A 72,089-nucleotide genomic window follows, 5' to 3' on the forward strand; every position below is an offset into this window, starting at 1 on the left:
ATGAATTTATGGAAATATGTCATTTATAACCTTCGTCCAGAAACCATTATATCCTAAAAGGAAATAATGCTTCGAAGGATGAAGGGCTTTAACGATTAACATTTTCTATGTTGCCTTGTTCTTAACTCATAGCATTTGAGAACAAGTCTCCAACAACCATGAACCAATTTGGATTCATGCCTGGAAGGTCAACCATGGAAGCAATTTTCTTAATAAGGCAGTTCATGGAGCGATATAAGGAGCAGAACAAGGACTTGCACATGGTTTTTATTGACTTGCAAAAGGCCTATGATAAAATACCTAGGAATCTCATGTGGTGGACATTGGATAAGCATAAAGTCCCAACAAAAAATGTTACGCTCATCAAGGACATGTATGACAAGGTTGTGACTAGCGTCCGAACAACTGATGGTGATACAAATGTTTTCCCGATTAACATAGGACTACATCAAGGTTCAGCTTTGAGCCCTTATCTATTTGCCTTAGTGATAGATGAGGTCATGAGGGATATAGAAGGAGATATCTCTTGGTGTATGCTTTTCACTGATGATGTAGTTCTATAGCAGATGAAAGCCACGAAGGAGTAAATAGAAAGCTAGAGTTATGGCATCAGACCCTAAAGGATTTAGAATTAGCAGGACCAAAACCAAGTATATGAGATGTGACTTTGGTACTACAATTAGTGAGGATGGAGATGTAAGTTTGGGTGGCCAGGTAGTACCAAAGAAGGACACCTTCCGTTATTTGGGATCGATGCTATAGAGAGATGGTGATATTGATGAAGATGTTAGCCAAAGAATCAAAGTGGGGTGGATGAAATGGTGGTCAAGCATCGGGAGTCCTATGCGACAAGAGAGTGCCACAGAAGTTGAAAGGCAAGTTCTACAAGACAACAATTAGGCCTGCTATATTATATGGGGCTGAGTGTTGGCCTACTAAGAGACGGCATATCTAACAACTAAGTGTCGCAGAGATGCGTATGTTGCGTTGGATATGTGCGCACACAAGATTGGACCGAGTGAGATACGATGACATACACGATCGACTAGGAGTAGCGCCAATTGAAGAAAAGCTTATTCAACACCGGTTGAGATGGTTTGGTCATGTCCACCGGAGACCCGCAGAGGCACCAATGCATAGAGGCATCATAAGATGGGACAATAATGTGAAGAGAGGTAGAGGTCGACCAAACTTGACATGGGAGGAAGCAATTAAAAGGGTCTTGAAGGAATGGAATATCCCAATGGAGTTGTGCTTGGATAGAAGTGCTTGGAAAGAAGCTATCCACGTGCCCAAACCGTGATTAGGCCTTTTTCCTTTTAGTGCTCTCAAAGCTTCTCCCCTCCCCTTTCTCTCTCTTTCTCTTTTTGGTGACATATTGTTGGTTTCAACTCTAGCCTACCCCAACTTGCTTGGGACTACAAGGCAAAGTTGACATTGTTGATGTTTGGCATCGGCAGGCCACCCAAAGCTCCTATAGACAACGTAGAGCTGGAGAGAGGTGAAGATTGAGGTTGGAGAACTACAACTAAAGCTAGAGTACTCCTAGGTCTAATGCATAAGGTAAAACTGTGGCCATGGGCTTCCAAAATGTTAGAGGAAGCCCTGGACGACCACCCCCGACCTGGTTGGACCGCACCAGCGCGCCCACCCACCCCACGCTAGGTTGCTAGGTGTGTCCGCCGCGCATGCACCAGGTCAACCTCTCCCACTTGCGTCATTCAAACTCCCTGTCCTACAACCAAACTTCTGCGTGGGACGCAAGCCATAAATTGCGGTTCTATTTTTTGTGTAAATAGCGTAAATAATCCACGGAAAATAACGTAAATAGTTCACAGAGATAGCATAAAAACCACCATCCAGCCACTAGACCACGTGCACATGCGCAGGTGCATGCATGCATATCCTATTTCTATGGTAGATCTGATAATTATGGTAGATCATGAGAGTTTTCATTGCATGTACACAAATTTTGGATGACATTTTTGTTTTCATTGCATGCGCGCAAAAATTGGATGGCTCCATAAATATAGGATCGCTCCAACTGCCATGCAACTACGCTCATTAGGACCCGTTTATGATATTTGCTTATACTAATTATGCTACACGGTGTAGGTATTTATGCAATTTGTTACACTGTGTAAAAATCCGTTTCCTACTACATGCACATAAATTTAGGATGACATGAATGTGTGATGAATGGAAATTGATTGCCATGCATGGAAACAATAAAATCTTATTTTAAATGTTGCATTTCCTCCATAAATATAGGATCGCTCTAACAGTCATGCAGCTAGAATTGTTACAACCAGTTTATGATATATACTACTAATTATGCTACATGGTCTTGATATTTATGCAATACGGAACGTTGCATAAAAACTGCCACGTGGCACACTGGTAGACGCATCTCCAGATTCGAGCGTAAAAACCTTAACTTTTGAGCGTAAAACCCCTCAGTTATGTGCGTAAATATTGATCCATATGAGAGAGGTTGATAACTCCGATGGGTTGTATTCATGATCCTATTTTTTGGTAGATCTAAAAATTATGGGAGTCGAATCCAAGCGGTTTCTATTTTTATGCAGGTCCAAAAATTACGGCAGATCCTGGGAGTTTCCATTGCATGCACAAAAAATTTGGATGATATTTTCGTTTTCACTGCACACATGCAAAAATAGGATAACATGATTCAAGTAGAGCATAAATTCTTACACACAATCGCATAAATACATACACTGTAGCATAATTGATAAAAACCTAATATCGGTTCAACTATCAGCCCCCGCGGGAATTAGGGACAGTTTTATGGCAACATAAAATCATATTCATTGTCGTAAAAATCATCACTGGAATGCAAAAATAGTGTAAATAGCAGGCATAAAACATAGTCATCGATGGCATAAACATGGATCGGATAGTTCGTCGTTGGAGGATGAACTTGAGGCCGCTAGATCAAAGGACGCCGTTGAAGCCACTGGATTTGAGGAGTTGGTCGTCGAAGGATGCTAGATCCACCCACGCCTCGCGTGGTCGCCATCGCCAGAGTAGACCGCGCCTCGCGCAACCGCCGGAGCAACCCACGTCTCTCGTGGCCACCGCCGCCGCTACCGATGCCTACCGCGCCTTGCGCAACCGCCGTTGCCACCAGGCCGAGGGTGCGCCCCCGCCGCTCGTCCACTTCGGGAGCGCCGTCGCCGCTTGCCCTGTCGCTCGATCCTGGTGGAATGTCGTCGCCGCCGCTAGAACCTAATCCCTGGCGGCCTGGGGGTGTTTTATAGCAACCCAAACCTGGTTTGGCTGAACCAGATGACACCGTTGGGCCAGGGCTTCCTCTAGTTATTGGAAGCCCAGTATATATATATATATATATATATATGTCTGGACCCGCTCCTAGGAGAATCCAACAGTTTCCCGCAAGTTTGTTAAGATAACCACATAAGGGATAAGGATTACAGTTTGAATTAATCTAATTGAAGACCACCCGAGCCACCGATCATTTAGGCACCAGATTTGGTGCTCCACAATAACATTTTAAATGTTGCTTCAATATAACTTCCGAGAGGCCATTAAAATGGTCGGAAGTTAGCACATTGATTTCCGAGAGGGCAGGTGCGGCCATTAGAAGTTAGCACAGTAACTTTCGAGAGGCGTTAAAATAGTTGGTAGTTAGTTGCTAATGGCGCCAGACCTCAACATACTCTAACTTTCGATCGGCTCTTTCTGAGAGCTTAACTTCCGCCAGAATCCTCTAACTTCTGAGAGGTTTGTTAACTTATGAACGTGTTCACTTAACTTCCTAGAGTTTAGGCTCTAGGAAAGTTAAGTAGTTTCCTATAGTGTAGAGAAACTTTATTATATAGAAAAATAAAGTTCCTTGAGAGAATATTAGTCCATATAACCTCCCTAGGGTTTGTTAACAGTCTTAACGATGAGAGCACGAGTATTGTCATCAGGAATAGATTCGAGCATGGGTTACCCGACCCGACCAACTAAAGAAACCTAATGGGTATAGGCCGTAGTTTTTGACCCACAATAATTTACGGGTCGGGTACGAGCCATGATTTTTTATCCAAAACCCGATCCAAAGCCAAAAAACCTAACCCAACCCAAAAAAAATCCAACACGACATATCCAACAGGGAGTACGGGTCGACCCGACACTTAGCATGGATCGGGCATTGGCCAAACCAAACGACAACCCGACTTTGACCTAAACTGAATCCGACTCTGGCTCGTCGTTTGAACAATCTAGGAGCCTTGTTTATAAAAAAATAAAATAAAGATATTCAAGCACCGACGATACGACGACAGATGAATTGAAGTTTTCTGCAATGGATATTAATCGCGGGTAGGGATGGATTCAGATGTCTGGAGATCCGAATTATCCGTATTCGTATTCGGATAAAGTGCTAATATGGATATTCGTATTCGTATTCGATTTTAATATGGATGTTAAATAGGTATATCCGAATTCGTTTTTTCTCTATCCGGTTTAAGATTCGTATTCGACAACATTCGACAAAACCGTGAAATATCCGATACTATTCGTATCCGAAAGGAAAAAGTATTCAATAAAATCAATTTAAACTTACTTTTATTACTAATAACTAATTACAAGTGATTTTATACATTAAATAATATACTAAAAACTGAAGTACACCATTTAAAATGTTAAAAATATTTATATCATAAACAAATGATTGTGTTAATCTTACATTACTAGTGATATACAATGATAAATTTTAATTAATATTAAAAGTCTAATTTTGAATACATTAGATTATTGGAGTTTTAGAGTCCAAAATACAAATATACTTAATATAAAAAAAGATTATATTTAGAGTCCAAAATATAAATATACCAGGTATAAATAATTTATTTAAAAATATGATATTCAACTAAGTTTCAACTAAATAATGTATATGTATTATTGTTCATAATTTGATTGTAATATGATTTTTATCAACTATAAATCCATCGATACAACAAATTAATACTTGTTATGATGCTATGTTCCAAATTCAAGTAAGTATCCGAATGTAAATCCGAATTCGAACTATCCGTTTTGTATTCGTATCCGATAGTATTCGTATCCGTATTCCGATTAAAATATGGTAAATAGTGATATTTGGATCTGTTTCCATGCGTATCCGATCCGAATCCATCCCTAATCGCGGGCATAAATGCTGCCCAAAGCTGTTGGCGGACATATCCTCCTACGTCATAATTTGTTTCCCGCCGCGAGCCTGGCGCCTTCAGTGACCGCCATTTTGCGTCCGTCGGTCTAACCACCAACGATCTCCTCCCCTGCAGGCCTGCTGATGTCTCTGGAGTCTGGACTCGAGAGCAATGGCGCTGACCTCGCAAGTAAAACACGTCAGATTTCACCAGATTATTACAGTAACTAGTAGTATCAGGACAACAACACACACTGTCAGTCAGTCATGCCACCCACATGTACAGACAAGGTTGCTGCTACAGTCGCTGACTCACACTGCACCGGCATAGCAGTAACACAAGCTTTAAATTTCCCACCAACCTTCTCACCACCATAACTGCCCTGCCCTCTCTCCCATCACCACCGCCTGCGACTGCGAGCTCAAAGATCCATCCACACTGAGCTGCCCAAATCCACATTCCCATCGGCGCAGACGGCCGGGAGGAGGATGTCCATGCCGGAGACGTTCACCCTGAAGGTGGGGGAGGCGACGCCGGCCGCCGCCGGCAGGCCGTCGGCCGGGCCCGTGTACCGGAGCATCTACGCCAAGGACGGCCTCATGGACCTCCCACAGGACATCCAGTCCCCTTGGGACTTGTTCAGGTCCGGTCCCGTTTTCTAGCATGCTACTAGATGCTACCATAGTACACCCTGCTTTCACAATGTGTTTTCCTTTCCCATTGCATGGCCAGCTCTCACTAACCACCACTATATTCATTCTACGTGGAGTATATTCAGCTCGATGCCAATCTCAGGACTGTAACCGTTGTACATTAACAATACAAGGCAGAGGATGCCAATCTCAGATAATGTCGTTCCAATTTCACCTTTTTTTTTGCTTTTGTGGTCTCGTAGTGGGGCAGTCAAGAAGTACCCCACGAACAGGATGGTCGGGCAGCGTCAGGTTACAGATGGCAAGGTGAAAGCCGAACCTTCACAGATTTATTTATTTTCACAGAGATTTTGCCCTGGCTTTCGGATGTCAAGCTCAACTGTTTTTCTAATACACAGGCCGGTGAGTATGTGTGGCAAACGTACGAGGAAGTGTGCCAGAAGGTCATGAGGATTGGATCAGCGATCAGAAGCCTGGGCGTAGAGCCGGTGAGTGAAGAACGTTTGATGTCCCTGTCTGTCTATGTTGTTAATTATTTGTATGTTCATCGTGAAGAATTAATGGCAACTAACTTGTCAAGTGTCGATGGACAGGGAGCTCACTGTGGCATATATGGATCCAACTGCCCGGAATGGGTTATGGCCATGCAGGTGACCTTATTTCACTTTAGGTCTCGTTTGTTTCCTTTCATTTTGAGAAATTGGAATCTCACTAATGAAATAGACTATTCTTTAGAATGTGACATTACATCACTTTCCAAAGTTATCATATAAGGCTATCTAAAATTCATGTGGTGAGAGATGAAAATTGATTATATAGATTTACATACTATTTTTTCTGATGTACAACTTATAGCACACGCTTCTACTTGCTTCGCTATAACATAAATATAATATATAACTATCTCTCTCATATGATTTAGTATAATATACAAATATATTACATATATAAATATATGAACTTAATTAGTTTTATCTCAATTATAATTATTAAAATGGAATTCACTTACAACGAAACAAACATGGCCTTATTTCATTTTTATCAGAATTCTTCTTTACAGCATCTGATCTAAATTTCATTTTTTTTTTTCTTCTTCAGGCATGTAACAGTCAAGGGATATGTTATGTGCCACTGTATGACACCCTCGGTAGGTTCTCCACTTCATCACAATGCCTGGAACACATAAATAATGCCTGGATGCACCGAATTCTCATATCTACGCACATCGTGTTTATGAAAAATCATATCTTAAGCCATGTTTGAATGCACTAGAGTTAATAGTTAATTGACTAAAAAATTACTAGTGAAATTAGCTAGCTAACTATATTAGCTAATTAGCTAATGTTTGGATGTCTTCAACTATTATTAACAGTTCACTATTAGCTCTAGTGCATACAAACATGCCCTTAAGAGCTGGGAAAAAATATTGCAATTGACGGATTGCTCACAACCACGTGCTTATTTTGTACTTATCGAATCATATTGTTTTATTGACGATTAAGGTGTAACACAATGCAGGAGCTAAAGCTGTTGAATTCATCATGTACCATGCTGAGATATCCATTGCCTTTGTCCAGGAGAGCAAGATCAAATCAGTAAGCACAGACATTTGCCCCCCTTGGAACAATAATACTATTACCCTCTGGTTAAATGCTACATGTGTTTGTGATCCAAAAAAATTAGTTACATATGATTAGATAACGTGTACCAAGTTACAACAGAACTGGGCCTGACCTGCTAAAATCAACGCTGGTAGGATCCTAGGTGGGAAAAAATAGACACAAAGTTTAGGACTAATTTGGAAACTCCATTTTCCCAAGGGATTCTTATTTTCCCTTGGGAAAATAAACTAATTTCTCCTGAGAAAATGAAAATCCCTTAAAAAATTGTGGTTTCCAAATTAGTCCTTAACGTGGAAAAAACTCTTTCAATGTGGAGGAGAAAAAACCTACGGGAAAACAGATTTATTATTTGGTGTGTTGTACAAGATATAAAGGGGACTATTTATATAGGCAAAGAAAATAAAGATAGAGTCATATCATCTTATCCAACAAACGCTATTGATTTGAAAAAACAGTTTTGGGGACCAATGCTACACATCACATTCTATTTACATCTGACAGCTCGTTGAATTGTAATTTTCAGATACTAGCAGTTCTCCCTAAGTGCACAGCGCACCTTAGAGGTTAGCTTGTGGAACACCAAAGATTTCCATCCCTAATACGACTCTCTGCTGCTTGTATGAGATCATTTATGACTCGGTGCATGTTCAGCCATTGTTAGTTTCGGAGATTTTGCAAGCGAGATGAAAGCGGAAGCTGAGAGATTGGGCGTCTCCTGCTTTTCTTGGGAAGAGTTTTCTTCAATGGTTCGTTTTCTTATTACAACTCTTTATGGGTGCCTAAAGGACTACTAGTTCCTTACAGATACCCTGACAATAAGGGGAATGTTCTGTTTGAATAGGGAAAACAAGACTACCAACTTCCCAATAAACGTAAGGAAGATATCTGTACAATCATGTATACCAGCGGAACAACTGGAGATCCCAAAGGTGTGATAATCACAAACAAAGCTATCGTTGCTGGTGTTATGACCACAGAACACCTCCTCAAAGAGACCGATAAAGTGGTAAAGTATCTTTTATCTGCATAAATATCAAGCATGATTCCAGCATATTAGGTCTGTGGTACTAGTTTCTTCTGATGCTTCCCACGCTTTTTTAACAACAAAGGCATCTGTGATCAAGTAAATTTTTTTAAATGTAATGCTTTTCAATTAAGAAGAAGAATATGATTGAACCATTTTTAAGGAAAACCAGGTTCAAAACCTACACAGAGTGCACAAATAACCCAAACAACGACATCCCCTATGAAACCCATCCAGAGTCATCGTTGCCGAGCTCAATACAAAGGACGAGCGGCTCCGACTCTGCTAGACGGGCCGCACATGGTCAAAAGAACTCGACGACCCCTACACCCAAACACCGACACAAAAGGAGGAAGACCGTGGTGCGCCGTCGTTGCCAAGTCTCGACACACTCCACGCAAGGCAACTCCGATTCTTCACCAACGAGCTTGCTCCTCCGCCCCGCCCCAAGCAATTGCTCAACCTCCAAAACAATCTAGTCCTCAAAAAGGGGGATTCGTTCTAGTCATTGCTGTGGAGCCACATCTCCTGACGCAGAAGCTTCGACTTCTTGTTGCAAAACCCCACCTCCATCTGCATACCAGACACCGAGAAGCGAAAGCAACAACCGAAGGCAATGTCATGCCCGAGACAAACTTCAATAACGACGTCTTCAGGAAGGGAGTGACGTCTTGGATGCCATTATCACTTATCTGAGATGGATCTGACTTTCGTCCATGCAAGACAGTGTTGAGAAACGCGACGCCCGTGACAGCCAAAGTGACATTCACGAGCGTCACTGTCGTCGAAGCTTTCACCCAAGAAATCCCCTAGCACATTGCCAAGCCAAGACCCTAGAAAAAGCATGCAACTTCCACCGTCGCCGCCGCCTAAACATCCCGCACACACACCATTGTAGAGGGGCATCGACGCGACGGCCATGCAGGCATGCAGCCACGCCGAGCCCCACGCGTCGCAATTGAGGCGACACCCATGACCCGCAACACCTCGCGCTGCCATGCCACCGAACGAGAGGAGGGCCCGCCGGCGCCACCCCGACCAATCGCGCGGTCCTGCCGGCGCACCCCGCCGGGCCACTGGACGCCTCTCGCCAACTAAGCGGCCTCCCAACGCCCATGCAGGCACCACCCCTTCTCTCCACAAGAAGCACCATCGGGCCTTGAAACCGTCGGACCCCGGCGAGGCCGAGGAGAAGACGCGGGTGTGGGCGGGAGGGGAGAACAGAGCAGCTCCCCGGCCGCCGCCGCCAACCACGTGCCCCTGATGCAGCCGACCGCGGAGTAGGAGTAGAGGTCAGCCTTAGAACCGGGAACCCGACGCAGACGAACATGAGGTCGCCCCACCGCTGCTGCACTGCGAAGGCCGTCTCGTCCTCACACCCGCTCGCGCTCACTAGGATGTGGTGCCCGAAACGCCGGTGGAATGCCAAAGGGACCGACCCCTCCACCAAGGCCGCCGGCTCAGCCAGCATTGCCCGGCCGCCAGCGGATCCGAGCGCCTCCACCACCGCGCTACCACCAGCGACGCCCACGCCCTGGCCACTAACACCCTCCCCGCATGGAACTATAGGCGCTTGCGAGCTAGCAGGGCAGGTGCCTCGCCACCGCCGTCCTGGGGCCCACGCGGGCCTCCTGGCCAGCCCCTCTGGCAGCGGTGAGACGGAGGGAAGAAGGGAGAGGGGCAGCGGCTAGGGTTACGCCCGCCCGAGTCGCTCACGAGGGAGATCAATGCGGAAGGCTTTTTGTAGTTCACTTGGCTCACATCTATTGTAAAATTCATCGTAGTTAAGGGCTAGTTTGGGAACTCGATTTCCAGGGGATTTCTGTTTTTCAAAGGGAAAATGAACTAAATTCACTTGAAAAAATGAAAATCACATGGAAAAATGAGGTTTTCAAACTAACCCTAAAGTAATGTCGTTACACTGGTGATTTACATTAATACTCATGCAGATCACAGAAGAGGATTCCTACTTTTCCTACCTTCCATTAGCACATATATTTGATCAAGTAATTGAGAACTACTGTATTTCTAAAGGAGCCTCCATCGGATTCTGGCAAGGGGTACGAACTAATTGTTGCAATTTCACAGAATTCTTTGATTTTCTTCTAAATACTGTGGTACTGAGGTGTAAAACTTGTCTTTACAGGACATTAGGTACCTGATGGAGGATGTGCAAGTGATGAAACCGACAATATTCTGTGGTGTTCCTCGTGTTTATGATCGTATATATACAGGTTTAATGCAACCCAGAATAAATTTGTTATTCTCAGTACTATTTTGATGCCTTGCTTAGTCATAATGTGTGGATTTCGTTAATTGAAGGTATAAACATGAAAATTCAGTCTGGAGGGATGATAGCCAGACACCTTTTTCAGTATGCCTACAACTAGTAAGTAGTGCTTCAGGGCCGAATAAGCAAAGAAGCTTAATCTCATGCATGCTTACATTTGCAAATATAATGAAATGAATGCCCATTTGCCAACAGCAAACTTGCCAATATGAGGAAAGGGCTGAAACAGCATGAAGCATCACCGTTTTTCGACAAGATAGTTTTCAGCAAAGTGTGTACAGTGTTGGAACTCTTTATGTTTTTTTATTTTATTTTATTTGCAAACTACAAAGCTCTGAATTATTGCTGGTACAGATAAAGGAAGGGCTTGGAGGGCGTATACGTCTCATGATAGCTGGAGCAGCACCTTTGCCAGGGCAAATCGAAGAATTCATGCGGGTAACCACCTGCAGCGTTGTAGTACAAGGATATGGTAAGAACTTCAGACGCATTTCACCATGACCCACTGCAGTCGTTATGGTCTTATGGACAAAATGTACAACCAACAGTTCGTCTGTTGAAATTAGTACCGGATTTGTTAAACCACATAAGGTCCTATTCGGTTGTCTAGGATTAGACTGGAAATCGTTTCAGCGGATCAAAGTTTATATAAATTAGTGAACCAATCTGGCTAGGATTTGTTCGGGCCACCCAATCCATGAAAACCAAACAGGCCTAAGGGCCTTATTCGGTTAGGAGTATATTAAAGAAGATAGGAGTGAATTAAATCTTTTGCTAGTCAAAATAAAAAGGGATTTAATCCCCGTCAACCCATTCGATCTCTATCCGCGTGATTGGATGCCCCGTCGCGTGCGTTCAGGCCCTCCGCGTTCTGTTGATCACACTTAGCCAGTGTTTGGTGGGCTGTATGCATGGAGACGAGCTTGCACGTATTGATGCAACTCAGCGGCTTTTTAGTGTGTCAGTTTGTACGCGTGGAGATATGGAGGACGGAGGATCCCAGCGCATCCAGGCTGCCGCAAGCCTTGCGCCCACGAGCTAGATGTCCAATCACGCGATATGTGTTGGCGCCGATCTGACGCCAAACACTTGAACAAACCACCTGGCGGTGCTCTCTACGGACGCACGGATGGTCCGCGACACAGGGCCGGATGGTCCACGGTGGCGCAGAGGTTTTTTTCTCTGTGAAGAACCCTAGAACTCAGCCTGGGAGAGATCCCATCGAGGTGGAGAGTTCCAAAGCATTGCTCCGGGTTGGCAGGCAGCTCGGTGCGCCTCTGATCGGCGTAGAGTCGAAGAGAGATTACTGTGTAAGACTAAACTAGATCTAAACATGAGGCTACTAGATTACTCCTACTCCTAAGAATTGGAAGAACGATGCAAATAAGGTAAAATTGATAAGTAGATTTGATTGGATCGATTATGAGGGTTTAATCGGCCGTAACCCTTCGTTTATATAAAGGGAGGTATCCTAACTAATTCTACACATGCGCGGAGCGCGGATCGTCTACCCCGTCACCGCGGACCGTCCACCTGCCCATTTTAGAGCTCAACACTATGCAACCGATCAAGGCCTAACAAAATTCTACTATTCTACCTCCAGTCTGCTCCTTTCCTGGGAACGACCTTGAGGTCTGACTTGTCATATTGATACGCAGGGCTCACTGAGAGTTGTGCAGGATGCTTCACGTCAATCGCCAACATTTTCTCAATGATTGGAACAGTCGGCCCTCCTGTCACAACAATAGAAGCACGGCTGGAGTCGGTCCCTGAAATGGGCTACGACGCACTGTCAGACACGCCCCGGGGCGAGATCTGCTTGAGGGGCCACACCATGTTCTCCGGGTACTACAAGCGCCCTAGCCTCACTGAAGAAGTGTTCTCAGATGGCTGGTTCCATACAGGTGAAAGAATAAAAAAAATCATTTCTCACTTCTTTTAATTTGCACCTAACTGAAGGATCAGTCAGTGAAGCAGCTGGTCGATTCGTGGAACTTGTCATCACCCTATGTGTGCAGGTGATATCGGGGAGTGGCAATCCAATGGCACGATGAAGATCATCGACAGAAAGAAGAACATCTTCAAGCTGTCCCAGGGGGAGTATGTGGCAGTTGAGGTCCTGGAAAGAGCATACCTGCAGTCACCCCTTGTGGCATCGGTACGCCGACAACACCCTAAACCAAAATTGTTTTCATGCTCCGATTTGGCTTACCTAGAGGATGGCCGCTCCTACCTACGTACGAATCTGCAGGTCTGGGTCTACGGGAACAGCTTCGAGTCGTTCCTCGTTGCCGTGGCTGTCCCTGAGAGGCAGGCTCTCGAGGAATGGGCAGCAGCCAACAGCAAGGCCGGCGACTTTGCAGAGCTGTGCGCTGATCCCAAGGCGAGGACCTACGTTCGGGATCAGCTGAACCAAACTGGGAAGAAACTTGGGGTAAGTCGAGCAAGCGATTGACTGCATCAAATTTATTTCCATGGTTCCTGCACAGTTATTCATCGGAATAACAGTAAATTTCAATCCTTTTTCGTGGATACAATATAGTTGAGAGGCTTCGAGATGCTGAAAGCAGTCTACCTGGAGCCGGTGCCTTTCAGCATCGAGAAGGACCTCGTCACTCCAACCTTTAAGCTCAAGAGACCCCAGCTGCTCAAGTATTACAAGGTCTGATGGAACCATGCAGAATTATTCACACAAAAGTTTTTACAATGTCGTCGCGATGATTTCTTTAAGTAAAACGGAAAATTTTGTAGTTTCATTTTATTCAAATTTGTCGTAGGATCGGGTCGACCAAATGTACAAGGATGCCAAGGAGGGGAGAGCTGCGCCATGAGCCCATGACGGCATTGCCAATTTGCCACGAGTGGCTATGATCCTGAGCATTGTGATTCCTCGAAAGCGTGTACATATTGATTATCACAATTTGTAAGTTTAAGGCATGTGTGTTCTATGCCAAAATGTCAGCAGAAAATGAATTGGCTAAGAAGCTCGTGAATCGTGATAGCTTACATTAATAAATTTATTAAGCTAGTCCATTACCTTCACACACTCCTTACTTTTTTGTTTTTGTTTGGTTTGTGGAATAGAAGATGAGTTTATCCATCACTACCCTTTTTCTCATAGATACCACTATTTCTTATAGATAGTTAGTTAGTACTAATATGAGAAATGAGATCATCCCACCAAATTTAAGGATCATATTGGATAGAGTGATTCCTAAAAACAAACACCCTTTACAGTCTCGCTCGACACCTGAACGGCCGAACTTGCCATAATTTTTTTCTTCGTTATATAGAAAACTACTTTGGTGTTGTATATGGGAACTTGAACTATTATTAGTAGCATATATTCAGCGTTATTACATGACCGACTTTACTTTTCATGGAACATACAACGACAAATACCAATTCTGTGGGCTCAGTAATTCTTGTTATTTCAGCCTCTCATAGTTTGGCAGCAGATCCCTTCCTTGCCAAGCTTTTTCCATGTAACAACAAAAGCACGTACATCTGATGTAGATCGTACATCTTGTCACTGAGGCAGCTGGAATTTAATAAGCAACCCTGCATGCTTTCTTGGACAACAGGACAAGCCAGAGGCCCAGCATATAAACACCAAATCTTAGTCCAAAATAAAATGATATTGGCTAAAAACCATGTTCGTAGCCTAATTGTTTGCTGAACAGATCTTTCGAACATAGGCCGGCCCACATAGACCACTGTTGCCAGCCACTGTACACAGATGGGTACTCTGCGTAGAGGTTGTCAAGTCGCTGTCCAGCATGTTAAGTCGTTATTAGATGAGTCCAAATAGCTCAATCCTGAAAGATCTGATAGGCTGGAAGGAATCTCCCCAGAAAGCAGGTTGTTTGAGAGGTCCAGTGAGAAAAGTGACTTTATGGCCGTGAAGCCATTGCATGCAAGTCAATGAAAAAAGCTCTAGGACCTAATACTCAGGTCAGTTCCACCTTGCCCATGCTGTCAGATTCACTCTAACAACCAGAGAAATGTGACAAGGCCTAATGGTGCAGCTGATGATGACAAAGAGAATGGAAGGCCAGGACGTCAAGTGAAGCCCAACAGCCGCGTCAGTGGGCCGAATCGGTCAGGTTAGCTGCCTGTCCTTTTCTTTTTCGTTGAGTTTTGGCCGCTGTGTTCTTGGGGTTAAGAAATACGTTACCACGGTCCACGGATCACCAGATCCGCTCCCTTTCCTCCGTCAGCAGTAGAGGCGCGAGAAACTGTAGAGGACCCGTCTCCCTTCCCAGAAGCACGACAGAGGAATGCACGAGACACGAGATGTAGGGTTGGGCTTCTGGCCTATTTCTCTTCTCTATCTATTATGAGGGGTATACAGATTTCTTATATAGAGATGTGAGACCCCTCAAGGGTAAATCAGTATTTGCCCACATAACCCTAATTAGGGTTTCTTAACACTCCCCCTTGGCAAATACCGTGACGAACACATGTCTCGTTAAAACTCCCAAAAACCCAGTGGGAAAAATATGGAGAAAGAGTGTATGGTGACGCATATTGCATTTGCACTTTATTACCTCATTAAGAACCTCATGTGAGAAACTTTAGGAAAACTCACCAAGGGAAAAAGAGTACAACATCTGTCATCGGGACAGATTTCGATCCTCTGGGATCTAGATTTTATTGAATCTTCTACAAGGGATAACTTTAGAAATGTGCTCTCCCTGATCCTTACAAAACTGTCTTAGTAAGGCAAAATACCTTCTTCAGGAAGTATATGCAGTTGTGCACATAGAGATTTAGCAAATAGATTGCATATTATTGTAAGGATTATATCAAGAACATCACCTCTACTCACTTCTAGGATATACGAGGTAAGTGCACGTATCAACATAAATAAGTCACTTTGACTGGTGGTGTTCGATCGGCTGAATCTACATATTTGATAGAAACTTTCATAAAGGTTCACATATTGATCATCAAGCTGGCGCCTTCAGGGCATAGAATATGACATTTAGTGTCCCACGACTGTGATCAATATAAGCATTCACTCCCCCTAACGGTGACATCTGTCAAAGTCGTTATCCCTCATAACTTCAACATATTCTTCAAGATATATGACTCATTGTTTATCTGGAATAACGAGAACAAATGAAGTTGGGGTGCTATCTTTTTCTATCTTAAACCACAATTTATACACAATTGTGCAAAGCAAGTAACATGCCCTTGTATAGGACTTAGGGATAATGTAGTTGCAATAGTACACACTTCAGATATGAATCATCGCTCTAGGCATCCGTTCATTGCAACTTCTATGATGGCGTAACAAAAGTCCATCAAAGATCGTAATCCATCAGAGATTCTTCATCGATCAGATACATCATTATAGTCTGTCATTTTGGCACAATAGAGATATTTTGCCAATAACACCTAAACCTTATAGGTTTCAGCCATCGAGGCTTTGGAGGATATCATAATTCCACATCTAGTGGAAAATAGCATGAGTAAAACTCGTGGAATGCATATGTGCTTATTCGGTGAACTTCAAGTCCATTGGTACGTCATCCTATTTCTTTTCGGGTCTGTATGGGTTTTTATCCCTTTATAGGGGTGAAAGGGAAATGTGCCCTTGGGCCATTTCTATAAATGTTTTGGTGATTAGATGACCAACACAAATTACTTTGGTTCATAAGTGCTAAGTGGTTGAAAGATGCAAATCAAAGAATCAAGGTATGTCTCCGGCCTTAGTAAATTGTTTTTGGATACTAACATATTTCTCTAAGTGCTAGGAATCTTGCCCAATCAAAAGAAATTGGATTGGAGATATTTGGCATGAGTTTAGCCAAACATGTACCAGCCTGGGGTGCACCGGACTGTCCGGTGTGCACCGGACAGTGCCTAGTGCCCATGCTGCCCCCCGGCGCCAAACTCTTCGCTCTCGGGAATTCACCGAGAGCGTAGCGGCTAAAATTCACCGAACTGTCCGGTGAGCACCAGACTGTCCAGTGAGCCAACAACGCCCACGGCCAACGGTCGGCAACATGATCAACAGGTGACATGTGGCCAAGCCAACGGTCACTTGGTCGCACCGGACAATGTCCAGTGCACCAAGGGGACCGAAGGTCCAACGGTCGGCTTCGCTAGAAAAGAAAGGAGATCGGTCACCGGACAAGCACTGTTCATGTCCGTTGGTGCACCGGACTGTCCGGTGCACCACCCGACAGAAGGCAAGAATTGCCTTCCAAATGGAACTCCAACGGCTCCTAGCTGCCTTAGGGCTATAAAAGGGACCCCTAGGCGCATGGAGCACTATACCAAGCATCTATTGAACATTCTAAGACGCCTAGACTTTGCCACCACGCACTTGGATCATCGTGTTTGAGATTTGAGCACTGTTTGAGTTGTAAACTCCCTGCGCTGTGTTTTGTGCTCACGTCTTGACTTGTGTGCGTGTGTTTGCTGCGATTCTTGTGTGTTTCTTTCCCTCCCTTACTCTTGTGCTTTGTGGTGTGATCAACTTTGTAAGGGTGAGACGCTCCAACTTGTGGATGTTCCTCACAAATGGGAAAACTACTATAAGGAAGAAACCGTGGTATTCAAGTGGATCATTGGATCACTTGAAAGGGGTTGAGTGCAACCCTCGTCCATTGGGACGCCACAACGTGGAAGTAGGCAAGTGTTATACTTGGCCGAACCATGGGTTAAAATCACCGTGTCTCTTGCGTCGCTCTTTTGTGTGATTGGTTTCCTGTTGGGCCTATGCTTCGTCGCCGAAGGTCTTACAGGGAGAAGCAGTCTTCGGCGGAAGCTGTTTGTATAAAATGGCCGAAGGTTCCTCTTTGTGAAGCTTCGGTATTGCAAACCGACTTAAAGATAGAATGACCTTTTAGTCCATAAAGGTCTGAGTCAATGTTGTAAGCTTTTATAAGGGGCTTACTTGTAATTCCTCACAGGCTGCGTCCTGTGCCTATAAATAATGAACAGTATTCCATTACTGTTCACGCATTCGAGTTATTGCAATCGCATCTTCTGGAATCCAACCTTTTGCCAAGGCAAAGGTATTATTGTATTCAATGACTCAATACATTAAATAGATACAATGTAATTTGTCTATGATGTATTTATCCCTTTTATACCTTTTTATGTTATCTTATAATTTTTACTGAAATTCTATTACGAAGACTTAAACTTCGTAATTATGCTCTTATCAGCCTTCGTCCAAGGTCCATTATCCTCAAGGGAATAATGTTTCATGGACGAAGGACATTGACATTTAACACTTTATGTTGCCTTGTTCTTAATTCATAGCATTTGAGAACAAGTCCCCAACATTGGCGCCCACCTCCGGTGAACTCACTTCCACTTTTTGAGCTGATGACTTCGTTCAACGACCAAGCTGGAGCTGCTTCGGACCCGAAGCTGGTGCTCCTGATCACAGGTGGCTCGTCCTCAGAGCCAGCTAACAAGAAACAAAAGAAGGAAGCACAAAGAAGGGTACAACATGTTGGGGTGCAAGGACCCTTCATCAAGTCAAGATGGTCTCACATTCCTATTACCTTCTCCCAAGAGGACCTTCAGCTCAAAGATTACCCACACAACGATGCCATGGTTATCTCTTGTGTTATCAAAGGATTTCTGGTCCACAATGTCTTGGTTGACACAGGCAGTGCAGCTGACATTATATTTGCTAAGGCCTTCAGACAAATGCAAGAGCCAGAAGATAAGATTCATGATGCTACACATCCTCTCTGTGGCTTCGGAGGAAGACAGATTGTAGCACTGGGCAAGATCACCATGTCAGTGACCTTCGGGTTCATCAACAACACTAGAACTGAGCAAGTTGTGTTTGACATTGTTGACATGGAATACCCTTACAATGCAATTATTGGTCGTGGTACCCTCAATGCCTTCGAAGCAATCCTTCATCCTGCCTATCTTTGCATGAAGATACCTTCGGATCAGGGACCCATTGCTATCCATGGAAGTCAGGAAGCTGCAAGAAGGGCCGAAGGCAATTGGACTGACTCAAAAGCAATCCATAACATAGATGGAGCTGAAGCTTGTGAACAGTACAAATTCAGAAGGGAGAAAGCAGCTTCAGCAGATCAGCCGAAGCCTATGCTCTTATGTGAGGACATAGCAGAGCAGAAGGTGCTGTTAGGCTCTCAATTATCCGAAGAGCAGGAGAAAACCTTGATAAGGTTTTTGTTCAATAACAAAGATGTTTTTGCATGGTCAGCCAATGATCTCTGCGGAGTTAATAGAGATGTTATTGAGCACTCGCTCAATGTCGATCCATCCTTCAGACCCAGAAAGCAAAGGCTTCGGAAAATGTCAGATGATAAGGCCGAAGGTGCTCGCAACGAAGTCAAAAGACTCCTCAGTGCAGGAGTTATCAGAGAAGTGAAGTACCCAGAATGGCTAGCTAACACTGTTATGGTAAAAAAAGCCAATGGCAAGTGGCGAATGTGCATCGATTTTACAGATCTTAACAAGGCTTGTCCGAAGGATGAATTCCCACTACCAAGGATAGACTCTTTAGTTGATGCAGCAGCTTCTTCAGAGCTCATGAGTCTGTTAGACTGTTATTCAGGCTATCACCAAATTTGGATGAAGAAGGAAGATGAGCCGAAGACTAGCTTCATAACTCCAAGTGGCACATATTGCTATCTTCGGATGCCTGAGGGGCTCAAAAACGCTGGAGGGAGTTTCAGCCGAATGACTGCGAAGGTTCTCCAATCTCAAATAGGCAGAAATGTGCTAACTTATGTTGATGACATCATTGTAAAAAGCACGAAGCAGGAGAATCATATTGCTGATCTGCAGGAGACCTTCGCCAGTTTCAGGCAAGCTGGCTTAAAGTTAAATCCAGAAAAATGCGTCTTCGGAGTAAAGAAGGGGAAATTTCTTGGATGCTTGGTTTCAACAAAGGGAATTGAAGCTAATCCAAGTAAAATTGAAGCTATACTTCGGATGGAGCCACCAACTACAAAGAAGGGGGCTCAAAGATTGACAGGAAGATTGGCATCTCTCAATAGATTCATATCCAGATCAGCAGAGAGAAACTTACCATTCTTCGAAGTGCTGAAGTCAGCCGAAGTCTTTCAATGGGGACCAATCCAGCAGAAGGCTTTTGAAGAGTTGAAACAGTATTTGATAGATCTAACCACATTGACGCCACCAATGCCAGGGGCTCCTTTATTATTATATGTGGCAGCTTCGCACTCAGCGGTAAGTGCAGCGCTTGTCCAGGAGAAGCTTGATGGTCAAGTCAAGAGGCAGGCCCCAATATATTTCGTTTCCGAGGTTCTTAGTTTATCAAAGAAAAATTATACAGAGTTGGAGAAGGTACTGTATGCTGTCTTGATGGCCTCCAGGAAGCTTCGGCACTATTTCCAAGCTTACAACATAATTGTTCCTTCCTCACAACCTCTGAAGGATATTATGAGGAACCGAGAAGCTACTGGAAGGATTGGAAAATGGGCTGCAGAGCTCAATGAATTTTGTATTGAATATGTTCATAGATCTTCGATTCAGTCCCAGGCGTTGGCAGACTTCATTGCTGACTGGACGCCAGGGGCTCAGGAGGAAGAAACGAATAAAGACAACGAAGCATGGACAATGTTTTGTGATCGATCTTGGGGAACCTTCGGAGCAGGAGCGGCTGCTGTGTTGGTTTCACCTTCCAAAGTCAAAACTTGTTATGCGGCAAAGCTTGATTTTAGTTGCACAAATAACATTGCCGAGTACAAAGCATTACTTCTAGGTCTTCGGAAGTTAAAAGCAATGGGAATCAGAAGGGCCATACTTAAAACTGATTCCCAGGTTGTTTCGGGTCATATTGACAAAAGTTGCAAGGCTAAAGATCCGAAGCTTGAAAAGTATTTGGATATGGTTCAAAGAGTTGAAGCTTCTTTCGAGGGATTTTCTGTCAAAAATATCCCTCGAGGACAAAATGAGCATGCTGATTTGTTAGCTAAGTCAGCAGCACAGGGGCTGCCCTTACCTTCAGATGTGTTCCTCGAAACAATAAAAGCACCTTCGGTGGAACTTCTTGAAAGAGCAGTCCTCAATATATCTCCTGTTTACAGCGAAGATTGGAGAACCGAGATCATCTCTTACCTTTAGGGTAAATTCCTTTCAGATGACGAAGCTTATAACAAGAGGATAGAGGCAAGAGCTCGTCCATATGTCATAATAGAAGGGGAGTTGTACAAGCATGGAGTTTGTGCTCCGCTACTCAAATGTTTATCCAGAGCCGAAGGTATAGAGTTAATGAAAGAAATACATGCAGTCCTGTGTGGATCTCACATCGGATCTAGGCCGTTACTTGGAAAAATTTTCCGCCAAGGATTTTATTGGCCGAAGGCAGCTTCAGATGCAGCAGAGTTGGTTCAAAAGTGCGAAGGTTGTCAGAAATGTGCAAGAGATCAAAAACAACCTTCGTCCTTAACACAGCTCATACAACCCACTTGGCCATTGCAAAGGTGGGGCTTTGACTTGTTAGGTCCATTACCACCGGCCCAAGGGAACCTGAGATATGTTATAGTAGCTGTGGAATATTTTTCTAAATGGATTGAGGCGAAGCCTTTAGCCACAATAACTTCGGCCACCGTCCAAAAGTTTTTCTGGCAGAATATCGTTTGTCGTTTCGGGGTGCCAAAGGCTATCACTGTGGATAATGGGACACAGTTTGACTCCGAAGCTTTCAGGGATTTCTGTGACCAAATTGGTACGAAGATCCATTTTGCATCAGTTAGGCACCCGGAGTCAAATGGACTCGTTGAAAGAGCCAACGGCATTATAATGACAGGAATAATGAAATTAATCTTCAACCAACCCAGGGGAAAATGGCCAGATCAGTTAACCAAAGTGGTGTGGGGCCACAACACAACAACATCAAGGTCTACAGGCTTTACTCCATTTAAGTTGTTATTCGGTGACGAAGCAATAACTCCGGAGGAAGCTAAAACCGGATCAATAAGGATATTAGCTTCGGCAGAATCAGATTCCGAAGCTACTTATTCTATAGAAAAAGATGCTTTAGAAGGGATCAGACTGCAAGCCGTGGAGAATATCAATAAATATCAAGCCGAAACAATCAAATGGCGGGATAGAAAGGTTCGGCTAAAAAATATTGAGCCAGGGCACTTGGTGCTTCGGAGAGTGGCCAACCCAGAAACAGTGGGCAAGTTGCAGTTGAAATGGGACAGACCTTTCTTAGTAGCATCTTCGTCAAGACCCGGTTCATACAGATTGAAGGATATGGACGGCAACGGCATTCCTAGGTCCTGGAATGCGGATCAGCTTCGGCGATATTATGTATGACTCGATGTAATTTTTCATATTTTTTATTTTTTCTTTCATGGCACCCTTTTCCTTTCCGAAGGGGGAGAAAGGTTTTTAATGGGGCCAGCACATGTAATTTCCTTTTTTAGTTCTATAAGAGCAAAATCCCCTAAGGAATGTAAATGTAAAAGCTGAGAACGCACCATCGAGTGCCAAAAAGTAAAGGCGAAGAAGCTCCAAAGTCGTTCCTAAGGGAATGCAGAGCTTACAGCGAAAAGTCAACGCTGATTCCGCCAAAAGTAAAGGCGAAGAAGCTCCAAATTCGTTCCTAAGGGAATGCAGAGCTTACAGCGAAAAGTCAACGCTGATTCCGCCGAAAGTAAAGGCGAAGAAGCTCCAAAGTCGTTCCTAAGGGGATGCAGAGCTGAGGTGTGATTGTTTTTAAGGAAATAATGGCTATGAGTATGGCTTGAAGTGTGATTGTTTGGCCATTCATTTGCACATCGCATTACATCATAACATTTGCATTCATAAACATTCATCCAGGCATATGTAGGATAATCATCTTCATAGCATAAGCGGTTGTTTCGGCAAGTAAAAAAAAAGAGAGAGCTTCGGAAAGAAAGAGCTTCGTGTACAAAAAGGAGAGCTTCGGAAAAAAGGAAAATGTTGTTTTCTATGCTTCGTTGCGTACGAAAAGAAGGGAAGGTGTTTTTTCGCCTTCGGCTCAAAAAAGAAAATTTCGTCCACATCAAAGCATTTCTCATACATCAATGAAAGGATAAGGATATATTACAAGGTATGAACAGAATACATTAAAAACAAGTTTTGTTTACATTTACAAAAGTTATCTCAAAAGTTTCTCAAGTACTGTCTACAGTCTACTATCTAATCCCCAAGGAGCTTCGGCTTCGGTGTCATTCTTGATCTTCGGCTTCGGCTTCGTCATCCTACATGAATAAGGTCGTTGTAAGTCAAAATCAAGCTTACAAGAAAAGGTAAGCACAAGGTATGGTTTCTTACTGGTTCAAGGTGGCTACGAGCTTCGTCTCCAGCCTTCTCTCGCCCACCTTTTGTCCATATCATTTTTACAAATCTGTTCGAGATACTTCGGGCAAGGTCAGGAATGTCGTCCAGGATTGATGGTGATAAAGTGAAATTTGGCCTATTGACAATCTTTCCATGATCACAGCCAGCCTTCAGGAAAGCTGCAGCAGTCCCTCGAGAAGCCACCCAGGCACAGAAGTCACCATGCCCAGCTATGACTTCGTCGAGCTCGTCAATCTCCCCCTCAATATGTTCGAAGGTCTTCGGTAGATCTTCAGCTGAGGGGGTGAATTTTTCACTGCTGGCTCCAACTGAGTAAAAAATCTTTCTTAATCGTTGAATGCACTTGTTGCTAAATTCCAAGCATTTTTCTTGAAGACTTGTCAGTAGTTTTCTCAAATCTGAATTTTGCTGAGCTTCGGCTTCAAGTTTTGCATTAAGATCTTGTTTTTCTCGTTCGAACTGCTCAGACTGGCGGAGAAGCTTCGTGTTCAGTTCTGTTATTTTTGCCTCAGCTTCCGCCAATAAACCTTCGGTTGCCTGGAGCTCAAAGTTCTTTTTCTCGAAAGCATCTGATTGTTCCTTTATTTTGCTTTCTAAATTTTCAATTATAACTTCATGCTTTTTATCTTCAAAATCTTGTTGCATTTGCAAGGCTTTGCTCAACAGCATACTCTGCACGAAAACAACCTTCGTCAGATATGTTTTTATTATTAGAAACAATAAAAGTTAAGGGACAAGTAGTTCACCTTGAAGTTGGAATAAAATAAACTACCAACGACATGATGTCGTCGGTAGCGGCTGATGTCTGTTTCTAGCTTCGGGAATCCGATACTCTTGGACAGAGTACTGATAACTTTGGCTCCTGTTTGATCTCGAATGCAATCTATTTTTTCATCATCAACGCCTCCGAAGAGGAGTGCCCCAGGTTTGTATCCACAGGATTTGGCATACTCTCTAAGCTCTTCTATTTCAGCTTTTGATAGTTGTTCTCCAACTAAATTCTGGAACATGAAGGCTTCGTTTTCTGAAGCTTCATCAGCAATTTCTTTTCCTTTCCCCAACGCTGCGGTCACGGCCTCTTCGGCGGCGGTGGTAGCCTCTTCTGCAGCCATGTCTAGCAGTATTTGATCAATATGTTCAATTGTGCTCTCCAGATTCAAATGTTCAGCTGAGGCAGCTTCGGCAGCTGCGGCCTCCGAAGGTGCAATTTCAATATCTGTCCCCTCTGCAGCCGCTTGTGTTTTCTGGGCTGAAGCTCTTGGCGGCGTCTTGTCAATTACCTCTGTCACAGTGATAATTCTTTGTTTCTTTGCCTTGATTGTTTTCTTCGATTTTCGGGCTCCTTGTCCTTCTGAAAAAACTTTGTCAGTTGAGGGCCCAGTGGACTTAGCTTCGCAGGTAAGGATTCAGTCATTACCTTCAGAATTTCCTCAACGACAGCAGCAGAAGGTGATGCGGGGGTTTCTTCTGCCTCGGATATTTGTTGCTTCGGAGAAGAAGCTTTCCTCTTCTTCGGAATTTTCTTCTTTAATGGTTCTTTTTCACCTTCATTTAAGGCTTCAGTTATCCTTTTCCTTTTTTGGCCTCCGGCACCTTTGTTCAGATTTTCGTAATCAGGGTATTCGAAACCCAGGGCGTCCAGCACTCGGTTTAGTCTTCGCTTCGGACGGGTGCCGAAGGCCGCGGTCATCAATTGATCTTCTTTTTTGGAATAGTTCCCAAGTATTTCGTTGCACATTGCTTCAATTGTTTCCAGCCACTCTTGGCAAGGTGTTTTAAAGTATTTCTTAAATTTGTAATAGTAAGGCAAACACACAAGTTCACCTTCTTTCTTTTTCCCCTTCAGCTTCGGCATTTCCCATTCTTTTAAGCTAGGAAAAACTTGGAAAGCCAAGAACTCCTGAACCAGGTCTCTTGTACTAATATGATCTGCAACAATTCTGAATTCATTCATTGCTTGTTGTGTGGGACCGTCTACTGACATGTTGCAGAGAGGTCGGGTTTCTCCGAAGATTAGTTCGAGTGGACTTTGCACGAGCTTCTCCTTGTCATCATTAACCTTGACATAGAACCACTCAGACTTCCACCCTGCTGCCCATTTACTCCGATAGCTGATTACAGGAAACTTCGTAGTTTTCCAATAAGCAAAATTGTAGCAACCAAAATTGTCATGCAATCCATCCTTTCTAGCCTTCGTCTGATAATGCAGCTCGTGAACCCGGCAAAAGCTGTCCGCAAATGGCTCCACTGCTTGGCTTCGGAGTGCCCAGATATAAACACTGAGCCTAACGATAGCGTTAGGGGTCAGCTGGTGAAAATAGATACCGAACCTCTTCAGCACCTCTGCAATAATCCCATGAAGGGGGAATCTTAATCCAGCCTTTAAAAAGCTCTTAAAAATGACAATTTCATCCTTTTCCGGCTTCGGGGTAGTCTCTTCTCCCCCGAAGCGTAGTAGCTTCTTCTGATCCTCATTGAAAAAGCCTGACTTTACCATTTTGGAGAGATCAGCCTTCGAAACGGTGGATTTTCCAAAGTCCAAGTGGCTGGGCTTACTCGGCATGGCAATACGATAATCGTCTTTGGGATCAGTTTCCTCAATAACTTCTTCTTCTACTCCGGCAGGTGCTTGTTGTGCTTGTTCTGCATCTTCACTAGGGATCTCTTCAGAAACTACCAGCCCGGATCGTTGCATGGCTTCGGAGATGGGAACAGTCTCCGAAGCTTCAGTTTCGCCTCCCTCACGCTCAACCCTGACAGTAGAACGCACTCTGGCCATTTAATTATGAATATGTGGAAATTTAACACTTTCTTCTTCCGAAGTTTTTTCTGACGAAGCAGGCTTCAAACTGGAGCTTCGTTCGATTCCGACAGACAAGCTTCGGCGATGGTTAAAAATTTTGGCAGCAAAACAGTGCAAATAGCAATGAATGCTGTGGTAACTTCACACCTACTCGTCTGTTTATATAGTGCTGCAGGTAAGAAGGCGAAGCGCCAGAATTTTTACACCAGGCGGACACCCGCTCGCACTCGCTGCGTGGTGGACCGCAGAGACCGAACAGTAACTCTGCAAGGTGGGGCCGCTACGCCCTGGGAGATTGAATCGTTTCTCGACAACGAGCTCAGGGAAGGTGTTTTTTAGACCTTCGGCGCTCCGAAGCTTAAAAGACTTTTTTCACGGATCAAGCTCGTTATGAAAAACGATCTAGCACCGCGAAAGGGGCTACTGTTGGGCCTATGCTTCGTCGCCGAAGGTCTTACAGGGAGAAGCAGTCTTCGGCGGAAGCTGTTTGTATAAAATGGCCGAAGGTTCCTCTTTGTGAAGCTTCGGTATTGCAAACCGACTTAAAGATAGAATGACCTTTTAGTCCATAAAGGTCTGAGTCAATGTTGTAAGCTTTTATAAGGGGCTTACTTGTAATTCCTCACAGGCTGCGTCCTGTGCCTATAAATAGTGAACAGTATTCCATTACTGTTCACGCATTCGAGTTATTGCAATCGCATCTTCTGGAATCCAACCTTTTGCCAAGGCAAAGGTATTATTGTATTCAATGACTCAATACATTAAATAGATACAATGTAATTTGTCTATGATGTATTTATCCCTTTTATACCTTTTTATGTTATCTTATAATTTTTACTGAAATTCTATTACGAAGACTTAAACTTCGTAATTATGCTCTTATCAGCCTTCGTCCAAGGTCCATTATCCTCAAGGGAATAATGTTTCATGGACGAAGGACATTGACATTTAACACTTTATGTTGCCTTGTTCTTAATTCATAGCATTTGAGAACAAGTCCCCAACATTTCCTCTCTCGAGTTCTCGCTTATTTGGTCTCGCTTCAGCATCAGAAGGCCAGCCACTGCTCTTTGAAATGAGATTGAAGCATGCCAAAAGGCTTTTAACACTATATGCACTTTTATTGCCACAAGAGACTTAGTCCAAGAGCATATTGCTTATAGAGTGTGGCCTCTTGTGAGTGACTGGGAGATGCCGAAAGGAGCTGCTGCCGGGTCCAGCCAAGGCGGCTTGGTTTATCTGAAATACACCTTCAGATACAGAGATCAATTTGATGAGCCGAACGATGACTGGCTGAATTGTGTTGAGGCAACTAGTGACGAATTGCTTGGGGCCTACACAAGGGCCAAAGATGATGCCATGTCATTAGCCTTAGGAGGACGAGTCAAGAGAAGATTAAATAGAGTTTTTGATGTAATTGGTTTTGTATACCCAGACTATTGTTATCCCTCGCGAAAGCAGGGAAAGAAAAGAAAAGTTGTTGCTTCGGCCATCTCTGCTACGCCGAAGGATAAAAAGATTAAAGTTTTGACACACCGGCCCAGGTACATTGAAACGACTAGGGTGCCGAAGCTTGCTGAGGGGCCTCCTTCCGTTGTTGAGTCAGAGTTCCCCGCTCCTGCTGAAGCCATAGCTGGATCAGCCGAAGAACTAATTCTGAAGACAGCAGCGGCGCAGACAGAAACTGAAATAGCCGATGTGCCAAAGTGTCCTGCCGAAGCTAAGGCAAAAACGGCCGAAGAACCAGAATTGAGGAAATCGATGGAGGTATCAAAACTTCTTGCAGTAACTCCAAAGAGGAGGAGAATGGCTAGCGTTCTAGATGCTGTCATGGAGTCGACAAGGGTACCAACTCCTGCCTCTACAGAAGTGCCCAGCATGAGTGAGAAAAATATAAAGGAGACCGCCGAAGCTATTACAACTTGTGTTGAAGGTGAAGTTGGGCCCTCAATTCCCGCAGAAACAGGGCCTGTTGAAACTATTGGAAAGGACTTGGAAAAAGAAGGCGCACCCAAGAAAGTTAAATCTCCTACCCCCGAAGCATCTACTGAAGAGCTAGATTTTATCATACGACATGCTTCGGGTAAACAGTTGTCGGAAGAGCAGATTGTCGAAGCTAAGCACTATGCCAGGGATTTAAAGTACTCAAAAGGATCCTTGGTGTATAATGGCACTGATGAAGACGACTTTCTGTACTGCCTTCTGGACAACAAGGAGATATCTGTTTGCTGGAAGATGGCAAGGAACATAGGGTTTCTGAAGCTCGAGCTTGGCCTATCTACAATGTTGAAGGATGACCTTGCAGACAACCTCGCTTATAACAGTCTGAAGGTAAAGATGTTTTGACTTTTAAATAGATTATTTTTGTATCTTTTGTTATTGTGTTGACCCCCTTTTTTGTAGGGCTTAATCTTGAGCAATGCTTTAAGGGCACAAAATAATGCTGAAGAAGAAAGCTGCCAAATAGCCCTTGAGAACCTTCGGTCAGAGGTTATCAGACTAAGGAATGAAGCCCTATAAAAGGATGAAATTATGCTTTCCTTGGTAGACAGAGTAAGGGTCAGCGAAGCTAAACTTACTACATAGTCCGCAGCTCATACAGTCGAAGTCAAAGATCTTCGGAAAAAGCTTGCCGAAGCTAATGAAAACTTTGAACTTGCAAAGGCAAAGCAAGAGATAAGTGAGTGGACAAGTGCGAGATTGGAAAAGAATGTGAAAGAGCTTTGTGAATCCAAGGAAAGATTCTATCAGAAATCCTTGGATTGCGCCAAGAAACTGAAAGATAGCTTTGCCGAGGTGGGTGCATACTCATCAGAGCAAAAGTTTATTTGAGGCGATCCTAAAGGAGTCATTGAATGAATCGGCGAAGAGGGTGAAGCTTTTGAAGAAATTCTTAGCGACCATGGGGATTTTTGCGCCTTCGCCAGTGCCCGAGGGGTTGCAACAATTTTAGAGAAAACTGGTTGTGAACATGTTAAAGCTGCAGCCCAGACGGAAACCGTCTTCTCCATAGATGACACGAAGGAGCCTTCGACTGAAGCTACTTTGATGGGCGGGAAATTCTATTCCGATGTTTGGATGAAGGGTGGCCGCGAGATAGCCGATGAAGCTATAAAGAAAAATGAAAAAGAATCCCATGATGCCCGAGAAGAAACCAAGCGAGCCGAAGAGGCTACTGACCGTGCAAGGCATATAGGTATTAATACTGAATCTTAGCTTCAATATTTGTTTCTGGCTTTGGTTTAACAACTTGCTATTTTACTGCAGCTGAACTTTCACTGCCACCCAAGGCATATGATCTCGAGGCCGATCCAGCCATTAAAGCAGCATTAGAAACAATAAGGATTACCGAAGAAGCCGTTGATGAAGCTGTCGACAAACTCCTGAATGAGGCTACCGAGAAGATATTAAAAGAAGACTGAATTCTTGTGTACTTAAGAAATGTAGTATTTGGGAAATGTAATATTCGTATATGAGTTAAACATTGAATATCTATGTGTATATTAATGTAATCTATCTCTTTGCGATGCATGAAATTTGCGTACATACCATTTTTGAGCCTTCGACGAAAAAACACCTTCCTTCTTTTCATGCTTCGTAAAGAAAGAGCCCTTCTGCAGTACAACTGTTGTATATTATTGTTATCTATGAAGATTTTCTTGGCATGTAAAATTATAATTGCCGAAGGTACACTTTGTGCTCCAGCACATTGTTCCATGCATTGCATATTTTGAAAGAAGCAACTTTCCTTCTCCACAATCTTGCTGCTAATGCGACATGATGTATGATGTAATGCTATGCGAAATGATGCGATGATATGATGCAGCATGATGTTTTTGCTGAAGTCACATACCCACACGAAAACACACCCAGACTCTGCATCCCCTTAGGAACATCTTTTGAGTCTCTTCACCTTCTATTTCGGTGGCATTTAAGCTCTCATCCCCTTATGAACGACTTTTGAGCTTCTTCACCTTCTATTTCGGTGGTATTTAAGCTCTGCATTCCCTTAGGAACAACTTTTGAGCTTCTTCACCTTTTATTTCGGTGGAATATTGGCTCTGCATTCCCTTAGGAACGACTTTTGAGCTTCGGAACTTACTCTGCGCTCCCTTAGGAACGACTTTGTAGTTTCGAAACTTAATCTGCGCTCCCTTAGGAATGACTTTGTAGTTTTAGAAGCATTGTTGAGGGGTTGCATTCTACACTTGATGGTGTGGGCACAATATTATTACATAAAATTGGAGGTTAAACCTACGTGAACTGTTTTTCATGCAAGAAAATAAAATGACAGACAAAACGAAGATACACCAGGTTAGGATATTCTTTAGTAAATGTGCTTCGACTCGGGCACAGTGCTGTTGACTGTTCGAGCTTCGAACTCCTCTCGAAAATCACGCTGTTGTTGAGCGTGGTGATGCCCTTCTGGCTACTGATTGCGAACCAGAGTAGGTGCTAGCGGTGGTGGTGGTGGCAACTGCGCCCAGGAAGCTTGAGAATAGCTTGCCGAAGCGATAGAGGCCGTAGGCTGTTGATTGCCTACATACTGTGGGACGTAGGGAGAGTAGCATGAAGCGGTATGTAGAACCTGCTTCGGTTGATTCTGCCGTGCTTCAGCTTCGGCAATCTCTTTCTGCTTTTGAATTGTAACCTGGCACGTTCTTGTGGTATGCCCTTTTTCTTCGCCGCAGAACAAACAAAACAGTTTCCTAGGCTGATCTCCATATCTTCCTCCGAAGCTTCTGCCCCCTCTGCCTCTTTAAGCTGGTGGCCTGAAGGAACTTTGTTGTGCCCCTAATGATTGGGAGTTGTGCTGCTGCCTTTGGGTTTGATTTCCCCTAGCATTATGGATTGACCTAACATGCCTGGGGTGGAATCTCCCTCCGAAGCCCCTAGCCATTTCAGAGTATCTGTAGGCTTCTTCCCTTCTTTGCCGAAAATAATTGTCGGCTCTGATATACTCATCCATTTTCTGGAGAAGCTTCTCCAAAGTTTGTGGTGGCTTCCTTGCAAAGTATTGTGTCGTAGGTCCTGCGTACACTGAAAGAGAGCCTAGGCAGTGACCGGCTTCTTTTGAAAACCCTGAAAGCTGGTCACTAACATATCCTTTAGCTTCTGCCATGATGTAATTGTCCCTGGCCGAAGAGAGGAGTACCAAGTTTGAGCTACGCTTTTGACTGCCATGACGAAGGATTTCGCCATGACTGCAGTATTGCCCCCATATGAGGATATGGTTGCTTCGTAGCTCATCAGGAATTGCTTCGGGTCTGAGTGCCCATCATACATGGGGAGCTAAGGTGGCTTGTATGACGGTGGCCACGGGTAGCCTGCAATTCTGCTACCAAGGGAGAAGCATCGTCAAAAGCAAAATTGCCCTGATGAAAGCCTCTGTACCATTCATCGTCATTGAATAGGCTTTCTTAGCGAAGCTCTCTGTGTTGGGGCCTTCGATCTTGGTCATCCTGAGTGAGGTGCTGTATTTCTTCAGCGGCTTCGTCAATCTTCTAAAGGTCGGCGAGCCGAAGCATATTTTTCCTTTTCCTTTGCACCTGTAGGTGGATAGCCTCCAAATCCCTGATCTCTTGATCCAGCTCCTCCTCCTGAGGTGTTGGGCTAGTAGCCTTCCTCTTCTGGCTCCTAACTTCTCGCAGCGTCTCCTGATTAGTGTCCAGTGGCTGTAGGGCAGCCCCTGGCACTGTTTTCTTCGGCGGCATTGAGAAAGTCGATGCTTGCCGAAGGTGGTTGTGGGCTCCAATGTTGGTCCTTGTTCTCGAATACTATACATCAAGAACAAAGCAACACGATTGTTAACGATTAGAGACCTTCGTCCTTCGAAGCATCATCTCCTTAGGGATATAATGATCTTCAGATGAAGGTCATGAAGGGCATACCTTCATCATTCCAATGAATGAATATAAATAGAGACACATGAAACACAAAAGAATACAAATAATCATAACAAATCACTAGATTATTTATATTCTTATTTTATAAACGTGGATAAATATCAATGATATTTATATTATATCAATACCTTCGGCTTGGTAGAAGGTGAAAATGCGAGAGTGACGCGAGAGGGATTACCATTCAGCGTGAACAATACGATGTTACTGTTCATCTATTTATTGGCACAAGACGCAGCCCGGACAAAATTACATTTATGTCCCTGACATTTACTGCTAATCATAAGACGAGCTATCAAGGATTAAATAGTCTTTTCCCCTTTAGGTCGGTTTCATCTTCCACCTTCATCATCATCCTGCCTTTGGGTTGTATCTCCATATCACACATACCTTCATCTCAAAGCCAAAGCCTCTTGTAGCAGTCTATGTTACACTGGAAACATATTAGTCACGTTTTTGAGGACCTTCGGAAGAGGAAGGCCCCCCAACAGACATATAACAGGCTCAAGACCCTTGTCAACAAAATCCGAAGCTACGGGAGTACAAGATTGACGGATCATGACATCGTCCGACTCATGCTCAGGTCATTTACTGTTATTGACCCCCATCTTGTAAATCTTATTCGTGAAAACCTCAGGTATACCAAGATGACGCCCGAGAAAATCCTCAGAAAATTCGTAAGCGGGCGCATGATGGCGAAGGAGGCAAGTATGTGGACGACGCTCTAAACGGACCGCTTCCTCTCCACGAGTCACAGCCCATTGCTCTCAAAGCAACAAGCAGCAATGAGGCGCTACCTAGCAAGGTAGCACAAGTGGAGTCTGTCGGGCTCAGTGAGCATGTGTGATAACCCAATTTTCTGAAAAGAAGTTAAGCTTCTTTTTCTATTTTCTTTCATGTTCTGTGGCATTGGGGTTTGGAGTTTCAGGAGGCATTCCTCAGGAAACAGTAGATCTTTTGGCATTTTTTTCCGCTGGGGTCGGGAGCTCAAATGGGAGAGCGAGTTTGGGCCATTGATCTCAATCCGGTGGATGGGAGCCCCCCTCTCCTCCCCAACCCTAGCTGAACCCTCTCCCTCTCCCCAATTTGTTGCAGCCACCCCCTCCCTCTCTTCCTCTCCTCCCCATTGGCAGCCGCCCCCTACCCTCTCCATGGCCTCCTCCCTCTAGATCTCCCCCACGCAGCAAGGATCGAGAAGAGGAGGAGCACGTTGAATTGAAGAGGAAGAGATGATCAAGGAGATGTTCTACCACATCTCTTCTTGCAGATTTTCTTGGGGAAACCCTAGGTGGATACACTCCGGATCATTCCTAGTACACTTTTCTTCTTCGATGAAGGCAAGTGAATGTAGCAGTGGTTGCTGCCGTTGTGACTTGTTGTTTTTTATCGCCTACACTCTAATATTTAGAAATTTTGGAATTCTCTCATAATTGAACTCTATGGTGATGCTTTACTTTCTTGTATTATACTGATTCTCAACCATATATTGATGATGATTATGATTCGAGTATGACCCATGAGATTAATTCATACCCCTGAAGGTAAACGAAGTATTATTTGAGGTTTGTATTGTATCTGAAGGTAAACGAAGTATTATTTGAGGTTTGTATTGTATGTGAACGAAGTGAAGTATATTGATAAATGCAGCATGCCATATACATTGCATGATTCACTTGCATCTGAAGTTTTGTCGTGACCTATGGTCCGACCGTACCGGTACAACTTAGCATCGTACGTTGCCCGAGGAGGGATACGATGCGGCTTCATACCCTTAGAGGTATGAAGGCAGAGGACATATGCATTGCATTCATATGCATTCATTGAAGGAATATTTGCAGATGATGTGGTTTTATACCCTCAGAGGTATGAAGATAGAGGACCTACACATTGCATTCCTATGCATACATTGAAGTGATATTTGCAGGTATTGTTGACGTAGGGAAGTGTTATACAACCTATTGTGGTTGTTCGAGGAAATGAGATGGTATTGGTTATATTGGGACTACTGAGTTCTATATCTACAAGTATTTCTGATCTTAATTGTGATTCTTTTAAAAATGTTAATTAATTCAATTTGTGGTTTAAATATCTCGTCAAAACAATTTGCTTGCTGAGATGTTTCATCTCACTCTTGCATTACCCAATGCAGGTGCTTGTTGCTCATCAAGGGGAGTGGGAAGTAGCAGCACATCCACCTTCATTCATAATAACGCTGCCTAGGCGCAGTCATGATTTAAGTAGAAACTTCTTGTCAAAGGATGTTTGTTTTTAACTAGTTGTGTGCACTGGTTAATTCAGTTCATGTCGTTATGGTTGTTTTCCCATTGCTAGCAGATTATTAATGTCTATTATGTTTTCTTATCATAATATCTATTTATACTTTGTTGCTTCCCTGCTTATGCAATTTTCAAAGGATATGATGTAGAAATTTTATATATGAATGTTAGATGTGTAGTTTAGTAGCATTCTGGGGTGTTTGTGGATCCTGGGGTGTTACAGTTGGTATCTAAGCATAGGCTTTAGATTCTTGGCAATTTGAAGATAAATTTGACACACTTGCACATATAGGAAGTGTATGGGTTCAAATATCTTTGATATATGTTAATGTATTTGAAGTGCAGATGAAATAATTTCACCCTCCCTATTCCTTTACGGTGATGTGGTAAGTTGTTTATGACTTAATGCCTGATATAATTCATTTCTAAAATTTGATATTGCTTTATTAATGCGATTGATATCGCTGGTCTTTTGTGAGATTGAAGTTGCTATTATGCTTGTGATATACATGTATGCCTATGTTGTTTTCAACATGTTTTTCATGGTTGAGTTTTATTACAATAATATTGTTATATATGCTTGATTGAGGATGTTTCTAAGAGGAGTGTGAATTGCCTGTTTTGGGTTACAAGGTAACCATTAATTTGAATTTAAGTAGTTGGGCGGTTGGTGGATAGCTCCAACTATCTTTGCAAAGAATGATTGTTTATGTCGAGAAACCAGTTCTGAAAGAAATGAATATTGGTACTTTTATATGGATTTTGGGGGAAGTCTTTACATAGCTAGCCAGAGTGGCTTACATGTCTCTCTTCTATCTTGTGTTTTAGTAGCCACAAAGCCTAGATGTGATTTAAAGTGGTTGCATGTTAGTCCTGCTAATTGTAGAATAAATCTTTGATTTTCTTGATCCATTGATTATGTATTAATACGTTGAGGATCTGATGGTTCTCTCCCTGATGCATGCTTGTGGATCCATTGTTGGACCACTTATTTATTGGTTTGAATGAAGTCATTGCCTAGCCTAGAGTTGGTTGTGTGTGGTTAGTCACCTATTCCTAAATGATGTGGTTTTTACATCATCTTGAGATGTTTATCAAATGTGTGAAGGATTACGGGGTTATTATTGACCCTGTATGTCTGGTACTTTGAGTGCATCGTATGATAGAATGAAATCTAAGTTTCTGAACTACAGTAGATGAAGACTTATATTATGTGTAGGTTAACCTTACTAGTTTGGATATTTTTCTTAGTTGAGTTGTTGGATGAAGTATAGTGACATTGGTTAAGCAAGTATTGTGTTGTTGTTATGCTGCTAGTGCTCTTTGAGGAGTTTTTGGCATTTCTTCGATGAACTATGCCACGCAGAATGTTATTGGCTTCTTGTCGACTTTATTGCTCCATTAGTTCTGTAGGCTTTAACCCTTTTGTGGGGTGCAAGAATGTGAGATTACATGATTATCTTTTCATGATGGCAAGAACAAGGTTTAGGAAGATTAGTAGTTTTGTTTCAATAGAACTACTTGTTTTGTGGTGCTTTGAGGTGAGGTGTTGGATCTTCTTATACATTCATCTGGTGTGGATGTTTCCCCATTGAATTAAAATTAATTGTTGATGCTTGTAAGGGTTGTGCTTAGTGCATATTACCCCTTCATAAAAGAGTGTTGTTTTAGGACATTGATGTTGATGTATAGCTGCAACCAAATTCGATGGTGTGAAATCGTAGTGTTGATTGCATCTATGACTTGCTTTGAGCTTCATTGTATGTTGTTTCATGCTGAATATCAAGTTGTGTAGTTTCCTTAGACAATTAGTCCGAGGTAGAAGTTCTTGTGTTAATTAAGACTAATAATGGACCCATGTTTTGAATGGTGGTGCTATATGGGGTACCTTGGATGCTTTGCTTGGAGTGGTCGAATTCGAGGATGAATTCTTTTTAAGGGGGGTAGAGTGTGATAACCCAATTTTCTGAAAAGAAGTTAAGCTTCTTTTTCTCTTTTCTTTCATGTTCAGTGGCATTGGGGTTTGGAGTTTCAGGAGGCATTCCTCAGGAAACAGTAGATCTTTTGGCATTTTTTATTCCGCTGGGGTCGGGAGCTCAAATGGGAGAGCGAGTTTGGGCCATTGATCTCGATCCGGTGGATGGGAGCCCTCCCTCTCCTGCCTAACCCTAGCTGAACCCTCTCCCTCTCCCCAATTTGTTGCAGCCGCCCCCTCCCTCTCTTCCTCTCCTCCCCATTGGCAGCCGCCCCCTACCCTCTCCATGGCTTCCTCCTCCCTCTAGATCTCCCCCACGTAGCAAGGATCGAGAAGAGGAGGAGCACGTTGAATTGAAGAGGAAGAGAGGATCAAGGAGATGTTCTACCACATCTCTTCTTGCAGACTTTCTTGGGGAAACCCTAGGTGGCTACACTCCGGATCATTCCTAGTACACTTTTCTTCTTCGATGAAGGCAAGTGAATGTAGCAGTGGTTGCTGCCGTTGTGACTTGTTGTTTTTTTATCGCCTACACTCTAATATTCAGAAATTATGGAATTCTCTCATAATTGAACTCTATGGTGATGCTTTACTTGCTTGTATTATAATGATGCTCAACCATATATTGATGATGATTATGATTCGAGTATGACCCATGAGATTAATTCATACCCCTGAAGGTAAACGAAGTATTATTTGAGGTTTGTATTGTATCTGAAGGTAAACGAAGTATTATTTGAGGTTTGTATTGTATGTGAACGAAGTGAAGTATATTGATAAATGCAGCATGCCATATACATTGCATGATTCACTTGCATCTGAAGTTTTGTCGTGACCTATGGTCCGACCGTACCGGTACAACTTAGCATCGTACGTTGCCCGAGGAGGGATACGATGCGGCTTCATACCCTTAGAGGTATGAAGGCAGAGGACATATGCATTGCATTCATATGCATTCATTGAAGGAATATTTGCAGATGATGTGGTTTTATACCCTCAGAGGTATGAAGATAGAGGACCTACACATTGCATTCCTATGCATACATTGAAGTGATATTTGCAGGTATTGTTGACGTAGGGAAGTGTTATACAACCTATTGTGGTTGTTCGAGGAAATGAGATGGTATTGGTTATATTGGGACTACTGAGTTCTATATCTACAAGTATTTCTGATCTTAATTGTGATTCTTTTAAAAATGTTAATTAATTCAATTTGTGGTTTAAATATCTCGTTAAAACAATTTGCTTGCTGAGATGTTTCATCTCACTCTTGCATTACCCAATGCAGGTGCTTGTTGCTCATCAAGGGGAGTGGGAAGTAGCAGCACATCCACCTTCATTCATAATAACGCTGCCTAGGCGCAGTCATGATTTAAGTAGAAACTTCTTGTCAAAGGATGTTTGTTTTTAACTAGTTGTGTGCACTGGTTAATTCAGTTCATGTCGTTATGGTTGTTTTCCCATTGCTAGCAGATTATTAATGTCTATTATGTTTTCTTATCATAATATCTATTTATACTTTGTTGCTTCCCTGCTTATGCAATTTTCAAAGGAGATACTGTCGAAATTTTATATATGAATGTTAGATGTGTAGTTTAGTAGCATTCTGAGGTGTTTGTGGATCCCGGGGTGTAATAGGATGAGATGGCGCTCATCATCAAGCGATTCAAGACCATCTTGAAGGGACGCAAGGAGTACCCCAATAAGAAAAATCAAGGGGAAAGCGCTCCTGTTTCAAGTGCGGTAAGTCTGGTCATTTTATTGCACAATGTCATGATAATGATGATGACTAGGCACAAGAGAAGAAAGGGAAGAAAGAGAAAAAGAAGAACTATAGGATGGCGAAGGCCGAGGCGCACATTGGAAAGGAATGGGACTCCGATTGTTCTTCATCCGACTCCGACGATGAAGGACTGGCTGCCTCATCCTTCGACAAGTCTTCTCTCTTCCCCAACGAACGACACACGTGCCTCATGGCTAAGGAGAAAAAGGTACGTATTCGAGATACTCCTAAATATTCTTCTTCTAGCAATGAAGAATCTTTTGATGATGAGATAGATTATACTGATCTGTTTAGATGATTAGATAGATCTAAGGTAGACAAAATAAATGAATTAGTTGATGCTCTTAATGAAAAGGATAGATTGCTAGAAAAGCAAGAAGATATTTTGTATGAGGAACATGATAAGTTCATTAGTGTTCAAAAATCTCTTGCTCTAGAAGTTAAGAAAAATGAAATACTATCCTCTGAATTGTCTACCTGTCATGAATCTATTTCTAGCCTAAAAACTTTGAATGATGATTTAAATGCTAAGCTAGAAAAAGTTAATATAGTTAATTCATGTGTAGAGCATGTTGTAATCTGCAATAGATGTAAAGATATTGATGTTGATGCTTGTAATGAACATTCCTCTACTATTGTTAAGTTAAACAATGATGTTGCAAGTCTTAATGCTCAACTTAAGACTTGCAAAGATAATTATGAGAAACTAAAATTTGCTAGGAATGCCTATACCATTGGTAGACGCCCCTCTATTAAGGATGGACTTGGTTTCCAAAAGGGGACCAAGAACTTGACAAGCCATAGACTTCCAATCTCAACAAGGAGAAAGGGAAGGCTCCTATGGCTAGTAGTTCTCAAAAGAACCATGCCTATCTGTATGAAAGAAATTTACTAGTCGCAATGATAGGTGTTGTAATAAGATTGTTTCTCATGCATATCATGAAGCTGCACTTAACTCTCATGCTATGTTCGCATCTAGTTCCTCTTTTATTCATGGTAGAAATAGGCCTAGGCATAATCATGTTGTTTCTTATATGCCTAGGAAAGTATACACTAGTCCAACTACTATTTACCAAACATGTGATGCTTCATTTGTACTGTCGTGTAAGAATGCCAAAGTTGTTGCTAGAAAGTTGGGATCTAAATGCAAGAGAGACAAAACTTGCATTTGGGTTCCAAAATCTGTTATAACTAACCTTGTAGGACCCAACAAGAGTTGGGTACCTAAAACCCAAGCTTAATTACCTTGCATGTTTATGCATCCAGGGGCTCAAGCTGGATTATTGATAGCGGATGCACAAACCACATGACGAGGGAGAAGAAAATGTTCACCTCCTACGTCAAGAACTGGGATTCCCGAAACACCATCATCTTTGGATATGGGAATCAAGGCAAGGTTAAAGGCTTAGGCAAGATAGCCATCACATCCGAGCATTCAATCTCTAATGTGTTTATTGGAGTGTGAACCCTAACCCTAACAAGGGTTGGGTGGTGTATTAATAGACTTGAGTACTGGGCCAGGCCCATTACAGAGGGGCGAGACAGTAATTACATAGGGAAAACCCCAAACCCTAAACGGGTATTCTAACACCCCCCCGCAGTCACAACTCTATCCTGTACAGATGTTGAGACTGGAGCGGAAGTCTAAAAATACACTCGACGATAGCCCCTTGGTGAATATGTCAGCGAATTGCATCGTGGTGGGGACGCTAAGAACCCGAACGTCACCGGCAGCGACACGCTCGCGGACGAAGTGCAGGTCAATCTCCACGTGCTTCGTGCGCTGATGCTGTACGAGATTGGTGGAGAGGTAGACCGCGCTGACTTTGTCGCAGTAGACGAGGGTGGCACGCTGAAGGGGACTGTGGAGCTCGTGGAGGAGTTGTCGTAGCCAGGAGGCCTCTGCCACGGCGCGATACTCGGCCTCAGCGCTGGAACACGACGGGCTGCCATTTGGCGGCCCAAGAGACGAGGTTGGCGCCCAGGAACACGACGTAACCGGAGGTGGACCAGCGCGTGTCGGGACAGCCAGCCCAGTCAGCATCGGTGTAGACCAGAGGCTCCAACGTCGGGGATGGTCGGAGTAGGAGGCCGTAGTCGAGGGAGCCGCGGAGGTAGCGCAGAATCCGCTTGAGCGCGGTGAGATGGGGCTCCCGCGGAGTGTGCATATGTAGGCACACCTGCTGGACGGCGTAAGCGATGTCGGGCCTGGAGAAGGTGAGGTACTAGAGCGTGCCGGTAAGGCTCCGGTAGGACGTCGCGTCGGCGACCGGAGGCCCGTCATCCTCAGAGAGCTTGGCCTGGGTGTCGACAGGCGTGGAGCAAGGCTTGCAGTCAGACATGCCAGCCCGCTCCAGGATGTCGATGGCGTACTAGCGCTGGTGAAGGAAGAGACCCTGAGGCCGGCGCTCGGCGGTGATGCCGAGGAAGTGGTGTAGGGGCCCCAAGTCCTTCATGGCGAATTCCCGCTGTAGGGCGACGATCGTGCGGTGAAGAAGGTCGACGGTGGATGCCGTGAGCACAATGTCGTCGACGTAGAGCAGGAGGTAGACGGTGTCGTCGCCGCGCCGATAGATGAACATGGACGTGTCCGACTTGGCCTCGACGAAGCCGATGGAGGCCAGGTAGGAGGCAAAGCGACTGTACCTTGCCCGTGGCGCCTGCTTGAAACCGTGCAGGGACCGGTTCAGCCGGCAGACCAGATCCGGACGGTCAGCGTCGACGAAGCCGGTGGGCTGGCTGCAGTAGACAGTCTCCGTCAGAGTGCCATGGAGGAAGGCATTCTTGACGTCGAGCTGGTGGATCGCCCAGTCGCGGGAGAGGGCGAGGGAGAGGACGGCGTGAACAGTGGCGAACTTGACGACGGGGCTGAAGGTCTCGTCGTAGTCCACTTCTGGGCGCTGGGTGAAGCCCCGAAGGAACCAACGGGCCTTGTAGCGGTCGAGGGAGCCGTCCGAGGTCAGCTTGTGGCAAAATAGCTACTTGCCGGTGACCACGTTGGTGCCTGGCGGACGCGGCACCAGGTCCCAGGTGTGGTTGGCCAAGAGGGCCGCGTACTCCTCCTCCATAGCACGACACCAAGGTGGGTCAGCGAGGGCAGCGCGAACGGAGGAGGCACAGGGGATGCGTCCGGATGAGTGCAGGTCGTATCCACGGCTAGGATCAGCCAGTCGACGGGGCGAAGAACGCCAGCGGCGCGCCGAGTCACCATCGGGTGGACGTGCCCGGGGTCGCGGTGGATGGCGACCGGGTGGTACACTGACGACTCGGAGCGGGCCGCCGGAACGTCGGGAGCGGCGTGGGCCGCCGGAACGTCGGGAGTGGCGGGTATGGCCGGCTCGCGGCGGTGATAGATGACGGCGGGGTTGGCAAAGCGGGTCGTGCTCGTCGACGGGCCCGAGTCGGCAGGCGCCGAGGTGGCAGCGTGGCTGCGACGGTGGTAGACGAGTGCGGGGTCGGCGAAGCGAGTCGGGGTCGACGGGGCCACGCGTGGCGTAGGCGTGATCGACGAGGCCGCGCGTGGCGCAGGCGGGGTCGTCTGGGTCGCGCGTGGCGCAGGCGGGGTCACCGGGACCACGCGTGGCGCAGGCGTGATCAACGGGGCCGCGCGTGGCGCAGGCGGGGTCGTCGGGGCCGCGCGTGGCGCAGGCGTGATCGGTGGGGCCGCGCGTGGCGCAGTCGTGATCGACGGGGCCGCGCGTGGCGCGGGAATGGGCGCGAGCGGTGGCGTCGTGGCCGCACGAGGTACGGGTAACGGCGCAAGGCGGGGCGCCGAGGGTGGGGGGGGGGGAACCGGATCAGACTCGAGGAGTGAGTCTAGATCGGTGGGTGGGGTGGAGCCTGCAAGGGGAAACACATCTTCGTCGAAGACAACGTGACGAGAGATGATGATGCAGTGGGAGGTGAGGTCCAGGCACCGATACCCCTTGTGGTCAGGGGAGTAGCCGAGGAAGAGGCATCGAGTGGAGCGAGGAGAAAGCTTGTTAGGGGCGGTAGCGGAAGTGTTAGGGTAGCAGGCACAGCCGAACACGCGTAGGAAGGGACTGTGCCGTACAGGGCAAAGTGAGGTGTAGGGTGGCTCACCGCCTTCGAGGGAAGACGGTTGAGGAGATGCGTGGCAGTATGAAGGGCCTCTACCCAGTAGGTGGCAGGGAGAGACGCCTGAAAGAGAAGGCAGCAGATCATGTTGGTGGTGGTGCGAATCATGCGCTCGGCCCGGCCGTTCTGAGCAGAGGTGTAGGGACACGAGAGACGCAACTGGACGCCGTGAGTGAGGAAGAAAGAACGAGAGGCGTTGTTGTCAAACTCGCGGCCATTGTCGCACTGCAGGGCACGGACCGGGCGCCGAAACTGGGTGGATACCCAGGCGAAGAAGTGAGTGAGGGTGGTAAACGTGTCGGACTTCAGCCGAAGGGGGAAAGTCCAAAGGAAATGGGAGTAGTCATCCAGAATGACCAGGTAGTATTTGTAGCCGGAGAGGCTAAGGACAAGAGATGTCCAGAGATCACAGTGGACAAGATCAAAGGCCTGAACAACCCTGGACGTGGAAGTGGAAAAAGGAAGACAGGAGTGACGGCCGAGCTGACAAGCATGACGGAGGCGCTCAGAAGAGGCCCGAGTATAGGATATGTCGGAGTGGCCGGAAAGCTGGGACATGACGTCAGGTCCAGGGTGCCCGAGGTGACGGTGCCAAATGGCGGAGGAGGTGGTCGTAGTAGTAAGAGCATGTGATGTGGTGGTAGTAGTAAGTACAGGAGAGGAGGCTACTCTGGTGTGGGGAGTGTAGGGCAAGTGAAGAGAATAGAGGGGGCCGGAGCTGTCACAGCGAGCAAGCACAACATGTGTGGGAAGGTGGCGTATGGTGAGGCCCCAGGGGTCGAACTCCATAGAGCACTGGTTGTCACTAGTGAAGCGACGAACCGAGAGGAGGGGATGAGTCAGTCCGGGAGCAACAAGGACGTCGTTAAGGCAGAATGGTCCTGGAAGAACCGATGTACCTACTGAGGTGACCGGGAGGGTGGAACCGTTGCCAACGACGATGGAGGTAGGATGTGAGGGGTGTGGTGGATGGGAGTGGAGTAACGAATTAGTGGTGGGGGTAGTGTGGAAGGAGGCCCCGGAGTCAACCACCCAATCGGTGGTGGTTCGGGGAGATGGAAGTGGCGAAGGTACGGTGTGAGCGGAGAGGGCCAGAGAAGGTGCCCCGATAGAGGCACTAGGAAGGGAGGGAGATGACACGGGCTCAACTGCTAGGGAGGTGATCGCAGCACGTGGGAAGACAAGCGGTCCAGGCACGTGACGGCCCGCCTGAGGGTGGACCTCGACGAAGTCCCGAAGAATAGGGTTCCAGACTGGATCGAAGGACACGAACATGCCCCGGATGAGTTGGCCGTTGTGGAGGAGGACACACACAGTCACGAGAGCGGCGGGCGAGGTAAAGCTCATGGCGACCGGTGTGGGAGGGTCGTGTCACTGCTGGGCCGGGGCGCGGTCACCCAGCGCAGGGAGGTGCGGACTAGACAACCGGGCGCGGAATAGGAAGGGCGCGAGCAGGAAGGGCGTGGCTGGCGGTGGGGTGAGGTTGGTCGGCCACAAACCCCAGATCGAGATGATGAGCGACGCGACGGAGGTGAAGAACAATAGGACGAAGGACGCACTGACGAGCCCCAGCAGCGAATCACGGACGGAGAAGGCTCGGCCGAAGAGGGCGACAGGGCGGCTCTATCGCGACGCTGGGCGCGCGCGGGTGCAGGGCTCCTGGCGCGGGGAAGGAGAGTCGGGGTCGCGCGGGGCTGCTCGGCTCCTGGCGTGAGTGCGGCCGGGGTCGCGTCCTGGCGGCGGCCGTCCAAGGCGTGCCTGGGCGTGGGTCCGATGGGGTGCGCGGACGGTGGCTCGGTCGCAGCCTGGGCGGGTCGCGGTTGCTGCACGGGGCCGAGGCCGGTCGGTGCGGCAGCGCGGGCTGAGAGGCGTTGGGCGCACGGCGTCGGGAGTGGCGGGGCTTGGCGCAGGTGGCCGGGCGGCTCTGGCAGGGCGCCTGGGCGCGCGGCCAGATGAGCAGGGGCGCACACGGTCTTGGTTGCAGGCTGGGGCGCTGCTCCTCGCTGCTCCTGGCGGATGAGCAGGAGAGAGAAAGAGAGCTGGAGCCGGGTGGAAGAGACAGATGGGTGGGGGAGAGGCGTCGGGGGCACGGCTCCGGCAGCCCTAGCGGCGCTCGGCGGTGGGGAGAGGTGCCGTCTGTTGGGAGCCGGCGGCTGGGAGGGAGTAGAGTGGGAAAAACCTAATCTGATACCATATTGGAGTGTGAACCCTAACCCTAACAAGGGTTGGGTGGTGTATTAATAGACTTGAGTACTAGGCCAGGCCCATTACAGAGGGGCGAGACAGTAATTACATAGGGAAAACCCCAAACCCTAAACGGGTATTCTAACAGTGTTTTTAGTAGAATCGTTCGGGTATAATTTATTGTCTGTAAGTGAATTGTGTAATATGGGCTATAATTGTTTATTTACAAATATTGATGTATCTGTCTTTAGAAGGAGTGATGGTTCATTAGCCTTTAAGGGTGTATTAGATGGAAAGCTCTATTTAGTGATTTCTCAAAGGAGAATGCCGATCTAGATGCATGCTTAATCGCTAAGACTAATATGGGCTGGCTTTGGCACCGCCGTCTAGCACATGTTGGGATGAAGAACCTTCATAAACTTCTAAAGGGAGATCATGTGTTAGGACTAACAGATGTTTGTTTTGAGAAAGATAGACCTTGTGCAGCGTGCCAAGCAGGGAAACATGTGGGAAGCACTCATCAAAGCAAGAACGTGATGACAACAACAAGAACACTGGAACTCCTTCACATGGATCTCTTCGGCCCCGTTGCCTATCTCAGCATCGGGGGAAGTAAGTACGGTCTTGTTATAGTTGATGATTTTTCCCACTTCACTTGGGTGTTCTTCTTGCAAGACAAATCCAAAACCCAAGGAACCCTAAAGCGCTTCTTAAGGAGAGCTCAAAATGAATTTGAGCTAAAGGTGCAGAAGATAAGAAGCGATAATGGGTCAGAATTCAAGAATCTACAAGTTGAAGAATATCTTGAGGAGGAAGGCATCAAGCATGAGTTCTCCGCTCCCTACACACCACAGCAAAACGACATGGTAGAGAGGAAGAACAGGACGCTAATCGACATGTCGAGAACGATGCTTGGAGAGTACAAGACGCCTGAGCGGTTTTGGTCGGAAGCTGTGAATACAGCCTGCCATGCCATAAACCGGCTCTATCTGCATCGCCTCCTCAAAAAGACGTCATATGAACTCTTAACTGGTAACAAACCTAATGTTTCCTACTTTCCTGTATTTGGGAGCAAATGCTACATTCTGGTAAAGAAAGGTAGGCATTCAAAGTTTGCTCCCAAAGTTGTAGAAGGGTTTTTACTAGGTTATGACTCAAATACAAAGCTGTATAGGGTCTTCAACAAATCATTAGGATTAGTTGAAATCTCTAGCGACGTTGTATTTGATGAGACTAATGGCTCTCTAAGAGAGCAAGTTGAGCTTGATGATGTAGATGAAGTTCCGACGGCCGCAATGTGAACAATGGCGATTGGTGATGTGCGACCACAGGAACAACAAGAACAATATCAACCTTCTTCCTCTACGATGGTGCAACCCCCAACTCAAGACGATGAATAGGTACCTCAAGAAGAAGAGCAGGATCAAGGGGAGCACATGAAGAACAAGATAAGGAGGAAGAAGCCTTTTAGGGTAGAGGAAGCCTTGTAGGATACAGACTGGGTGTTGGCCATGCAGGAAGAGCTCAACAACTTGAAAAGAAATGAAGTTTGGAGCCTGATGCCACGTCCAAAGCAAAACATTGTGGGAACCAAGTGGGTGTTCCGCAACAAGCAAGACGAGCACAGTGTGGTGACAAGAAACAAGGCTCGACTTGTGGCAAAAGGTTGTGCCCAAGTCGCAGATTTGGATTTTGGGGAGACTTTTGCTCCTGTAGCTAGGTTAGAATTAATTCGGATTTTATTAGCCTATGTCGCTCACCGTTCCTTTAAGTTATTCCAAATGGACGTGAAGAGCGCTTTCCTCAATGGACCAATCAAGGAGGAGGTATACGTGGAACAACCCCATGGCTTTGAGGATGACATGTATCTCGACCACGTCTACAAGCCCTCTAAGGCGCTCTATGGACTTAAGCAAGCCCCAAGAGCATGGTATGAATGCCTTAGAGATTTTCTTATTGCTAATGCCTTCAAGGTTGGGAAAGCTGATCCTACTCTATGCACAAAGACTTGTAATGGTGATCTTTTTATATCCCAAATATATGTCGATGACATTATATTTGGTTCTACTAATCAAAAAGTCTTGTGAGGAGTTTAGCAGGGTAATGATGCAGAAATTTGAGATGTCGATGATGGGCGAGTTGAACTACTTCCTTGGATTTCAAGTGAAGCAACTCAAGGAAGGCACCTTTATCTCCCAAACGAAGTACACTCAAGATCTTCACAAGAGGTTTGGGATGAAGGATGCAAAGCTCGTGAAGACACCGTTGGGAACTGATGGACATCTAGACCTCAACAAAGGAGGTAAGTCTGTTGATCAAAAGGCATACCGGTCAATGATAGGATCGTTACTTTATCTTTGTGCTAGTAGACCGGATATTATGCTAAGCGTATGCATGTGTGCTAGATTTCAATCCGACCCCAAGGAGTGTCACCTTGTGGCCGTTAAGCGAATACTTAGATATTTAGTCTCTACGCCTTGCTTCGGGGTCTAGTATCCAAAGGGGTCTACCTTTGACTTAATCGAATACTCAGACTCCGACTATGCCGGGTGCAAGGTTGATAAGAAGAGCACATCAGGGACGTGCCAGTTTCTGGGAAGGTCCCTGGTGTCTTGGAGCTCCAAGAAACAAACATCCATTGCCCTATCCACCGCTGAGGCCGAGTATGTTACCGCAGGACAGTGTTGCGCGCAACTACTTTGGATGAGGCAAAGACTTTGGCTACAATCTGAGCAAAGTCCCACTCCTATGTGATAATGAGAGTGCAATCCGCTTAGCGGATAATCCTGTTGAACACAATCGCACTAAGCACATAGACATCCGGCATCACTTCCGGAGAGACCACCAACAAAGGGGAGATACCGATATTTACCACATTAGCACCGAGAACCAGCTAGCCGATATCTTCACCAAGCCTTTAGATGAGAAAAGGTTTTGCAGGTTGCGTAGTGAGCTAAATGTCTTAGATTCACGTAACTTGGATTGATCTATAGCATACATGTGTTTTATGCCTTTGATCATGCTACTTAAAGCCTTATTGTCTTTCATTGCTTATTTCTGGTGGTCAAGTTGTACAAGTCATCCCCGAACCTCACAAGTCCCTTTGCAAATGATGCATATGTTTAGGGGGAGTGCTACAACTTGACTCCCTTGAGAGTAACTTGTTTGTTTGAGTATTCTTGAAATAGACTCAAAGGTACATTAAAAGGGAAAAGTAAACTAGGACAGAGAAAGAGCTTCCACTGCATTCCGGTAAATGTATCTTGTCCTAAGTTCTTTGTTATACTCTCATTGCCTTCTTGCTCTTATTTGACATTTTAGTGAGGCAATGGCGTTAAAGGGCCAAGTGTTATCTCGTTTTGGTGCTTAATGCCAAAGGGGGAGAAATTAAGGTCAAAGCAAATGGATCAGCCAACCACTCACTTGTGGATTTCGAAAATTGTAGAGTTATAATTTGTATTTCGTCCAAAAACCTCTTATTGGCCATAATAACTTGTCTCTTAGCAGCAAAATCATATCATGCATAAAATAACAGGCTGAGGGTTGTGGTTGAAAAAGCATAGGTAATTTATACATCAAAGGGATCCAGTGAGCTTGCCGTTGCTTAACCGGTGAAAGGGTGAGAGTTCGCGGAACTGGCTTCTGGCTCCACCGTCTGGTGTAGAATTGCAGATCTGGCCTTCACGAGACGGCACGAACGCTCCGATAACTATGTAACATGAACAAGCAAACATACAAACCAGCAAGTATATCATCAAATATTTAGTATAATGGTCAGAATGGCGATATATGGATGGGTAGAGTCTTTAGTAGAATCTGTGTCATGTGGTGTTGTGATATTACTGGTGGTGGAGTGGAGGTGCTTACAAGGAGAGTGGATTGGAGGCGAAGCGACACTATGCGTGTAGCCGGCAGAGCGGAGTAACTGAGTGGGTGGGGTGTTTGCCTTGGCTGAGGGTGTTGAGTGTGTGGAGAGGGAGAGGGTAGCTAGGTCTATTTATAGCTGGGTGCATGTGGTGTAGTACATTGGAGTTCACTGTTGGTGAGAATAGTGATGAATGAATCGTCTGACTTAGTCTAAACAGGGAAATTATAGGCAGAATATGGGACAAGAGTATTTTGGGAGTTTTCTAAAATATGAACCATGCTTAAGGGATGACATGGTTGGATAGGGAATAATTCGATAAGAATTTAGAAATAAGAATTATTGGAATATGAGTTTGGAAGCCTGGCTCGAGCAAATCTCAAAGTTAAGCGTGCTCAACTTAGAGATATCTAGAATGGGTGACCAGATGGAAAGTTTTTACTGGAAGGAAAATCACAGTCACCGGGGTTCGTATGACTGGAATATTGGTCTAGAAACTCTTAGGTGAGCTGGACAGCATGATGGATGAGTAGTTGAAATTTGGGGTTATCGGATGATCGATGAATAGCAACGTTGAATAGTAACGATGAATAGTGACGATGGAATAGCAACAATAGACATCATCGATGAATAGCAACGGTAAATAGCAACGATAATGAATAGTAATGGTAAATAGTAACGATAAATAGTAACGATGATGAATAGTAATGGTGAACAGTCGTATGAACGAACGATTAACGATGAATAGGAACTATGAATGATCGGACGAACGAACGATTGGAATTTCGGTAGCATAACGGCTGAACAAAGATTATTTGGACAAACGAACGGATGAACGATGAATAGGGACTATGAACGAACAATGAACGATGAATATGAACTATGAACGAACGGACAAACGATCGAATGATCGGACGAACGGACGATCGGAATTTCGGCAGCATAACGGCTGAACAAAGATTATTTGGACGAACGAACGGACGAACGATTCCTCTTTTCCAGTCATTCCTTTCATTCGCTCTCCACTCGCAGAACTGGTCACCGTTTGGCCTTCGCCGCAGCGCCCCGCGCGCACCCCTCGCTCCCCAGCCGCACGCCCCGCCTAAAGCCATGCCCATGTCGTGCACATCACGCGGACGCACGCCTGCACCCGGTCCCACGTGCCTATCAACATTGTCACCTATTGTTTCTCTTCCTCATCCAACCGCCCGTCGAGATGAACATTTCCTATTTTCTCCTATATGGTTGGTCCTCGTCTTCCTCTCCCACATCTTCTTCTACCGTTGGTTTGTTTTAGCAGGCGTCGCTGGGCCAGATCTGCCCGTCCCTTCTCGCCCGCGGTTTAGGCTCCTGCCCTGCGGCGCCAGCAAGGCCTCGATCGAGCCTGCCCACAGCGCGCCCTCGTGGCAGCCCATGCGATAGCCGGAGTGGCGGCCTCGGCACGGCTCGCCCTGTGCATCCTGCGCGGCAGCCAGCGTGGCTTGCCTACGGCAACCCCGGCTCGGCCCTTGCGTGGCCCCGGCGTAGCAGCAGTCTCGTCGTCGTCGTGCCTCGCCGCGAGCTCGTCCCACCATCCGTCGTCGTCGTGAGGTGAGCTTCGTCTACCCCGGTCTACCCTTCGTCTACCCCTTGCACACAGCCCCGTCGCACCCTCGCTGTCATGCGATTCGTGTCGCGCGTAGCATGTCTGACCTGCACCAAAGTCACGTGTCATCGCTCGTCGTTCGCGCGCCGTTCCGCGCTTGTCGTGCGCGTAGTCGTCATCCATTTGAATGTTTGTGCACGCACGCTGCACGTCCGGTCCGCACGTTATTTGCGTGCTGTAGCGTGCGTTGCACGTGCTGTTTCGCGCATGTTGTTTCGCACGTGCTAATTCACATGTTGTTCGTGTGTCATCATCAGTTGGCATTGGCGTCATTAGTGTACATATACCAGACCATGCTTTTATTGGTTCGGACCAAAATGCCTTTGTTCCATTCGAGGACATGTGGTTAATGATGAACCTTCAAATACTCGACGTGCAACTTGTGACTGTATTTGCACTGTATGTGTCGCTCATACTTCCTCATATAGGTGTTATTATTAGTGAGCTGTATAAATTTTCAATATCTGACATGCACGTGTGACTTGTAGAATGCAACATGATCAACATGAGATCCTTTACGGTACCAAGCCCGGTGCTAGTGCGGGTAAAAGGATTGGGTATCTCAACCCAATACTGATATGCGAGGAAAGCCACACTTTCAAAATTGGGAAAGACAACGAACAGTTAAAGGGAAAGACGGACGAAGAAGTTGAGGAGCGTCTAAAGATTATGAAGAAGGAGATTGAAACAAGTTTCACCACCTACATAGCAAACACAATGATTCAATTTCAATATAGGGAAGCCATAATGGCCCCGTACAACTTTAAGTAAGTGTGATTTTCCATAAATAAGATTTATTGATTTTTAACGCGCATATGAATATTGTGCCTGCTTTTTGCGTTTTGACATGGTGGTTTGGTAGCAAGGGTGCATAATTATATATGGATTATAGTTTTGGGAGACTTTATCAAATACTAACTTTCATGTGGTTTTTATGTAAATCTTGGTGAATTATAAGGTATAAGCCCAAATAATACTCGTTTTAAAAATTGGAATGCATCAAAGTGCCAAACACTGGACCGTATGTAACAAATTAGTCGTTTGTATATATTGCATATGTACCTTGTCCATTTTTATTACTCATGTGCTCGAAAGCGGTGGTCCATTGACGGGTGGATTGTATTGAAAGTTGCGGCAACATTAATCGATGGAAGGGACGGTGGATACTACTAGTATTGGGAAGCAATAATGCCATAAGTGTGACAAATAGACCTTCAAGATTTCCCATAACATAATCGCCCTTAAAAAGACTATAATATAAAACCACATCTCTAGACAATCGATAATAAACACGAGGCATATAATTATTTATTATTAAATATATTGATTAACACAATCACTGAAGTACAAGTAGAGCCATGACACACGTAAACCAGCCATGCAAGGAACTTTAGATATCACACTCGCTCGCATTATTCAAACCAAATTTGTGCGTAAGGCATAATAGAATTTAAGGCTTGGCATTGTGGAACAATCTAGCCAATATATGGTGCTGGGTTAAGCACAACAGCCTGACCATTGACGATGTCGTTGTAGATACAAACACGTATGACACCATCTTGGAGTGGAGACGGGACCCCATCTGGAGGGAGTACTCGAACTTCTGTTATATTGGGAAAGGTGCTATTTGAGATAACAGAGCATTTAGGTACTCGAACTGACAATTTTAAAATAACATGGAGATTTTGTTTGAGATAACAGAGCATTTAGGTAATATAAGTGGAAAGGTGGAAAGTACGACACGTCCAAAAAATGCTTGCCACTAGACATCCATCTTCGCTGGCCAGTAAGTATGTGAATTTATGAATACATACCATACACAATGTCGCAACTAAATAACCAATCTCCCATTATGTAGTGCCACAAGCAACCATAAGGATCGGTCCTATGTGGGTTCTATGCGTGCGAGTTCATGAGAATGAATGGACGATACATCACAAACCCTTGCAAGGTATTATTAGTAATAGTCATGTTTGTATTTATGTCATTAAAGATGCAAATGTGTTATCGAGTGTGAATAGATGATGTTTATAAACTTCCTTGACAAGAATTTCAAAAATAAAATCCAGAGAACTTGACCGAAGGTGCATTGTATGGCATAATTGAAGACCTATGCACATTCGTATTGAAAGAGGTCATTCTCGCTGAAGGGAAATGTCATGATGCTTGCAGTACATTAGCTATGCCAGAGTTTAGAATACTAACAGAAGTTAGTAGACTATCTCTTAGACGAGATAGTTATTAGAGCATAGGTGAAAATTTTTGATGTATAGAATGTGTGAAGCATATATGGTTGTAAACATAAGACTTTGATGTATAGAATGTATGATAAAATGTAATTCCATGTTGCTTTCAATATGTGTGCGTGTGTGTAAATAAATATAAAAATCAGTTTTGTTTGAAAATTTCAAAAAAGTCGGGAAAACTTATACTGGCGAGAAATGTTAAGGAAACCGACAGTGAAAATAACATTTCCACTCGCGGTTTTATTAAGCAAACCGCCCGTGAAATAACTTTTGCACTGGCGATTTCCACTCGCGGTTTTATTAAGCAAACCACAAGTGGAAATAACATTTCCACTAGCGGCTTTATTAAGCAAACCGCCTGGCGGCTTTATTAAGCAATAAAGCCGCCAGTGGAAATGTTATTTCCACTGGCGGTTTACTTAATACAGCCGCTAGTGGAAATGCTATTTTCACTAGCCGTTGCAAAACAACCGCCAGTGAAAACGCCGATTTCCACTAGCCCGTAGCACGAGTGGCACTGCAAAATGCTAGTGCAAATAGCTCTAGGACCGCCACTATAGAGCTTCTGTGTACTAGTGCAATCTGACCACCAAATATTTACTACAAGACTGATTTAAGCACCTACTAGCAAAAATACGTGCCTACCTACAAATAAGAAAGTAGTAGCATGTATATGTATCTCTAAATATATATAAACATGTCGACTATTTGGTTTACATTGCATCATCTCGGTGATAATAATATATGTATTATTATACACAAGGTGACAAATATTGATAGTCATCAATGATACTGTTGCATAGTGGTTATCTAATAAATACTGGTTTTGATATAATAAATCAATGTGTTTTGATATAATCCATTGTGTGACGTTGCTATACATGTGATTCTCATCTGATTTCATGTATAGTGGAACATCTGGTTTGTCCTTAGAACCGAGTGTGACTGTTTAGCGATGGTACTTACAACCACCATCTTTATAGGTTGCTAAAGGTCTTTATTTACATCTGTAGGATGCTGAAGGTGCATTTAGCAAACCAACATAAAGTAGGTCTTTTTCTGTTATTATTTGAGCACTGTGTGATGATGTCCAACTATATAATTGTTGTGTGACACGAACACGGTGCGCATTCGGTTTGCCTTCTAAAACCGGGTGTGATAGTACCGTCGTGTATTGATTTTTAACGCACATATGAATATTGTGCCTACTTTTTGCGTTTTGACATTGTGGTTTGGTAGCAACGGTGCATAATTATATATGAAGTATAGTTTTGGGAGGCTTTATCAAATCCTAACTTTCATGTGGTTTTTATGTAAATCTTGGTGAACTATATGGTATAAGCCCAAATAATACTCGTTATTAAAATTGGAATGCATCAAAGTGCCAAACATTGGACCGTAAGTAAGGAATTAGTCGTTACTATATATTGCATATGTACCTTGTCCATGTTTATTACTCGTGTGCTCGAAAGCGGTGGTCCATTGACGGGTGGATTGTATTGAAAATTGCGGCAACATTAATCGATGGAAGGAACGGTGGATACTACAAGTATTGGGAAGCATTGCCATAAGTGTGACATGTAGACCTTCAAGATTTCCCATAACATAATGGCCTTTAAAAAAAGACTATAATATATAACCACATCTGTAGACAATCGATAATAAACACGAGACATATAATTATTTATTATTAAATATATTGATTAACACAATCACTGAAGTACAAGTAGAGCCATCACACACGTACATATTTTAAACCAGCCATGCAAGTAACTTTAGATATCACACTCGCTCGCATTATTGAAATCAAATTTGTGCGTAATCCATCAAGGCGTAATAAAATTGAAGGCTTGGCATTGTGGCACAATCTAGCCAATATATGGTGCTGGGTTAACCACAACAGCCTGACCATTGACGATGTCGTTGTAGATACAAACACGTACAGTACCATCTTGGAGTGGAGACGGGACCCCATCTGGAGGGAGTACTCGAACTTCGGTTATATTGGGATTATCTTGACGGATAATATTAACCGCATCTACAACGGGGTAGCCAACCAGATCAGGCCATGTTTGGGTCGTTATACCAAGCTTGACGACCTCCATCAATCAATCAGATAGTGTCCTTCTGAAACTGTTATAATTGCCAACAAGCATCAATAATCAAGGAAAACTGACATAGTGTAAACAAACACATTATTTTAAAAACATAACGGCATCGATCATATATATGGCATGCTTGAGCATGTTGGTAAATACCTACGTACCTGCAAAGAAGAAACTAGTAGCCTGTATAAGGAGAGAATAGGAGATGGTAGGTGCTCTATGTATGTCTATGCATGTATATATATACACACGGTGACTATTTGGATTGCATGCATCCTCTCGGTGATAACAATGGATGTATTTTATGGACCCGTTCATATTGCTACCGATTTTAATACTCAGCTCGTCGATGATAACGGTGCATCCATTTTTCTTCTTTTACTTAGTAAACATCGTCGGCACATGTTGTGGTTAATTAACAGCATCATCTTCTCGATCTAATTGTGGATTGTGCTGCTCCTGCTTGTTATTAGCTGGCAGTACAGCCCTTTGTTTACACGGTACTAGCACAGTACGTACTTGGCTGGTACCAAAACGTTGGACGGAACCGAGTCACGCATGAAGGACGGAACAGTCAGCAGTCACCGCCATGGCATGCATGTCTGTTATCTGTAGCGCACGATGACATCAGAAGCGGAACCAACTTCTTTGCAAGGCAACGAACCAAAGGCACCATCTCCTATTTGTTTGGTTCAGTAATCAATAGCGTATTCCTTTTAGAGAGGCAGAAGAAAGGAGTGGAGGGATGAAGGCAACGAACCAATGAAGTCGCGTGGGCCGCGGGAACGAGATTGTAAATTTTCAACAGCTGTTCCGTTCGTGTAATCAACTGGTGAAAAATATTTGCACTAGATCCACTTGTGTAGTAGCCTATGCATATTTAAGTCTATTTTATGTTTTCTTTTTCTCCTTTTCCTTTTATTGTGCAATGTGACATGTTTTTTATGTATCGTTACATGAATTTTTGAAAGTTTAAGTACCTACTCAGGATTTTTGTAGACTCTCCGTCTTTCGGTACCATGTTATTATTCATTTGGCAATATTTGTAACACCATTTCTGCGAACACAATATTGACCTATCCCTTTTGGTTCGGGTTGATGATTAGTGATCGCCAACGGGTAGCACTCTAGAGTAGTCAGTGGACTAACTAGACTATGAGATTATGTATCTACAACCATGTCGGTCGCATTAGGGTGTGCAGGTGTGGAGCACAGGGGCGGTGGTCGACGACGAAGGTAAAAGTCATGTTGGTTCGTGCTGATGTACCGGGAGTGGTGAAAGACAAGCGATGTGACTTGACTTAGGGACCAGAGTCGCTAGGTGACCAACCGTGGTGGCTGACACCTGGGACACGCACTCGCGTTAGGACGTGGCGTAGCGGGCTGTGTTGCCGAGACAGTCTAGGACTAGCGGAACACATGTCCAATATGTGGAGGACGCGCATGCGGTGCGATACTCACGAAGGTTTGGTGGTTGAGCCTCAAAACGAACATGCGCTACAGATGGCCGGGTTTGCCGAGTGTCGGTCTGGCAACACTCGACAAAGTAGCTTCTTTGCCGAGTGCCAACGCCTAGCGCTCCGCAAAGTTAACGGTCGTCAGCTATAGACGACTGCTGACGGCCCTTTGACGCTAGCGTCGCTGTGTGTCGAGTGTTTGGCACTCGGCAAAGAGGTCTTTGCCGAGTGTATTCCTATGCCGAGCGTCCTACTCTCGGTAAACGTGGTCGTTACCGAGAGTAGGACTTTGCCGAGTGCAGCGCTCGGCAAAAAATTCTTTGCCGAGTGCCTGAAAAAATGTACTCAGCAAAGACTCGAGCACTCGACAAAGAGCCGGGTTCCGGGAAAAGTACCATGGTCCATGAAAAAATGTTCGGCCGACCATGCCAGCAGAGGCAACCGCAAGGCGGCAGAGCGAAAAGTACCATGGTCCAGGGAAGGAACACCACATGGAGGAGAGACGGGATCTACGGGTCTTACCAGCCATGGCCTCCACATCGACGTACTGCGCGGGCGCGGCGTCGAGGCTTCTAGGTGCGCACAGTGGCCCCTCATGCAGGAAACGGTGGCGAGGCGATGACTGCGCGCTGGGCTCAGCCATTTTCTTCAAAAACGTGCAGCAACTAGCTCACGGCTAGGGATCGTCTAAGAAAGGAAAAAGCTGTTTTGGAACATAAAATAAACAACCTTCGCAGATCAGATTAGAATAAATATCCGGATTTTCCAAATCAATAAATTTCCAAAAAAATCTGAAATTTATATTTAGTGGCTCAAAAATTCTAGGACAATCCGTAGACATGTTTTGGAACCAAGTGAACTCATATCAAAATACTTAGAGTTTGTAAATTATTTTTAGGTGTCTTAAATAAGTAGATTTTGCTTTTTCAGAAAAAGGAAAAAAAAATACTCCAAAACAATATAAAAATTATTGGGGCTTCTACAAGGTATATTAACACGTTTCAAACACCTTTTGCACTTAAAAACACTTTGTGACGACATGAATGCAACAAACAAAGCACCTCTAGGGCTCACTTCACTAGGCTTACGCCAATATATATAACAAAATACTTATCTATTATTTAGAAAAAAAGAAAAGAAAAGTAAGGACAAGAGAGGGTAACACCTGAATTTGGTGGATATTAGAAAAGAAATTTTATACCCCAAATTCAGGGTGTTACAAATCTAGCCCCCTTAACATAATCTCGCCCTCGAGATTCAAGAAGAGGCTAGCAAGAATGACAAGGTTGGTTTATAGGTTGTTTGAAGTTTCTTCATTTCAACCTTGACTCTGCGGGTCGACTTGTGGACTGGTTGCTTTGACCTTCAGATACTTGAAACCGGTTGATGCAATTCTTGAGGATCTCTTGGACCTGTGGGTTAGGACCCACACACGTTTCCGTTGCACCACTTTGATCTTGTTGGTTGATGTTGATCGCATTGTCTTCATTGGGGTTAGCGGCTAACCCCCTTAACAGAATCATTGATACACACTTAAAGAAGATGCTACCGACTCCGATCTTGACTGATTTAGAGGGGTTGTAGGATGCCAACCGGACAGGTGCAAGAGGGAAGGGTATATATAGAAAAGGTAAGCATAGATGGATTAAAGAGAGAAAAGGGAGACCACCCAGCTACCTAACTCTATGGCACTCACCTAGTAAACTAATGCCATTGTGGTTCAAGGGGCACAACACATCAACACTCATCACTGTTGGGGGCCTTCGTCTTTCGAAGGTCCTCAAAAATATGATTTAACAATTGTTCTAGAGTATAATACATGAACAGGTACCTTCGGACTCGGATCAGAACCACACTGTGAGAAGCACAAAGAATACGAAGGTTGACGCAGCGCCGAAGCTACGTGCAGGGAGCTTCGGCATGACAGCAGAAAAAGGGGAACCGACTTAAAAGGGAAAAGGCTATTTAAACCTCGATGGATCACTATAGAGTCATTAGCAAATGTAAAGGGCATGGGTGTAATTTTACATGGGCTGCGTCCCGTGCCTATAAATAGATGAACAGTGCTCCTGTACTGTTCACGCTGACTTGGCATTTGCTTTTGCATCACGCTCGTACCTTTACCTTCTTCCAAGCCAAAGGTACATTTGTAATTTGATATCATTTCTATTTTTTCATGATAATAAAATAGAAATGAGTTGATAATGCTATATAGTTGTTCATGTTATCTCTTACATTTCATATGATTCTCCTTTTATTATCGTTGCTGCAAAGATGAAGGTATGTCCTTCATGACCTTCGTCTAAAGATCATTATAACCTAAGGGAAATAATGTTTCGAAGGACGAAGGGCATTAACATTTAATATTTTTTGTGTTGCCTTGTTCTTAACTCATAGCATTTGAGAACAAGTCCCCAACATTGGCGCCCACCTCTGGTGAATCCTTTTCGACCACCTTCGGCAAGCACTGACCTTCGTCATGCCACCGAAGAAAGCTTTAGCGTCAGGGGCTGCCGCTTTGCAGCCACTGGACCCAAACCAGGAGACCCTTTCACTTCGAGAGGCCCGAAGCCAGAAGAGGAAGGCCACTAGTCCAACACCCCAGGAGGATGAGTTGGACCAAGAAATAAAAAACATGGAGATGCTTCATCAACAAGTACAAAGGAAGAAGGAGAAGATGGCTCGACTAGCCGATCTTCAAAGGCAGATTGACGAAGCCACTGAAGAAGTACGCCATCTTGCTCAAGATGAACAAGAACGAAGGCCCCAACACAGGGAGCTTCATCAAGAAGGCTTGTTCGACGATGATGGATGGTATGATGATTTTAATCATGGTACCTTAACTTTTGACGATGCTTCTCCCTTGGCAGCAGAACTGCAGGCTATCCCATGGCCCCCATCATATAAGCCACCTCAGCTTCCAATGTATGATGGGCATTCAGACCCGAAGCAGTTTTTGATGAGTTATGAAGCAACCATATCTTCATATGGAGGCAACGTAGCTGTCATGGCCAAGTCCTTCGTCATGGCAGTTAAGAATGTGGCCCAAACGTGGTATTCTTCTCTTCGGCCAGGAACTATTACTTCGTGGCAGAAGCTCAAGGATATGCTGGTGACAAGTTTCCAGGGCTTTCAGACGAAGCCAGTCACAGCTCAGGCTCTCTTTCAATGCACGCAAGATCATGAGGAGTATCTCCAAGTATACGTCCGAAGGTTCTTGCGCCTGAGAGCACAAGCGCCTACAGTGCCCAATGAAATTGTCATTGAGGCCATGATTAAGGGGCTTCGTCCAAGACCTACTGCTTAGTATTTTGCTAGAAAGCCTCCACAGACTTTGGAGAAGTTGCTTCAAAAGATGGATGAATACATCCAGGCTGACAATGACTTTCGCCAAAGAAGGAAGGAAGCCTACAGGTTCTCTGAGATGACCAGGGGCTTCGGACGAAGAATCCACCCAAGGCATGTCTGGTCAATCCATTCCACGCAGAGTGACGACAGAGGAAGTCAACAATAGAGGCCACAATATTCCTCGCAAGCTTCGGGGCAGCAACAAAGCTCTTTCCAGCCACCAGCTCCAAGAGGCAGAGGCGCCAGGGGCTTCGGAGGAAGGTTTGGGGATCAGCCTAGAAAAATTTATTGCTTATTCTGTGGTGAGGACAAGGGCCATACTACAAGGATGTGCCATGTCACCATTCAGAAACAAAAGGAAATAGCAGAAGCCGCAGCTCAGCAGAACCAGCCGAAGCAGGTCATGCATACTACTTCGTATCACTCACCCTACATACCAGAGTATGTGGGTAACCATCCTGCAGCATCTGTTGCTTCGACTAGTCAGCCACAGGCATCCTGCCCACAGCCCCTACCTCCGCCACCACTACAACCTGCATATTCACGAGGTTAGTAGCCAGAAGGGAGCCAACAGACCCATCAACAGCGAGATTTCAAGGAGGAGTCCGAAGCTCGCATAGTCAACAGTACTGTGCCAGAATCGAAGCATATCTACTAAGAGATATCCTACCCCTGAAACAGTTTTTACATTCGTTGTCATTTTCTTTTTTAATAAGGAACAATTGTTGAAAACCTAGTTCTTTTGTCATTTTCAATTTCTTGTAATAGCTTCGTTCTTGCCATAGTAAAATATATCATCTCCACAGAATCACGAAGTTCAAAAAGTCGCTGAAGCACAAAAATCGTTCCTAAGGGAACGCGGGGCTAGAAATCACATTACAAGTATCACCGAAGCTACAAAAAGTCGTTCTAAGGAACGCAGTGTAAGTTTGACGAAGCTACAAAAAGTCGCTCCTAAGGGAGCGCAGTGTAAGTTTTCTGCTCAAAAGTCGTTCCAAAGGGAATGCAGATCCAAATATCGCCGAAATATAAGGCAAAGCGCGAAAAGTCAACGCGAATACCGCCGAAATAGAAGGCGAAGAAGTTCAAAAGACGTTCCTAAGGGAATGCAGAACTTACATCGAAAAGTCAGCGCTGATACACCGAAAAATAAGCAGTGAAGCCGAAAAATAAACGGCAAAGAGATTGTGTATTCCACTATGGGATGTGAGTGTGTGTCTTCGGCACAAATATCATTTTGCATAGCATAACATCATCACATCATTCCGCATAACATAACATCATACATCATATTGCATCAATGGCACAAGAAGGAGATACAATGTTGACCTTCGGAGAATGCTTCGAAAAAGTGAAATTGTGCTAAGGCACAAAATAAGTTTTGAAGAAATATAGCTTCATCAGCTCTGATGTGGAGGAAAAAATCTATTGTTGACGAAGCATTAATGTTTTTGCCACGATTGGAGGATTTTTTACGAAGCATAAAAGCTCTTCTTTACGAAGCATGAAAAGAAGGAAAGGTGTTTTTTCGTCGAAGGCTCAAAAACGGTATGTACATAAAAGTTTCATGCATCGCAAAGAAATGAATTACAAAACCATTCATATATTACATTCAAAATCTAGGAGCACCAAATATTACAAGCATAGTCCAGCGAATGTTACATTAATATTCTAGCAATGTTTTTACAATAATTACTCTTCTTCTTTCAAAACTTTATCTCCAGCTTCGGTCAACAGTTGGGTAACGACTTCGTCTACAATAGTTTCGGCCATGCTAAAAATTTCTGTTTATTCCTTTGCCTCTGGGTCGGCCAATGACTCGAAGGGCTCTGGGGGAGGAGATAGTTCAGCTGCGGTAGAAAACATGAATTAGTTCGGAGTCACAAAAATAAACAACAAAGTTAAAAGCCATTAAGTAATACCTATCCGCTTTTCGAGTTCCGCAGTTTTTTCAGCTGCTTTCGTTGCTTCTCTAGCGTCATGAGTATCTTTTTCGCTTTTCTTTATTATTTCATGAGCCATCCCTCGGCTGCCATTTTCCCAGATGTCAGTGAAAAACTTTCCACCTATTAAGCTTGCTTCGGCCGAGGGGTCCTTCGTATCATCAATGTAGAGGGCAGCTTCGGCCTGAGCCAAGGTTTTAACATGCTCACAACCTGACTTCTCCAGAATAGCTGCAATTCCCCTCGCACCAGAGAAGGAACAGACGTCCCCACGGTCACTCAAAATTTCCTCAAAAGCTTCGGCTTTGCTGCTGATCCACTCAATTGGGCCCTCATGATCGCCTCTTACGAAGTTGTCTTCGCTCGAGTATGTGCCCACGTTGGCGAAGCTGGTTTTTATTTTCTTCACACAGTCCATAGATTTTTCAAAGTATCTTTCCTTGGATGTGCGAAGTTCTTCAACGTTTTTCTCTAAGTGATTTGACCAGTTTTCACTAATTCCTCGTTTAGCTTTTGCGACTGCGCATTTCTCTTTAGCTTCGGCTAGTTGCTTCCGAAAGTCATCAATCTCAATTTTTTGGGCTTCAGATTGGGTTTTGAAGTTGGCTTCATCTTCTTTTACTTTATCCACTAATGTAAGCATAATTTTGTCTTTTTCTAAAGCTTCATTCCTCAGCTTAATAACCTCTGTTCGAAGGTTATTGAGAGCAATAGTGCAACTCTCGTCTTCGGCATTCTTTTGCGCCCTTAAGGCGTTGCTAAGTATTAAACCCTATATGAAAAGAATGAATGGGTTAATATAAGAACAAACGAACAATTCAAAATTCATAAACTTCCAAATACACAATTTTTGTACCTTCAGACTGTTATATGCAAGGCTATCCGCAAGATCATCCTTCATCATGGCGCAGAGGCCAGCTTCAAGCTTCAGGAACCCCATACTTCTAGCCATCTCCCAGCAGACAGATAATTCTTTGTTGTCTGGGAGGCAATATAAGAAGTCATCTTCGTCTGTGCCATTAAACACTAAAGCCCCTTTCGGGTATTTTAGTTCTCGGGCATAGTGTTTAGCTTCGAAAATTTCTTCTTCAGATAGTCTTTTCCCCGAAGCGTGTCGAATAATATAATCAAGGACTTCGGAAGACGCTTCGGGAGCAGGGGCGGCAGCTTTTTCAGGCAAAATCTGTTCTATACCTTCTTCTTCCACTGCCTTTTCTCCAGTTTCCGAGGATTTCTCTTTGGCGGGCGCTGAAGGCCCAGCTTCGGCGTCAGCCTGGCTCAGTATAGCTTCAGCTTCGGTCAGTTTTGTCTCGGTTTCAATCTGTGTTTTCGAAGCCTTGGCAATTTTTCCTGGAGTAGAGCTTGAAGCTTTTATCGTCTCCAGCACATCTAATACACTAGCCATCCTTTTTCTCTTGGGGGTTGCTACTAGACCTTTTTGTGTCTTCGACACCTCCACTCCTGCCGAAGGGCTAAGAACTTCTAATGTTTTTGTCTCTTCGGTTCTCGGTTCTTCAATTTTGTCAGTCTTCGGCATTGCAGCCGACTCTTCAATCCTCTGCATAAGAGCAGGTCCTTTGGCTTCAACAGCTGAAGAAGTCTCACCGCCAAATTCAGGCACTATGGCCGGTTCAATGTAGCGCGGTCGGTGAGTAAGGACCTTCAACTTTTTCCTCTTCGGTGCGGGCTCGCTTGAAGCATCTGAAGCAGCAGTCTTCCCAGAAGTTGCACCCTTTCTTTTCTGCCCCCGCGGCGGGTAGCGATAGTCAGGGTACACAAATCCAATAGCATCAAAAACTCTGTTTAGCCTTTTCTTTTTTCGGCTCCCGAAGGTTGCAGATAGTGCATTATCCTCAGACATGGAGTATGCTCCAAGTAGTTCATCACTAGTATTTTAAACACATTTCAACCAGTCATCGTCTGGTTCGATAAATTGGTCTCCAAACTTGAAGGTATATTTCAATCGAACCAAACCACCTTCGCTAGGGTTAGTGATGGTTTCCTTTGGCATTTCCCAGCTGTCTATCAGTGGCCATATCCTGTAGGCTACCTGTTCTTGAACTAAATCTCTCGTCCCGATAAAAGCGTAAACTGTGCTGAAGGCCCTTTGGCATGCTTCGGCTGCCTCATCAATCTCTACCTTCGGTTTATACGCTCGGCGCGCTCCAAATTGGTGAGCAAGAGCTAAAAACTTGAGCAAACAAAGCAAGTGGCACAAACAGTTTACCAAATGTGGTCAGGGTGAGTTCTTATTTATACGCTCGGCGTGCTCCAAATTGGAGGGTCCCGTCTGTCATTGACTATTGCTATTCTAGCAAAGGGAAGGTGTTTTTTCGGAACTTCGGCTTAAGGCCTTCGTCCATATCGCAATTTGAATTCGTTATTCTAAAAAATTAATATTGCGAGGGGCTACTGTTGGGGTCCTTCGTCTTTCGAAGGTCCTCAAAAACATGATTTAACAATGCTTCTGGAGTATAATACATGAACAGGTACCTTCGGACTCGGATCAGAACCACATTGTGAGAAGCACAAAGAATACGAAGGTTGACGCAGCGTCGAAGCTACGTGCAAGGGAGCTTCGGCATGACAGCAGAAAAAGGGGAACCGACCTAAAAGGGAAAAGGCTATTTAAACCTCGATGGATCACTATAGATTCATTAGCAAATGTAAAGGGCATGAGTGTAATTTTACATGGGCTGCGTCCCGTGCCTATAAATAGATGAACAGTGCTCCCGTATTGTTCACGCTGACTTGGCATTTGCTTTTGCGTCACGCTCGTACCTTTACCTTCTTCCAAGCCGAAGGTACATTTGTAATTTGATATCATTTCTATTTTTCCATGATAATAAAATAGAAATGAGTTGATAATGCTATATAGTTGTTCATGTTATCTCTTACATTTCATATGATTCTCCTTTTATTATCGTATGCTGCAAAGATGAAGGTATGTCCTTCATGACCTTCGTCTAAATATCATTATATCCTAAGGGAAATAATGTTTCGAAGGACGAAGGGCATTAACATTTAACATTTTTTGTGTTGCCTTGTTCTTAACTCATAGCATTTGAGAACAAGTCCCCAACAATCACAAAGAAGCAAATCAGTCATAACACAAAGACAAACACCCCAAGCATACAACAACAAACATCTCGTTGCTATATGTTAATGTTAACTAGATGGTGGTATTTCCTTACAAAGGTAAAACTAATCTAAGGCCATCGAAAGTCAAGGGGAATAATAAGACATACAGGATAGGGGCATGAGCATAATAAAGCATGGAGCTAAAGCAAGGATTGGAACCGACAGGGAGAGAATGCAGCCAAGGTCAGGATAGGTAAAACACCATTCTCAAATCGAGATGGGAAAGATGATATTTCAAAAGGTAGGCATAGGATAAGCATCATGGAAAGATCTAGAGATTAGGAAGGTAAGGGTGATATCGAGCAAAAGCTAAGACTTGCGATGCGATAGAGGAAAACAGAACGAACAAGAGCGGGATGGGTAAGACATCACTCTTGAAATGGAATGGGAGGGGATGCATTAAAATGCAAGTACAAGATACGTATCATGGTAAAGATTGAGGGATGACAAGGGTTAAGGTGATAACAGAAAAAACACACAGTAAAGGATGTGTTTTAGACAAGACTTGCAAGGTGTCAAAGAAGGGGGGCAGTCAATGATGAAATAGATGAGGCATTATCCCTGAACAGGGATGGAAAAGAGGAGGCTTCAAAGGGTAGGTTCAATGTAAGCAGAAGGCAAGGGAATAGATATCATGAGGGTCTAAAGGTGATAACGGACAAGGATGTAGGAGAGGAGGTAAATGGGTATAAGAACCAAGGATATAAATACCACAGAGGGTGGAGTTAAGACAAGACGTGCAAGTGAAAAAAGAAGAGGGTACGTCCAAGGGCTAGATAGGTAAACTGCCACTCTCAATTTGAGGTGGAAGAGGGGAGATTTTTTTTTGAGTATGAATAAAGATGAGTATCAAGGCAAGATCAATGGATGACAAGGTGATGGTGATAGCAAATAAAAACACAACAAAGGATGGAATTAAGACAACACTTGTAAGGCGTTAAGGAGCAAAAAGAAATCAAGGGAGAGATAGGTAACTCACAGCTCTCAAACTTGGTCGAAAGAAAGGGGAGGCTTTTAAAGGATAAGTTCAAGGTAATAATTTAGGTAGAAGACATAGATATCGCAAGGGTCATAGGCGATGATAGACAAGGGTATGAGAGAAAAGATGAAGGCAACTTAAGAGCTAGTGGTATGAGTACCACAAGGAATGGAGTTACGTCAATGCCTGCACACGGTGAAGAGGACATTGCCAAGGGCGAGATAAGCAAAACACCTCTCTCCAATTGGGATAGGGATTGGAAATTTTAGAGAACGGACATAGTGTAATTACCAAGGTAAGATCGAGAGATGAGAAAGGTAAAGGTAATACCCAACCGGAGCACAACAAAGGATGGAGTTAAAAACTCGCAAGCGACAAGGAAGGTGATACGACCAAGGGAAAAATAGATAAAGTATAACGCTCATATTTAGATGAAAAGAGGAGATTTTAAAGGCCCAATATAAGATAAACATCAAGGTAAGATATAGAGGTGATAAGGTTAAAGGTGATGATGATGAAAAGCATAATCCATGGACAGAGTTAGGGCAAGATTCACAAAGTGACGAAGTGGAGAAAAAAATCAAGGATAAGAAAAGTGAGGTTCCGACGGAAGAGTTGAAGTAAAAAAATTCATTACCAAGTGGAGTTACAAGGAGACAAAGAGATCACCAAGGATATGAAAGGTAAAATGACCGCTCATGGATCATTAAGAGACAAGGGTGGTCAAGGGCATGTAGAATGAAATATCTTAAATAGACCTTGGGATATAAAGGTAAGCATAAAAAAGATGAGAGTATGAAAGATTTCAAGGACATGAGCATACCAATACCAAGAGACAAGAAATTGCCGAAAGATAGCGACTTAACAACATAAGAGGAAAGGGTCTCAAAAGACAACAAGGTCATGGACATATAACTGAAATGTCTAAGTAGGCAGTAGAAACTTAGAGGCAAGTACTTGAAACAAGAGTATTAAAGGGATACAAGCATGTCAATACCAAAGGACTAGAGTTCGCCAGATGGTAGCAATTTTGTAACACCCCGGGTTCCACAAACAACCCAGAATGCTACTGAACTACACTTCTGACGTCCATATATAAAATTTCGGCAGCATCCCCTTTGCAAGATTGCATAAATAAGGGGGCAACAGGGTATAAACATATATCATGACAAAAACATACTAAGTATTATTAATCGGCTAGCAAGGAAAGATAAACGTACGACCTGAACTGAATTAACCAGTGCGCACGACTATATAAAAACAAACTTCCTTTGACAATAAGTTTCTAATTAAATCATGGCTGCGCCTGGGCAGCGTTATTGTGAGAGTGTACGTGGACGTGCTGCTACTCCCCTCATTCCCAACATGTATCAAGTACCTGCATTGAGTAATGCAAGAGTGAGATGACACATCTCAGCAAGTAAAATAATATCAAACTATTCAACCACATAAGAACATTGTTTTACCACCACCTGATTCCACAACCTTCTTATTACCAAGGTGCATCACGTATACAACGTACAACACACCTAGTTACCACACCTCGCAGGTAGAAAAACCACAATAGTAACATAGTAATGTCACACTTCATATATTCCTCATGAATGCAAATGTCTGCAAATGCAAGGATGACTTCTGCCTTCATACCTCTAAGGATATGAAGCTGCATCGTACCCCTCCTCGGGCAACGTACGATGCTAAAAATGTACCGGTACGGTCGGACCATAAGATCACGACATAACTTCAAAATGCAAGATGGATGATGCGATGTGCATGTCATGCCTACAACACTTCATATAACGTGATTCAAAAAGATACTTCAACTTCATCCAAGATGGGAATCAACCACATATATCATAACCAAATTATGATCATCCACAATATTAGACAATTGAGAATTAATACTTCCAAACAAATAAACTTCATCATAGAATTCAATGATTAACATAATTAAAAACTTAAGCATACTCAATGACAGGGAATAGGATGCAAACCAAACGGTAGCAACCACCACTATATTTACTTGCCTTTACCGGAAGTTCGGGCAAATCCCTAAGTACGATCCGGAAGTCCACCACCTGTTTTTGACATACAACTTAGTGCACCTATTTCACATAATCAGGCTCATAAACGACGCCGCACCTACGAACAAACTCAAACCCCGCCGCGGGTTACATCTCTCCCCACACCCACCAAACTGCAGCGGCGCTGCTTAATAATTTCATAACTTTAAAATTATGACAACAGTGGTAACAAACAAAAACTCCAGAGGCATCTACATAAAATTCCCCACAAGTTTTGTATACAATTTATAATTAAATTCTAACATCTAATTAGCCCAAAACAGTCCACAAGATGAACCCTGTAATCTGTTTTTTTGTCTTTTGGACAGCGACATACCCGGATTCAAACAGCGATATCTTTTAAAATATAATTCCAAATCAAGCGCATAAGTACTCATTAGAAAGATAAGACAAAGCCCTACATGATTATCATACTGGTTAACAGTAATTACCCACGAAAAATTCACAGAAACTGCTAATACTACTGTTGTTCACCCACCTGAAAAATCTGTTTTTTTTTGGACAGCAACATAACCGGATTCAAACAATGATATCTCCTAAAATATAACTCCGAATCGAGCGCATAAGTACTCGTTGGAAAGGTATGACAAAGATCTACATGATTCTCATATTGATTATCACTAATTTCCCACGAAAAATCCCCAGAAACTGCTAATACTACTGCTGTTCATCCACCTGAAAATCTGTTTTTTTGGACAGCAACATAACCGGATTCAAACAACGATATCTCCTAAATTATAACTCCGAATCGAGCACATAAGTACTCGTTGGAAAGGTATGACAAAGCTATACATGATTCTCATATTGATTATCACTAATTTCCCACGAAAAATCCCCAGAAACTGCTAATACTACTGCTGTTCATCCACCTGAAAATCTGTTTTTTTGGACAGCAACATAACCGGATTCAAACAACGATATCTCCTAAATTATAACTCCGAATCGAGCGCATAAGTACTCGTTGGAAAGGTATGACAAAGCTCTACATGATTCTCCCACTGATCCCCACTAATTGCCCACGAAAAATTCCCAGAAACCCCTAGAACTACTGCTGTTCATCCTCCCACAAAAAAATCTGGACAGCACCTATACCGATTCGCATAGGTAAACATGTAAACAATTGGATTGCAGCACAAATACTAAAAAGAATGATCTTAAAATCACCTTGGGTTCCTCCTTTCCTCCTTCCATTCTTCCTTCTTCCTTCCTCCAAACTCCAATGGAAGACTCGCACCCACACGACGGGGTACCAAGCGGGGAGGATGCACCATGGAGAGGAGGGGGGGGGCGGCTAGGGTTGGGGGGGTGCTGCAATCACTTGGGGGGAGAAGGAGAGGGAGAGAGGGGGGGGGTGGCGGCCACAAAGGGGAATAGGGAAGGGGGGGGGCGGCTGCAACCAAAGGGGAATAGGGGAGGGGGCGGCTAGGGTTAAGGGGGGAGAACTAATGGGCTCCCCACCGCCGGATCGAGATCCACGGCCCAAACTCGCTCTCACGTCCGCTCCCGATCCCAGGGCACCAGTCCAACAAGAATTCTACTGTTTTACTAGTGAATGCTTCCTAAAAGTTCCAAACCCCTGTTGCACAGGACCCGAAAGAGAAAAACAAGGAAAAAAAGAATAATCTTCAATTTCTCTTCCTTTTGGAAATTGGGTATCACACTCTACCCTCCTTAAAAAGAATTCGACCTCGAATTCCGACGCTTCTATCGGAATGACGAAAGAAAGATTAATGAATCAACAAAACTCACACATAACGAAAAGTTCGGGTACTTCTGCCGCATCAGCTCCTCAAGTTCCTAGGATTCTAAGATACGCAGCAGACGACACTCAAGAGTCTGGTCTTGCTACACGGGAATCGGCTCTAGCTCGATTAGATGGTCTGGATTCCACAAATACTTCCTCAACATAAATACATGGAATACATGGTGTACTCTGATCATAGATTCCGACAATTGCAAGTGATAAGCCCAGCTGCCACCTCGGCTAAGATAGTAGACGGTCCTATATACCTCGGACAAAGCTTTCTAGACACCAAATCAATATTGCCATATGCAAGTACTTCAATGAATGTATATATTAATGCAATTCATATAGTGTTCCTATAGCCTAAACAAAACTTAGCTAAACAAGAGCAACTTCAAGAGAGCAACTTAATGCTTGCATATTTCTAGACAACAACACAGCGGTTAATTATTTTGCTCCTAACTCACAAAATATGCATCGAAAATTAGTAAACTAGGACTTTATGGAAAGCTTATAAAGTCCACTATACCCTTGGTATTATCATCACAACATGATTTGACACTTAGAAAGGTCAAACAATGCTAAACGTAAATTCTGTCCAGACTTGGACATAATTCAACTACTCAATTCAAAAATCCATAATTGGAGTCTCAATCATCCAATTCAGGTGCTCCCAGACTTTTTAGAAAGCTAGTAGAATTGTCTATAATTCATTTATAAACATATCAAGTTAATTCAATGCATATCAAGGTCAAAAGACACGAGAAAGGCTCTGCTGTCCAAATTTGGACAGATTCAGAGATCACACTTAAAACAGCTGTAACTTAACTTATAGATCTCCAAAAAAAAGTAATCCAAAATTTGTTGAAAAGATTAAGAAAAGTACTACAACTTCTTTATAATTTATAATAAGTTATTCGAAGTTTAAATTGGGCAAACAAGGTCAGCTTCAAAATATGTACAGAATCTGCACAGATTTCAAGACTGGACTTGAGAAAATCATAACTCCCAAACTTCTAGACCTATGGTCATGAAATTTTTACACAAGTAAGATAAAGAAGTTGGCTACAACTTTTACATATAACAACTCTACAGAAAAGATGGTTTACTTCATTGAACTAGCTGCATAACTAAAATTGGTCATGCAATCCCAACAACAAGCAATAGATTTTATCAGGTTCATTACTCTTCTAAGATTAAGTGGTCATTGAAAGACTAATAACTTTAGGTTCTTCATTACGAGACACCTAGAACAAATATAAGTATAGAAGCAATATGATAACTTTTTAAATCATTTAAGCCTAATCTCACATCATGCAAACAAGAATCAATTTAAGCATGTTATGTCTGCCCACATATTCATCCAAGCACATTCTATACATTATATCATAACTCCCTGCAGCTAACAAAATTTTGCAAATATAAACTTATTGAAAAGATTATAACATTCCCTAGAACTCTTATTATAATGAGTGTCTTGGAATTGGTTTCCAAACTGATAAAACAATGCAACTCTTTTGTTGCAAAACTGATAGGATTGAAACGATGGACAACTAAAATTCAAAAACTTATAACTCCTGCTATACTCAACTTAAACTACAACGAACACGCGTTGGAAAAGTTTTGAAAATTGTCCACGACTTTTGCAATAAAGTTGCACCCAAATTTATCCTTATAGCCCTCAACTCTGCATGACCTACAGCTAAACTCAGCCTGAGATACTGCACATTAGAGATTCGACTTATATCCAGGCAACCACCTCTCCAAATCTATTTAACAGACAGTTACAAGTAAATACCCATTAAAAGGGTACTGAAAATACCTACAAGTTTTGCTTAAAGAGAATTCGCAAATTTGTGCTCTGCAACTATCAAAACGCGGTCGATTTATTGGTGATTATAACGACGCCTAAAGTTCAGACACAACAGTGCAACAACTTCAGAGCAACCTAACTCCAATTATATGCAATGAGAATTAGAAACCCATACTCTTTGAAAAGATCATGAAATTACTAAAACTTTCATAATCCACAAAGACCAAATTATACCGTCTTCAATGTCTACTCTTCCGTACAAAATTAAAGACTCACTCTGCTAGAGACACCAACAAAGACGTTTTAAGAAACCCATATCTCTCAAATGTTTAGACCAAACATGGTGATTAAGCATCCTATGGAAAGATGCAGAAACATACTACAAAACATTCTAGATAAGTGAAGCCTGACTCAGCCTCCAACTAATTTAAAATGCCTCCCGAAACCAAACAACACATTATCAACAATACTAAAAAACAATATAAAATGAAACCCAAGTCATTGGCAGGTGCCATCAACACTAGGATTTTCCACTACCAAACTGGGATGCAACTCCACAAAGTCTTTAAATAACACTTTACCAAATAGGTTAGAACACTAAGCACAACAATCAATGAATTCAACAACCTCGTTTGTTAATGCCACTAAGGTCAAACATCCATGTACCGACAATGTATGAAACACCTGACATACCCGTCTCTAGCTCTATAAAACATGGTTGTTATTACACTAGAATCCAACTACTAGAAATCTCCAAAACCATTCTGTTGACGTGAAGCAAATGGTGCTCATGTCATAAAACATCTTTTCCCCCTCTCAAAAGAGATAAAATTTGCAATACTCATAAAGCAATGGAGGGATAACAACAAGAAAAAACTAATGTACTTCTTGACACAGACTCATGCAAAAGCTTCATAAATATTACTTTCAACACTAAAATAATAACACGATACTATGCTCAACAGGAGTAATTGGACTTCAATAAGATAATCCACCTAACCCAACTACTTTGATTAACCTCACATACAACAATACCTCCTATTATTGCACTTGAACAATTTGTACCTAGTGATGTCATAGGATGACTTCAAAGTAGTAGACATACATGATCTATCAAACCATCATTCATATAAAAAAAATCTCCATCTGATGCAACAACCACATCATTATAGAGATAGAGGACTAACAAACATAAGCAACTTCCAGTTAAACATTGACTTTGTTTAAGATAAAGCGGTCCAAATAATAATTCAACAAGCATGCATAGAGAACTGATCATATAAAAAAAACTACCATATATCATCGGCGATTAAAAACAATATAAAACGGGTTGTCCATATCGTCCACATGACTAGCCTCCAACAAATAAAAATTATGTATAACCTTTTTGGCTATAGAAACAAACCATAGAAGGAAAACATGCATGCCTCTTCAACTATAATATAGACATAAAATCCACTTGAAATCACCCTATTTATTATTAAAGATAAGGTTGCACACAATAAGAAAACTTATCATGTAAACATGATTGAACTTATCTATCCACGTCATCTTACAAATTCACTTGAGTTCTACCAGCCTCAAGATTTCATAGACAGTCCAACATTGCCTTTGCT

At 43.9% G+C, this 72,089-nt stretch overlaps 2 protein-coding genes across 2 annotated transcripts; one reads left to right on the forward strand and one right to left on the reverse strand.

Annotated features, from left to right (window-relative positions):
* Positions 1 to 5,555: 5,555 nt before the first annotated feature.
* LOC100281785 (uncharacterized) lies at positions 5,556 to 13,871 on the forward strand. The gene is made up of 19 exons (NM_001154705.3): positions 5,556 to 5,823; positions 6,076 to 6,139; positions 6,232 to 6,321; positions 6,427 to 6,483; positions 6,932 to 6,980; positions 7,352 to 7,428; positions 7,979 to 8,018; positions 8,107 to 8,201; positions 8,297 to 8,461; positions 10,429 to 10,539; positions 10,626 to 10,713; positions 10,802 to 10,868; positions 10,965 to 11,040; positions 11,124 to 11,241; positions 12,428 to 12,673; positions 12,788 to 12,927; positions 13,021 to 13,203; positions 13,312 to 13,431; positions 13,547 to 13,871. The coding sequence occupies exons 1-19, from the start codon at positions 5,669 to 5,671 to the stop codon at positions 13,598 to 13,600; spliced, it is 1,995 nt and encodes a 664-aa protein (NP_001148177.1). The 5' UTR covers positions 5,556 to 5,668; the 3' UTR covers positions 13,601 to 13,871.
* Positions 13,872 to 53,536: 39,665 nt separating this feature from the next.
* Positions 53,537 to 53,964, reverse strand: LOC118477008 (uncharacterized). The gene has a single exon (XM_035967521.1). The coding sequence runs from the start codon at positions 53,962 to 53,964 to the stop codon at positions 53,728 to 53,730; it is 237 nt and encodes a 78-aa protein (XP_035823414.1). The 3' UTR covers positions 53,537 to 53,727.
* Positions 53,965 to 72,089: the final 18,125 nt, after the last annotated feature.

This window comes from Zea mays, chromosome 4, assembly GCF_902167145.1.
Source record: "Zea mays cultivar B73 chromosome 4, Zm-B73-REFERENCE-NAM-5.0, whole genome shotgun sequence".
NCBI classification, from domain to species: Eukaryota; Viridiplantae; Streptophyta; class Magnoliopsida; order Poales; family Poaceae; genus Zea; species Zea mays.

What these genes read in the sequence shown, in the direction of transcription:
- LOC100281785 (NM_001154705.3), top strand. Translation starts at nt 5,669, where the DNA reads ATGTCCATGCCGGAGACGTTCACCCTGAAGGTGGGGGAGGCGACGCCG. An exon ending in TTATGATCGTATATATACAG is followed by an intron (nt 10,714 to 10,801) that starts GTTTAATGCAAC and finishes CGTTAATTGAAG; the next exon opens with GTATAAACATGAAAATTCAG. An exon ending in ACAAGATAGTTTTCAGCAAA is followed by an intron (nt 11,041 to 11,123) that starts GTGTGTACAGTG and finishes TTGCTGGTACAG; the next exon opens with ATAAAGGAAGGGCTTGGAGG.
- LOC118477008 (XM_035967521.1), bottom strand. Translation starts at nt 53,964, where the DNA reads ATGGAGGTCGTCAAGCTTGGTATAACGACCCAAACATGGCCTGATCTG.